Genomic DNA, 70,713 nt, shown 5'->3' with positions numbered 1-70,713 from the left:
AGCTCATCCTTCCATAAAACACATTCATACTGTACACGTTTTTTGCTGGTCTGTTTTTTATGTGGCCAGCGAGGCGCGTCTGGTGGCGTAAGCCTCGAACAGTCCTCCAGTGGTCTGTTAATAATGGAAGTGTGATGTCAGGTCTGCCTGGCCCTGTGATAGGTGCAGAGCCCTCTGGTCCACTCGTGACAAAAGATGCTGCCCTCTTCTTCATTTGTCCTGCTTTAATGAGAACGCAGTGTGGTCCACAGCAGAGAGAGAGAGAGTGGAGGGAGGTTATCTGTGTGTGTCTGCGTGTGTGTGTGTGTGTGTGTGTGTGTGTGTGTGTGTGTAGTGTGTGTGTATGTGTGTAATAAGCTGTTATTGTGCTGTCAAAGTCTGACTCAGTGTCCCAGAGTCAAAGAGCAGCACACAGGAGAGAGAGAGCTGTCGTGGTGGAGTGGAGGGGACTCAAACTGCTGCTACAAGCATACTGCGATTATTAAATCCTAATGGCCATTCATTACAAATTGCTGAAGGTTCATGGAGTCAAAAGTGCAGTAATTATTTTTTATAGTACTGATGACGGTGGAAAAGCTTCTGTGAGGTGAAAAATGTCTGTAATACTTTTGTGCCTATATGAATCCATGACTTGCAACAACAGTTTCCACACAGCCAGACGTGACATAAAGATACCGTTTAAACAAAAACAATATATCATATAATTGGACATAGAATGGATAATAATGGACACAGATGCTGGTATTGGAAAGATGCAGTTTTTATATTGTAGACTATTGTAGTCTGATTGTTAGAAGGACTTTCTAAATAAAAAGGGAAGTCAGATTTATCTTACTGCTTGTATTAAATGATGAAAAAGTAGCTGTGTGCAGTTATATAGAAATCTGAGGACAGACTGAGTTGCATCATGATGCACGGAGAATTGTTATGCATTTGAATTGTGAATGAAGTTCAATCGAATAGGCCAATGAATATTCACACCTAATCATACCCCATACCCTCATGTCATTATCAATGCGTCATTTTTAGTATAATGTAATTTACGTAATTTAAAATAATTAAATTAATGTAAATTCAGTATAATGTAATTTCTGCCGCTTTAAGTCTCCCAATCAAAACAATTTAAACAAAAGGGAAGTTGTGCAAGATCGTGGGAGTTGTCCTCATTGTTAAATAACCACCATTGCAGCTGAAAATCTATCTGACGTGACTCAATTTTTTATTACGTTTAGTCACTCTCTGACTCTCCTCGAAGTTATAGAGACGGGGGACCAACTAAAATGCATCGCCAACAAATTTTTGCAGATCTCTGGGTTTAAACATGGGTTGCAGACATTTGGGATAATGTTAGTACAAACGCAACAAAATATTTAGCATAAGTCTCTACTGAACATTGAATTTCTTAAATGTTCCGTATCATATCTTTAATATTTCAAGAAACATCCTAGGAATGTTACACACCCACATACTTCCTAAAGAAAGATCCTTTATTATATAAAAGCCTGAACAAATGAAATGTGTCGTCCATTATAAAAATGGAATTATATCGAAGTGCTCACTGATTTATTCATAAGGTTCATAGATGAAGCTAAAGTGAACAAGATCACTAAATACTTAATAGGGCAATAAACACATTATCAAACATATTGTTTGTACGTCCATGTATTATTTCGAGCTACGACAGTCACAAAGAGCAACGTCAACACTGCTATTCAGATCCCAACTTGCTCAACACATGTTCTCCTTCCTGTTCAGCTTTTGTCAAATGCTTACTGGTGACCACACGCAATAACAACAACAACAACAACTTCTGTTTACAGCCATCAAATAACAACTCAACACTTCATACGTTTGCTTGGACAAAAGAAGCAGATGATGATGATACTTGAGAACACATTTCAACACATTGAAACTTAACTAAGAAGTGTATTCAGAACACTTTCCTTTATTTTTTCCAAGGTTATTCTGGCTCCTGTTTTGTTTCAACCATGTTTTCTCCATTATTACACAGGCTTAAAGATACGTGCAATGAGCAGGTTTTGTTTATACGTGCCCTCGTTGTGAATCGCTAATGCTGAGATATTGATTGCAGGTCCTTGCTGCAAATGGCTTATTAAATTAAACGTCTGCATGAGTGAACGGGAGGGTTGTTTGTGGCTGGCAGAGGGTGTAATATGATTTAGGGCTGAAAAAATAAAATACTTGCAGCTTTTACGTTGTGAACTTACGTAACAAATTCAACGGATAGAGCTGGGAGGATTAGACAGTACACATTTACTGTAAGCTACTATTACAAAATATCACTGTCAATCAGTCTAATATACTGATTACTACTACTATATTAATATCCTGCAACAACTTTGAGGGGTTGGACAGTAAGTAACTCTTAAAATCCCTTAAACACCTCAAATCAAGGCTTCCAAATTCCTTGATTCACTACAAAGACAAGTTGAGGTTTAATGAGACAGTAATCTCACTTGATTAACATGCACTGATCTGAGCTGTGAAATCCCTGAGACACATATAACAGGTTTAGTTGCTCCCAGAGAGAAATTAATCTTGGGGTCAAGGTTGAACAGTATACAGATACTGCTGTGGTGCTAACTGAGGCTTTTCTATGATACTACTGAGACGCACTTAAGTGTCTGAGACTGTGAAAGAAGTGAATGCCAGCTGTTTGATTCAACAGCCGTGTGTTGTGACGACCTTGCATTTCTACTTGATACTGCATTTATGTATTCTAACATTACGATCCAAAATTTCTCTCTCACCAGCACTCGATCAAATAATGCACTGTAAATGTCAAAGTGCCAGCGGGGGCAAAATGTCAGCTGAAACACGTCAGTCACTGAAAAATTGAAAGAAGGATATTTTTGAAGGTGCTGACGTACTAGACTCAAACAGCAGGAAGCTGCTTTTAGCCGCGCTGGCGACAAGCGATGGCAGAGTTGGTCCGTCTGTCGTCTCGCCACTTAGGTCAAGACTGAAATATCTCAGTCCAGACATTCATGGTCCCCAGAGAAGTTTCCTCTAATGCCGCCATAAGGTTTTGTTTGAAATGTCTCGACAACTATTGGATAGATTGTCCCAAAATTTGGCACACGTTCACATTTTATTTTGCATCTTCACTGCCAGAAAAGCGTAGACACATGGTACCATTTGACAGATTGACAGTTAAGCCTCTAAACTCTCACGTTTAGGGCAGAGATCTTCAGATAAACAGACATCTTTTCCCGTTGTGAATTTAATTTCTAAAAACAGTTCACGTTACATCTGTTCTCTCTACAGTTCATTTTAGAAGTCCCCTGATCGCAGATGGATACATAAAAACAGATATACTCCAACTATAACAATGTCGTCAGCATTCTAGGCCTTATTTCTTTAATTTTCCAGATGGGGAAATGGGTTTTTCAGCATTAAAAACAATCTAATGCCCGTGGGAGAAACATCTGCAAAGAAACTAAATAATGCTGTTCAGGTCAGTGTTTTGTTGGAGCTTAGGAAGAAGAGGAGGTGGAGGAGTTATTGTCACGATGAAGGTTATTTGCACAGGAAACCAGGAGGCGTGAAGTGAGAACAGAGGCTTAATGGATCGATGTGTGGCTATTGTAAGGAGAGTATGCAGCGTAAAAGTGATTCTGTAGGGGAGGAAGAGTGGGAAGCTAAGGGAGAAAGATTGTGTGGGAAAAAATAAGAGGCAAGATGAAGAAGGTATGGGACATCTGGCAGGAGTCTTGTCCTTTAGTGTAGCGTAAATGAATAATGGGCTTTAAAGGCGGAGTAGCCAAGAAAGAGCGCATGCCAGAGAGAGCAGCATTGTCGCTCACTTTCCCCACAGCTGTGAAGAAGCCTTTAGGCCCTGGACTCTCTGTGCCTGGAGGAAAAAGCACCTAGACGCACTAACGGTATTACCCAGCCATTACTGGAGGAGACGACAGTGCCAGTTTCTTCTTCTGTTCAAACTAGTCGATTTAACGTTGCTACCCTTGCTTTTCGGCATCAGGAATACTATTTAGTTACGTTTTTATTTATGATTTGATTAATGTACGTATTTAAAGTACATATTAACATAATCTGCAAAGAAACGCCATGTTGTCCGAATGTTGCTTTTCAAAAAACGAGCATCTGTTACTATTTACTACTAATTAAATGATTGCGTCTGATTATTTTCTACCGTATTTGCTATGTGATTGCTTTCACCCAATGCAAATGCTGTTGTTATAGTCAGATCGTGTGCTATGTTGATTTTTTTTTTTTCTCTAAATGTTAGGGATTTGGAGTTGTTGTCATGTTTTGGAGGATAATGTGCAGTGTTCATAAGGCAGCGCACAAAATCCAACACATTTCAGCAGCATTTAAAATACAGTTTTGATCAATGAAGAATGTGATTAATGGTTTTTGTTCAATCCTACAGATTTAAGGTCCATGTAGGGAAATCACTTGTTAGGATCATCCCTCTAGTCAACAACAGCTTGAGATGAGGATGAGACTCGGTTTCCTGTGCATCCAGAGAGATGGACGAGAGCTCGGGTCAGGCTGCTTTAAAGATGCAATAGAGACATTGTTTGCTGACCTGAAGGAGAATAAAACTCCAAGTGCTCGTTAGACAGCATCATCAGCCGACCTGATTTAGAGTGACCTAAAAATTGGAAGTCATTGTCTCTGCTGCTGCTGCTGTTGTCGTTGGGGTGATCTGCTGCTGACCGATGAGGCCGGGATCACATTTCCCTCGGTTTCCATCTCAGGTTAACTAAGTCCACTCCAGCTCTGTGTCAGCGAGGCTCAGCCAAGCAACACAAGAGCTTTAAATGAGGAATACAGATCCAGTTTTCCACCTATTATTGAGTTTCAAGTGGCCACCACTGCTAGCCAGCTCCACATAGCCGTGACACCAGTTCAAATTACAGCACGTGAAGAGCAAGCAGAGATTTTTTCCCCCCGTGTTGGCTAAGTAAACTACACACGAGGGGCTTTGTACCTTAAGTACACATTATTTCCTGTGTTTGTTGTTGTGTTGTTCGGGGATCAGGTGTTCTGCTTGGTTTCACATTTACAGTACAGTCTGCTTATTGCACCTCTTCACCCTGCTCATCGAAACTGAATACGCTGTGTTTTTGAGGATAATCTGGACTGAAGTGCAGACATTATTTGCTTGTCACAACGCACAGTCAAACTTTACACAACCTGACAGCTGTGAACAAACTTGACGATCTTTCAGCGATGAAATTTGGATCCGGTGTTCCTCCCTGTGCTCTCAGCGCTCACTGATCAATGAATCCTTTGCATTGACATATTTTCACATGCAGAGAGTGAGCCGGAGCAGGGCACGTGCTCATTGATGAATCGATAAAGAGCCAGAAGTGCACAGCTGCCAGACTACGACTAATAACAGCACCAGGACTTCGTAATACTGTCCTCTCTTGTTAATGTGGAATAGCTGTCAAATGATATGTCAAATGGCCACCGCTGGCTGTAAGTGGTGTTTTTTTTTCCATGCTGTGTATAACACAGAGGAATAATTTATCCTCTCAGGAACCCGTTTCTCCTCTCATATTTTTGAGGATCATGCACTTTCCACTAGGGTACACATATTAACCTTTAACTAATTTCTCATTCGCATGCATTTTAGTAGCATTTAAGCTTTTTATCAGTCGTTAAAAAGAGCTTATTAATTCCATATTCTGTAGCTACTACAACTGAATGCTTTTCCTCCATAAACCTCCTAGTTACTGTTTACTGAGTGTCAAACAACTCATGGTGATAATATGCAATTGGTTAATGGTTGATAAGTATTATCCTTCGTATTTGTTCTTGAACTCAGTTAGCCTTTAATGCATAATATTTAAAGAGTTAATATTCGATGTTTAAGCTCCGGCCATTCAACTACCTCCAAGCATACACAGTTTCAGGAGAGCAGAGAGCAGAGAGTTATGATAGCTTCCGGCCCCAACCCCAGTTTTTAGGATTATGCTGCTCTGAGAAGGAATATGGTCTGTGATGCTTCAAGGTCCAGACAGCAATATCAGGATCTTTTAAATATTTAAAAGTTAATGCACCCAAACTTTTGACAAACAGCTGAGCTTGAGCAGGTCAGCCGTTAAATCTAGCGACCACCGTCTTGGTTATCAAATACATATTTACACACACAGTAACAGAGCCCCAGCTCACTGATCTTCATTAAAGACTGAGCCGCATAGATACAATCTGTTGTTGTTGCCATGTGTCCTTTTTTCTCTGCCAGCGCCTTTGTCTTCACCCCGAACAAAACTATCTTTCTCATTTTTTTGTTTCCTCATCTATCTCTGTCCATATTCATGACTCTTTCACACACCTCCTTGCACAAATGCGCACATACAGGCCGAACGTTTGCAGTTGCAATGTTGCGTAACTTTGGTTCACAAATAAGTCAGATTAATCTTAATTTATTCCAGCAACTGTGAGTCACATATTAATAAGTGAGGATGAGCTGCACACGGGCACCAGTTTGGCTTTTCTTCACATGGCGGAGATAGCGCTGGCTCAAACACAGTCGCTTTGGTTAAAATGGTTTTGCAGAAGTGCATATCATGTGTCGCGTTTGCTAAATTTTGTCCTTGTTAAAATGTTCCACATGTCGCTTCACAGGTTTCTCCCCGCGCATGCTGGGAAAGACTCCAGAAACTCTGGCTAGGAATACAAGTGCAAAGACAATGAATAAATGAATGAGATGTTGTTCTGACCAATAGTTTCCATTACCTCTGCCTCTTTGTCTCCTCACTTGGGAACACCACGAGCACAGTTCCTGACTTGATAGATCTGAACCTGCTGCCTCTTTTCTGTGTGTGTATCAGGTACAACAGCCAAGCATGTGGTGTTCCTGGCGGGGAACACGGCAAAGCACGGCCTCCGCTGCAAAGCCTGCAAGATGAGCCTCCACCACAAATGTGAGAACGGAGTGGGACAGCAGCGCTGCATGGGCAAACTGGTGAGATGCATGACACACAATAAATCAAGACATCGAGACATGATATATACACAGGACATTTGTCTCTTTGCTGTCAACAGTTTGGGAGATTCTGAGCCTCAGGAATATAATTACTGATGTCATTAGCAACGAAAACAGACACATTAGAATTGGCTGTCTGACCGTTTCCCACCAGAATGTGCTTATTCAGAAATCACACTCTATGTGTGAGTGTGCTGGTACATCTGTGACCACCATCCATCCTCGTCATCGTCCTCATCATCGTTATATCATCACTCTGTCTGTCTGAGTGTTAGATAATAGTAATGCCAAAATGCTGACCCCTCCAGCATGAACCATTAGATCAGGATCAATACGATCACCCCGAGGCTGCTTCATAACCACTATTGAAGATGTCACACCAGCACGCAACAGTCTTATGATGTGTTTGGCATTTCACAGCCTCAGCCCTGATGTCTCTTTTTTAATATGTTAGTTGAGCCTTGGTTGCTTGTCAAATTAGGGGGTGTGAAATAGTGTTTGGAATAATTATCACATCATTACTTGTTCAGTTTCAGCTTGTATATCACTAGCAGGAGCAATAAGATTGTGAAAACTTTAGTTTTGTGTCATGTTGTGTTCATGTGGATTAGGGACACCAGTGAATAGTTTGGCACACGGCATACTGGAGCAAGAGACTGGAGCTACCATTGCCATAGCCTGTTAATAGCCTTTTTGGGCGTCTACAAGAAAATGTTTAAATGCTTTAATGTCCAAAAAACACATTATTATTTTCATGCTGTCCATTACTGCAGCACCTCTATTCACCCTCTGTCTAAGTGATTGGATTTAGTGCCTGTCTCTTTAAGGTCCCCCTCCTGAAAAGTCCAGTGTGCTCTGATAGGTCATCTTTTACAGGCCTGAGGAAGCACCACCCAACATACTTCCACATCAGCTCTGCCGGTGTTTTTGCCGGGGGCATAGATGAGGGTGGTGACTGTACAGTTCACAACGTTACAGAGGTCCTGACGCCACTTTCAAAGGCACAGTTTCTGAATACGGGCTATGGGAATGAGCTTTTTGATACTTTTCTTAAACTTATGTAACATCTAGGTCTGCTTTATGATCAAAAAGACATGGAAAAATCTTTTTTTTCTGAATAAAATATGTGGTCTTTGAAAGTTCAGGACATTTTTTAGCCTGGTAGTCTTGTTAACCCCTTTGAAAACCTAACTGGAAAACCTTGGTCAACCTTAAAATAAGATTTTCTTAGTCCTTGAAAAGCTGGAGCTACAAGGTTTATGTGACATTTTTCCATTTTTCTGTCATTTTGTATAATTATCCGAAGTCTGTGAGATGCATCGTTGGAGTTTTGTTTGGCAGTAAATACATAAGATCCTTTAATTTGAGAAATTTGCTTCCCTCTGTCATTTCATACAAGCTGTTTTGCTGCTAATTAGCTTTAAATGGGAGCCACAACACGACCAAAAAGTGCAGCAGGAGCTGATTGGTCAGGTTCAAACGTGCCACATAAAAAAATAGAGCGAAAACTGCCTCATTGAGTGAGTCTGGGAATTTATTTCATAGTCGGTAGAGTTAGTAAGTCAGATTTTCATTGTTAATACCTCATAAGACTGAGTAAATGACCCTGTACTGTAATAAACCCCCCAACTTAAATACCATAGACTGTTGTAACACACTTTCTGGGGGCGTCACCTCATTATTTGGTGATGATAATTGAGATCGGGGTGTATGATATGATTTACAATCATCATCACCCCTAACCATCTGTGGGCCTGCATTACAATGAGACCATTTGGCTGTGGAGCTGGGATGGGCTGAGTGTCTTTACTAGTGAGTGTGCAGTTACACCAGGGAAAGCCAGCGCCAAGAAAATGCTTTCAACTCCATAGCGGTCCAGCAAACTGGCAGTCAGGACTGAACTGGGAGTCTTTAGTCATTCACACACATCCCACACTGAACAGAGGGAGACTGTAGCACTGTCAGGTCATATTATGTGTGATTTTCTACCTTACCTTGTTCCTCCACAGTATTCGACTACACCTCCCTTGAGAAATTTGGCTGGAATTAGCTGAGGAAATTTGAAATAGTTGTTAATGAGCAAGAAAAAAGGAGGCCCATCTCAATAACACTCTCCTTCCCCATTGTGACGTCTTCTGTCCACGAGAGGGATGAGGCCCGAAGATATGATCGGCTCTCAGGAGTGGAAAATGAGGTTGAGAGGTCGAGCATAAAAAGGGAAGTTTCCCCCAGAGGAGTAGAGCTCTAAATTCAACTTACTCTAAACTTGGACACGTTGCAGCCATGCTTGTTTCTCTTGGCTTGAGAACCCTTCAGCAAAGAGAGCAAGTTACCTCATGCTCTGAATCTTTATAAACCACAGGACTGGTGTCTTTTTATTAGGTTTCAGAGCGCCATGAAACAGTGACAATTAATTCATAACAAATTAATAATATTTAACACGCAGGCTTTCGTGATTCATCTGCTTGGTTACATAACATTACTTGATTATAAGCTTTGGCAAAATGTTGGTAATTATGCTGTTTTTATGTATTTCGGAGGCTCTGTAAAGGAAAATAGATGGATTTTTAGTTACGTATCTAGTAACAGGTCACAGCTAACAAAGGTTGACCTCTTGGAATTTCTGGGAAACCTGCCAATCTGGATCGAACATGATTAATAATCAATATGTGTCAGTTTATGTGTGAGTCACTTCCCGAAACGCTCTCAGTTACTAACCAGAGATAGATGAGCCCTGCTACAGTGCTTATACTACGCAAGGCACTAAATCTGCAGCTGTGACACGATTCAGTTAGTAGTTTAACTGATTCAGAACATTGCTGGTGAAAACTAAATGATTCACTCACAAGTCTTTTTTATGGATAATGCTTATCACGCTCACACCAACAATAGGAAAGGATGCAGTTTGTCAGCATGACGCCATCACAATGGGCAACCACTATCCAGTTTTTCTCTCTATTTTGGTTTCCTTGGCGCCCAGTTCACACAACACAAACAGTTTGTAAGAAAGCAGCCTTGAGCTTGAGTTTCAAAGTTTATTCAGTGATTGACAGAGGAAGTCTCTTTATTTATGTCACATATCATACAATGTTCAGCATGGTGAAACTGGTGCTCTGCATTTAACAGCAGCGGGCGGTCTTTGCGCCCAGAGGACCAACTCCCGATCTCGTGTACATGTTTTGATGGTGGAGGGAAACCAGAGTACCCAGAGTAAAAACCCACACAAGTACAGGGAGAGCATGCAAACTCTGCACAGAAAGGTCCCTGCGGGATTCGAACCCAGGACTTTCTTGCTGTGAGGCAACACTGCTAAAATGAAAAGCATTGTTTGTCTCCACACTTATTCTTTGGAGGTAGATCATTAAATGTGCTAAATAAATTGACAAAAGTCGCCCCAAACAGAAAGGCTTACCTGATTTTATTTTAATTTTTAACATCTGTCTCAACATCAGTGGTCCACGAACTCACTGCCGGCATCAGTGAGTGGTGTCTCTTGTTTGTAGCCAAATGAACCAGATGGGCCCAACAAGTGTGCTCTTTTTACCTTTTCCTAAATGAGTTTTCCCCCTGAATGTCTGACATCTCAGTTATTCAGATGAGCCTGAAGAGCTCAAGGGTTGCTTATTTTAGCCGTCTCATCACAAGAAGTGTCAAATGAGAAATTAAGACTGATTTGCGATGCAGATTTCACCACCTGCCACTTGAATCCTTGAAATGTAAACTAACAGAGAAAAAGGCAGTCCTTCAGCTTCAGGTCTGACTGCCTGTTCAGTAAAGAGTGAAGGTTGTTGTAATCAAGAAACATTAATCTTATTTAATGTAATCATTAAATGGGTGAATGATTATCCAGGACTTCTTCCAGGAAAAACAACAGAGAGAAACTGAAGACATATACATTAATCATTACCCGGTCGGTGTGCCACAGATGACATCATGTCTGCGGGGATTGAGGAGAATTTCAATGTTCTGTGTTTCTTCTGCTCTTCAGAAGGATTCAAAAGTGACGTGGAAATATTGATTGGCTAGGAAGCTAGGTAGGTAATGGATGTATAAATGATAAATGTTTGAGGGCCTCGAGAGATTGGAGGTGGACACGACAAGCAGATAAATGAAGACGGTGACTTCAACACCAGTTTGTCCTTGTCAGGTGCAGTGGACCACCTGAACCGACTCAACTCTTTATGTAACAAACTAGCTATTCCTTTACGATGGTAACGCACGATTTAGACATAACAATCGGCTGAAAATCATTAAAACTGGGTGGAATTAAGGTTCGCCTCAGCCTCGGGGTGGTGCAGTACTGTGTGTGGACGGGGTCTGACGTCATATTGTAAACAGAAACAGCCTCTTTAGCATCTTTGTCTCGCTCCCACCCTCCGTCCGTCTCTCTCAAGCTTTCTACCACTCCGTTTGTTTTACAATGCATGTAGTGTTGAGAACTTTTTCTCTGTGAGGTCAGCTGTGATCAGAAACGATCAGCTAAAGAGATACGTTCAGTATTTCAGTGTCAAGCAGCTGCCTGTGGTCCTGTATGACGATTTTTGCCTATAATGTCTATCGCTTCTCTCTGTCTCTCCTCAGCCAAAAGGCTTTCGGCGGTACTACAGCTCTCCATTACTGATCCAGGAACAGTACGGCTGCATTAAAGAAGTCATGCCCATAGGTGAGAAGCTTAAAACTCCAGTCTTTCAGAACCACACTGTACATCACTGCATGGCTGTCCTGGAAGCTTACAGCTTTATCATGTCTTATTTCTCCTCTAAAGCCTGTGGCAATAAGGTGGACCCTGTGTATGAGGCCTTGAGGTTCGGGACATCGCTGGCACAGAAGGCCAAGAGGGCCAGCGGCTCTGAGTCTCCACACAGAAACTCGGTAAGAGACACTTATCATGCCGGGTTGTGTTTTGTTTTTATCCTGTTAACGCTAAATACTGTCGCCGTCTTTGTTTAAACCCAAACACAGATAAGTTGTACACAAAGAAAGTGGTTTTCAGTTTTATATCTCCTGCTTTAACGTCTCTGTGTTACACCATGATGTACATGCAGACACGTGACGACTTGTAGATGATCACAGTTCAGTATAATGCTTCTTATTTTGTCCCACTGCAACAGACATAGTGTAGCTGATGGTCTAGATAGATACTGCCACTGCGGGGCTGTAAACACTACCAATAAAGGCAGTCTTTCCCAGGCGGTGATGAGGGAAAATGTCGGTGCAAACACTCATGTTACAACTCTGAAGATGGACTCGACTGATTGTAGAGCTACACTCCCTGGCCTCCTTTCCACGTCTGTGTATTTAATGCGCAAGGAAATCTGTCTTTCATTGCTTATCACTTCTAATGTAAGCTAAGCTGTACGTGCAGTCTGGATGCGTGCCTCCCTATGATGACATCTGAAAGCTGTTGGGTTCAGGCCATCCTGTCCTGTCCTGTGCAGCTGTTAGTGAATGGGTGTGTGTGTGTGTGTCGTTGCAGGCTCACAGAGACAACGTGATCTCAACAGGGGTTATGATAATAGTTTCCAAATGCAGACTTAGAAACAGCGTGTTTGCTACACCACAGGTTTCTCTAGAGTAGCCGGTTAGGCTGTGAAAGCAGATGAATTTAACTAGTTTTGTGCCCAGAAATCTAAAGAATCCGTCCCCTTTTGGTCTGATAAAGGAGCGTAGGGCTTGATAATCATTTACATCTTTGTCTTTATCTATCTCCATACTGCTGTGTCTATCTCTGTCTATCTATATCATCATTTCTGTCTGTTCTATCTACTCGCTGCAGACCAGCGACTTGGATAAAGTTCCAGAGGAAGTGGTGGCTCACAGCAGCAGGCAGGAGCTGTCGAGAAAACACAGCGATGATGGTGAGTGTCCGTTGCCGTACACTGTGTGCGTCTGGATCAAAGCCATGTAGTGACACAGGGAAAAAACACACACTGTTACTTCTCTTCCCACAAGGGAGTCTGAGAAGGTTGCAACATCAAATTCTCTTCCTATGAACCAGCAAATTAGGTTTTTTACTGTTTTCCACTGAAGTGCAATCGCCCTTTTTGCTGTGTTGCTGTGAACCTGCTATAGAATCACTTGTAGAAAAAAGCCTATAGAAACGTTTGGACCCCTTTTTTGATCTGCTTTGTGTGCAGCTCTTGATTTAATGGTGGGTAGGTTTTATTTGAGCTACACAACAGTCTATGTAGTGACGGGGCAAGGCACTGACCCTTTACAATCTGGAGCATTCACTCTGACTGGTGAAGGCTGAACTACGAAGATTCAAAGGTAGACCTTGGCATTTGAAAAAGCTATTTGAAGCTTGGCTGCTGGACTGCTCCCATCAGAAAGTAGCACCTGACCCAACAAAAGAAGATAAGAGTACGTTCTTGGCCTGTGCCATATGCCGGCCACAGAACTGCTCTAGTTTCTTTGATAACGTGTGGGTTACTCCAAAAAAGACAACTATGGTCAATGAAACGCAGTCTTCGAATATTTGGCACAGTATAGATATTTATGAATCATCATGTTTTTGGTGACATTTTTGATTAAGGGCAGACATCAGGCCAATGTTTATAACTGCAGACAAGATAAGTCATAATCAAGCCGCTTGATTGCAATGTTTTTGACGTCACAGTAACTTTCCCATGATCTTTCCCGTGGTGCCACTCCTGTGACACTACTTTTGTCTCCATTTTCCTGTTAAGGTTAAAAAAATAGCAAAGATATCGTACTTTTATTTTTGTTTCCAACATGTAATCTAATCAACATTGCAGCTTGTTTATTTAAATGGTTGTTGATTTCATTTAGTAATTTATTCTTTCTTTCTTGTTTTTTTTTTTTCAGTTTTCACAGTCATTGAGAACGGGACGGAGCATTACCACCAGCCAGAGATAAAACCTGAGGATTTGCCGGTAAGAAACCAACTTCTTCTAACACCTGTATTTTATTAATGCCAACAAATCGGACTGAATTGAACAGAAAGTAAATAAGAATAACTCAAATTCTCTTTGCTTTCTTTCTTCTGCCAAATTATTACGTACTACGAGGAGTTTTAAACTGCTTATGTAACCGTCTCAATTTAATACTGATGCCTCTCTGTGACCTACATAAGCAAACAAGAGCATCAGTGAGAAGACTGGCTATTTCTAACTATTACAGTTATTCTTAATGCCCGTCACCTGGTCGGGTTCTGATTTGTCCACATCCGATAAGTCATAAACCTAAAACTACTTGTGTTCACAGCCTGAGGAAAAAAGGAAAACAAAGTTCACCATTCTCACATTACAGTTATTGATCTTACATAGCCACAAATACATTATTATCTCACCACTATGACGAGGTTTTTAAAAAGAAAAACAGCATTGAACAGTCCCCTTTTGATACCATCCACCTAAAGGCGCCATGCGTTATTCCCAGAGAAATTAACGAAAATTCCCTGATCTGGAAGTCCGTTCAATAGTTTTTGTGTTATCCCATTGACAAACCAACAAACCAACCAACAAAGGGACACAGGTAAAAACACAACCTCCTTAGCATAGGACGTCACATCTTTCTTTCACTTGCTCTCAAAACCAGTGCATGTGCTAGCCAGGCCAAGGTTTTTATGATGAGAGTGGAAACACACTAGATTTAGTTCCTTGTAGCTGATTTAAGTGTTGTATTTTCTGGAAATGAATTTCATTTTTAACAGTTATTCCAGCAGTTGTATTGAAGGTCATACTACTCAATTTGTCCCACAAAAAATGTGAGCCTATTGATCTCAAACACAAACATTTAAAAGTTTTAAAGTCAATAGTTTCAAAGACAACATGCAGTCTCAAAGCCTCTGAGAACGACTGTGTTCACTGACCACTGCCTGAACCCCACTTGGTCACTCTGAGAACTGATACCGAGCCAGTCCTGCGTCCATTAACCCCCCCCCCCCCCATCGTCACTGCTGAATTTCCCAGGACTTTGATGGAAAACTTCTCTTCCTGCTGTAACAAATCATACCCGAGCTGACACGATCACTGGCCTGCACCAATAGAGAGAAGGCCTGACCTTACAGCGATGTTTGGATCTGCAGCTCTGGGCTCTGTGCTGCTATTTTTTTTCCCCTGCAGGGAAGATGCAGTGCTGATTGTGCAAAATTCATGATCGTGAAAGAAAAAAGGTTAAACCTCTGTGAATATCTTGCCCCCCCCCCCTCCCCCCCCGCAGAGTAATGTTGAATATTTCATGGGCAGATTTCAAAACCGCTCTTTTTCTTTCTGTCTTTTTCAGCTCCCATGGTGGGATTTGTGGGAGAGGTGCTTTCAGTATCAATGTTCTCTGTACATATTTTCGATGGGCTGCCATCTATCCTGTTTACTTTTATAGTTTAACATGTTTATCTCCATTGTCAACAGTGGAAAAAGACCACAGATACTTGGACAAACACAAAAATGAACAAATAACCGTACAAGGCAAAAAACAAAGAAACACGCACACACACACACCTATTCTCTGCAATACAATACAGCAGCCGCACTCTCCATTTCAGGGGACAGACCTGAAGTGAATTGTTATCAGGCTGGACCGAGCACAGCTGGCAGCGGGGCTGTTTGTCTGTCAGCCGACAGGTCCATTAGCTCGGGCTGGCGGACAGACAGATGGAGGCTCCGCGGGGTAATGAGCGAGGAGAAAAACGCTCGAAAACTGCCTCTTCACCAGAGACCGAGAGTCCAATTTGAGATGAGAGGCTCACACGCACAAATGGGACACACACGCAGTCACACACAGGATCCCCATCTGTTCACACTTTACAGGTTTAGTGTTAAACTACGCGAGATCAATTGACAGTAAAATAGTCTGGCTCAAGCTGTGATTTCTTTTTGGTCGGATCCTCTGGTTTTCGGAAGCTTAATTTTGGTGTAGGTGGCGCTCTTTTTGTTTGTCTGTTCATTTGATGGAGCTTCTGTGTCTCCAGTATAACATGTGTCCAACAGCCAAACTGCTGTTAATGGAATAATTAACTGTTAAAGCTGCACTAATCAATATTTTTGAATGCTGGATGGATCAGTGGATCAAATGAAAATGTTTTTATGTAAAAGGTGTTGCTCGTAGTGTCAAACCCAAAAACGATGACCTGTTTCTCTCGGCTCTATGGGGCGTTTTATTGACTTTTAGCTCATTGTTTTGGTGTTAGGCCCACAACTTTACAGTCTTGGCTTTGTTGTCAGTTTCAGCGGGCAGCTGTTTTTGGAGAGAAATCTCTGAACAAACAATGAACACTAAATGCCCATCACCAACAGACAGACAGACAGACTAAGTGTGGTGACTAGTTAGTGAGCATAGTGGAGCATTTAGCAGCTCAATTACCAGATATCTTTCTCAGGAGCAGGTGGAGCAAAACAGAGCGAGAGGGAGAGTGAATATTGGACTTACAAACGCAGGTGTCCAGAAACACAAATTAAATATCGCTCTGCGTCCTTCCAGATATGTAAATAGGCAGCTGTTAGTTAACGTGCTCACCATGAGAAGAAGGTGAGAGTATGTCAAAGCGTTTACAGGTTGTTTTGCTACCCCCAAGTGGGCGAAACAAACAGTTACTGCAGATTTAAAGGCATGCACTCTTTCTGTTTTCCATTTTTTTCCTTCACTTACAAAGGAGGCTGTTATCCTGGCCTTGCCCTACCTCTCATTCAGTATTTCAGGCTCCCACAACACAAAGAGCCTCTCGAGGCCCGTGAGCAGCCCTTAGTTAGCTGTAATAGATTGCCACTGCTTGATTTTGTTGCTTTGAACCCTGAGGCCACGGAGGCAGTTTGCCTCGTGGCCGCAGTTAACTCGACTCATCCATCAGATACATTGCCAGTCCACATGGGTGACACTCAGAGAGCCACAAAAGACCAGAAACACTTCTCTTCATTACCACAGCGCCGGGAAGATGCCGAATTCTCCTGCTGTCTTGCAAAAACAACCATTAGTGTGTCTTAAAAAGCTATTCTCATAGCTTCTGGCAAAATTCCCCTCCATTACGAAGGAACAGGACAAGTTATCATTTGGAGGGATTTCAGGGACGCAGCAGGCAGGATTCAGGCGCAAGGTATCGGTGAGGAAAAAACGCCCACCAGTTTTGTGAGCAGGTGTGAAGAGCGCCAGGATGTGGTGCATCTCCCCGCTAATCGTGCTAACACGTCCCCGACAACTTCCTCCCCACCCACAGCCCTGTCCTGTTTTAACTTCCCGAGCGCTCACGAAAGCCCGGTCCCTCTTCTCCCACTCATGTTGACGGAGGATTAGAAGGAACAGATTGCAGAACAACTTAAGCATCTCCACGGTCTATCAGTGCACTGTAAACAAGGGCTTCTCCTGCCTATGCGAATGCCAGAAGACTATTTTCAGACAGGACTGCGAGAAAAATAACAATAGAGAATACGGTGTCGCATTGTATTTGTGTGTCTGTGAGCTTTGTTTGACTTGTCAGCCACATTTTCCAAAACCAAATGTGTGTGTTTATTGTGTCCATGTGTGTTTGGTGTCTAGTTGGAGCAGAGCCAGCTGCAGAAAGACGTCCTCAAGCTTAACACCTACGTGGCCTTGCACAGCTACACTCCCCAAGACAGCCACGACCTGGAGATGAGGTTAGTTTACAAGCACTAGAACTCACATGTCACATGTAATTAAGAAATCTGGCTACAACACCCGCTGATATTACTTATACATCAGCTGTCAGGGGACAGTATAGCTGACTGGCGGAAGACATTTCACTTTTTTTGATTTTTTTGATCTGGGTCTTTTTTTTTTCTCCAAATATATAACAAAAACAAATAAAACTTAAACATAGGACCGTTAAATCAAGTTCCTGTGCATAATCTGTGCAGTCTTTCTAGGGAGACAACTGGATTAAATAGAATTGTACAATTATAAATGTCACTGTTATGGTTGAGGCATCCTGCATCAATGTCCTATGGGTGTTTATTTGAAAATAAACTTCCTGTATGTTGTATGTACACATACTGGCATGTGAGTCTGCAAGAACAAACAAGCAAACCAAAGAACAGTGACATACAAGCACACTACACTACTGTCAGTCAATCTCACCGGATACAGTCCTGTGACACACCAAGACCAAGGCACACGATCACACACCCACAAAGTACACATGTGGACAAGGTGTTTAATTTATGTGTCAGAGTCCGCTGGTGAAGAGCTGTCTGCTCCTTGTCAATATTCATCAGCTTTTTCACGCCAGCAAATTCAGTTGTCTGCTAATTAGTGTTTTCCGTGTTTCTTTTATCTTATATAATCACTGTATTGAGAGCGCTAGACGTCAAAGTGCACAGGAATAGATGAACAAATGGAACTAATTAGCTTCCTCATTTTAGGTAATGGTCCTTAAAGACTTATTTCTCTGGAGTGGCCTCATTAATCGTACCTGTGTGAGTGCCGCTATGGTCTATTAATATCAGTCAGTCTCACCTCTTGGATTTGTTCTCAGAGAAACACACAGTCTTCAGAAGTTCATTTATTGGTAGACGGTGTGCCGGTGGTACAGTGTAACTAGCTTAATGGTCAATTTCAGCTCATTTTTTCACTGCTCGGCCCACAACTTTAATGTTTTGGTTCATTCTCGCCACTCTCATGTCGTCATTTTCAGACAGGCAGCTGTTTTGAAGTGAAAAAGCTGTAAAAATCCTCATTAGACCACCTGTTCAGCACCTGACAGACACAGTTAGCAACTAGCTGTTGAACATAATGGAGCATTTAGTAGCTAAAGACTCGCCGTTTTCCCTCAGGGGTTTGTAGAGACCAAAAACAGAGCTACAACCGAGTTAATATTGGACTTTAATGTGCCAGGTGGCCAGAAACACGACTCCAATGTGTCCAAAGCACACACAGCTGTCCTCTGTCTAGCTTGTCTTATTACATTCAATACGATCTGGAATTCAGGCTTCAGATTTTATCCCATGCCTTAACCGTGATTGATACGGCATCATCTGCAACACACTTTGATGAAATAGGCCCCCAGGAAAGAGTGCATCCATCATGAGCAGTCCTTCAGCCTAAGTACCCATTTACTCCTGGTCCTCACAGAAATCCTGCGAGGATTTAAGGATACGAAGGTGCACTTGTTCCCTCCCTCTTTCTCCTTCCTCCTTCCTCTCCCTTTGGTAGAGAAAAACTTCAATCGCCAGGCTTGATATAAAATTCATTGACTTCACCTCTGCAGCTCCCTGACCGCCAATACTTGAGCACAAAGTTCACCGAGCTTTGTTTCATATTTCATCTCTTATGAGAGCCTACATCAGTTTTTTTTCTCCTCAGGGTTTTGCTGCAGACAGTAATCAATACATCAAACACTAACACATGAAGCTCGAATGACGTGAAAATGGAATCTCTAATGAAAAGCTTCAATTTCCATTTTAGGCAGGAAAATCAGTCCGTGATTATTTTCCAGTTGCCGCCACATGCTCTGATTACATGATTACCTGCGACTGCGATGTGGTGATTGTAATGATGAGTTTTGCATTCATAAATACCCACTGTTCTTTTTTTTTGTTGTTTAACGGACAATGTGAATGTTGAACAACATGAATCTACTTTGTTTTCGTCACCTTGGAAGATTTTACAACATCGGGTGCTGAGCAGTTTCTCACCCACAACAAACAGCGTTTTCTGAGTCATGGTGAGAATTACTAAGCAGAGGACAGCCAGTGTCGTAACTGAACCACAAGACGAAGAAAAAGGGAAATTACGTAAACCAACATTTGGCTCGACTGCGCTGCTCCTTTTGTTTTTTATTGGTGAAATGTAGCCAACGGCCTCGAACAGATGCTAGCAATCATGGCACATGCAGCGATTGGGTGAAGTGATTCATGCGTTTCCTGGATGAAGAAGAATTACTTACAGCAAACAGGATTAAGGTGCATCCGATCTCATTCAAAGCAGAGAAAAGACTGCAAACAACTTCTCCTGGGCTTTATTGTACATCATACGTATAGAAGATGAGATCAAGTAGAGAGGTGATCTTCAACATGTGGAGATATCTAAAGCTTGACAGGCTGCGTGCATCGCTTTTCCAACCTGCTTTAAATTAATCTACTTTCGATGGCGAAAGACTCGATGGCTGTCTTCCACTTCATACCTTCAGATGCTATCATGCCAATAAGTTGACATAACTAAAGGCTTTTGATTTGTAATTGCATTACATAGGAAATAGCACACTAGCTAGCCAATTCTTGGATCATTTCTGGTTTATAAGCAGTAAATTCCTCAATTTCAATGCCCAATATCACTATTTTCCAGTTTCCTGCCTCAGATTGCTTGTGTACTAGTTTGATTTATTTTAGTTGTTGTCAGTTGTTCATTAACATGTACCCATAAAGTACAGGGCTGAGGTGGGGCTATATTACCTGTTTTATAGAGGGGCATGTATGGAAATGTACATGGTGCATAATGTGTTCAAACAAATCACCACAGAGGGTCAAGAGGAGCCCACAGCTACTTTTTTTTCTACACTATTAGACTTATACCAGCATGCAGATAAGAAGGAAAAAACCTTTTGAGTAATTTCTCCTTTGTTTCGCTCTGTGTTGCAGAGCGGGAGAGAGAATCTTATTGGCTGACGACTCCAACGATGACTGGTGGAAGGTAGGTACGGGACCAAGATATTACATGACTCATCCAAAGCTTTTTCTTTTATAAGAATAATTAACCTTCAAAGGTGCCGAATTCAAAGGTGATTTTGTTATTGTCCACTTTACTAATAATGTGTGTTTTCCACAAAGCCCGTAAGATGCCGATGTAAGAAAATGGATTGATAAATCACAGGAAGTCGAGCTGTAAATTATAGGAGCGAGGCAACAGGCAGCCTCTGGACACAAATGCATGACAGATAAATTAGGGAGACAAAAGGGCCAAAGCGTGACTGTACAGAGGCAGCCGGCTGCCACCAGACCATGGAGAAACTCATCACGCATTCTAACACTGTTGTTGTTCTCCACAGGCTGTAGATAAACAGAGACATCTGGCCGGTTTGGTCTTTAGACAATGGACACTTTAACAAGTCAAGAGACAAACATTAGCACTGATGTAACACCAGCATTCAATGTATAGGTGCCATATTTAAAGACCAATATAGTGTATTTCTTTTCTATCTATGTAACAGGTTAGTAGTATGATCTAAAATCAGACTTCACACAGGTGTTCTGTACTGTAACCAACAGAACCCCTTTGGTTTTTTCAAGGATTTAATCGTTTAGGAAAACACCGGGTTTGTAATCCTCTTATGTTCTGTGCAGCAGCTCCACGTGTCAGCTGTTTTCATGTTAGATGATTTTTTTTTATTTTTTATTTTTTTAGGGGGTAATTGAGGACAGGATCGGTTTCTTCCCAGCAGCCTTTGCTCACCTGGTGCGAGCAGAGGATCAAGTGTTCAAGTGTAACAGGACGTTCATCGGCTGTAAGGAACAAGGCCAGATCACCCTGAAGGAGGGACAGGTAGTGTATAAACCTTGTAGTGATAAGATATAGAGCTTTTATGGCGTGTGAGCGTCTTCACAGCACAATACTGTCGCATCCGATGCCCAAAATACAAATGTAGGTGTTTATTTTAGTTCATATTTGTGTACTTACTTTTTTTGTAAATTACAGTATATTAGTTGATTGCATCATTGGCATCAAAAAAATTGCAATACAAAAAATAATTATCTAAGTAATCAACTTTATTCCCCCTAAAAGAATCAATACAAGAAAACTGCACTCTTTTGTGAATAGAAGCTTGTCAAAACCTGCCAGACAAAAATAAATATGTCTGGCAATCAAGCTAAAAAGAAGTACTTTTCTTAGTTTATGATTAATTTACATTCTGTGTCAGACAATAGTGATAGGATTGTTTTTAAGGGTTAATTGCTTGACTTTGGAGCCACAAAGACGAACACATGAAGGATTAATTTAGACCAAACATTGGCACGGTCGATCCCACGCACAGTCTTGCATCATGATTTAGGTAAGCAATGACCTTTATCACGGACATTAAAATTTCCACATTACACCTGTGTTTAATTCACAATCACACCCCGGCCATTACAGCGCATCAGAATCACATTATCCAGCAGCTCTATTACCCTCCTGCAGCTCCCACGTCGCCTCTTACTTCAAGCGACTCTTCCCTCACATGCACTAACTCACTGAAAGGCTCGACCGGAGTCGGCCGACAGAGGATCCCTCTCAAGGGTTACCATTACATTAGCATTTTGGCATAATGGCTGTACTCAGATCAGGCCCCCTTTTTCCCACAATGCTTCCCAGGGCATGTTGGGACTCAGAGAGGCTTAAAGCAAGCAAACCCCAGTGGAGATGAAACCACCGAAAACATGATGAGTCTGTGACCCGCTGCCTTTCTTTTCCTGTCGCGCACACCCAGGGGAAGATGTTTGAGGGCACTTAGAGCAAACATGCAAACACAGAGTGTTCTGGTCTATTATGAGGGTCAACGGGTGAAATTAGGAGTTGAAAAAAACGAAAATAAAGCATTTTTTTATTCCTCAACCCATCTCCTGTTTCCTCTCCTTCAAGGTGACTCTTGAACACAATTATAAGTTCAGGATCTCACTACCTGTCTCGTCTTTAACAATGTTATTAACGTCCTAATTGCAACCACAGCACCTTCGTCATTATCACCTTTAAATGAAATGATAGTGATAAATGAAGCAATCCTCTCCACTTCAGCTGGGCAATACAGTATATTAATACAGTGTACAGCTTTTGTTATGAGAGACTTGAAATAACAAAATCAATGTTTATGATATTATGTACATTTTCTGGAAATTGACATACTTTGCATCTTTAGATGGGATTGAGGTCGCTCTCTTCTCTTAACTGTTGCTATTGTCTTAAACGTTTGTTGAAAACATTGTGTACTGTAGATTTCCCTCGAGGGGCCTAACCCTAATAAAAAAAAAGACATTTCATAATTTGGTCAAATGTATGGACTTTTCAAGGGTTTATTTGCAAAAAGAGTTATCTCTGCTTTGATTTATTTGCCTAAACCTGTTTTTTATATTACGCAGTCAGATAAATATCAATCAAACTGCCGTTGGCTCAACCATTTCTCTTTTCCCTCAGATTTGTGTGAGCAGCGAGGGCGAACGCAGCGGCTTTATCAGAGTGGAGAGTGGAAAGAAGAGAGGCTTTGTGCCGTGTGACGTGCTGGAAATCATCTGAGACAAATGCTCAGAGAAATGAAGTGAGAGAGGGAGAGAAAGAAGGAGGGGAGGGAGGATCAGCCGCCTGGAGGTCACAGGAGGAGGAAACTGAACCGACAAAGTGGCCAGAAGAAACCATTGAGGGAGTTCGCCTCATCAGAGAGTTGGAGTTTGGACTTGAAGGTGATGCTGGTTTTTATCAATGAGGACTGTGTACCTTCCTCACTCCCTGTCAACTCAGAGATGCTGACACACAGAGGCAGGAGATCTCTCTTTCACTGGATTTAATTTAATTTATGGAGCTGATGTGCGTGTTTTTTCTCCTCCATAGACTTTATTCCGCTACGAGCTGTTTATTTTTTGAAAGTGGAACTGCCGGCTGGCTGTTCAAGCCAAAGAAAACGAAACAAACACTTAATACAATGATTTATTTTTCAAGGTTTCAGTACGTACAATGGCATTCCTCCTACAAATAGTTTAGTTTCTCATGCTTTTACATACATGTTCAAAGCAAAAGGTTTTAAGCTTTTAATACAAAGTAGTCCGCAATAGGCTCTGAAGTATCCGATTATTTTGGACGACAAAATGATGATGATGTCAGAAGGTGATGGAAAAACTTTCTTTGAAGCCTCAAATCTCCCATAAATCTATCAAGCAATCACTTCCTGTTTATCCTTTAGCTACACTTACACTCCTATGACAGAAGTACATAACAGGTGAGAAACAGCAGTGCACATCCGATGCAACAAAGGGATGTGGGCGGGTTTGACAGATTCCTCAGAAACACTTTTCTCAGTGGTCCTTCAGAAATATCGCCCTCATACTCCCCAGGTTTCTTATTAATTTCTATCCAGGATTTTACTCAATGACGATGACTATTATACATTTTTACCATCATTAGAATCAAAAACTATTCTAGTCTGTGTTACAGTGGATACAGAACTGTGCAACGAAATCTTTTCGATTCACCTTTTAAGGCTTACAAAGTTCTTGTTTTTTTGGTTGATTTATTAACCGATTTAATTTCCTCTCTTTTCGGTTATTTTTTTCAAAGATTTCACAGCATTCATCACTGTAAAACAGACGTGAATGAGAAGGTACAGCTCTGATGTGCTCTGCTGGGAATGTGAACACAGTGAAACATGTAAGAAAATGATCGTTGGCTGGTTTAAAGGTGATCGCTCTCATGTGGTTTCCTGGTTCCACGGGCATGGACGGTTCTGAGCAGCACTTCTCGTACAGATTCTAGTCGAGTGCTTTTACGGAAAGGTATTGCATCATAGTAGATATAGTATATCTCCAAAAGTTTGTTCTGCACTGAAACTTGGCTTTGTTGAATGTCCAAGAATCCTATATTGTACATACTGTACATACAAGATTAAAGTTTCTTCTTTATCACAACAAACAAAAGCATGTTATGATGATTGTTACGGTGTCCCGCATGTCTCCTTTTATTGTGGTTAATTATATAAAAACACAAACATAACATTTCATCTTTCTCCTCCTGAACGTCCTGATGAATTTCTATCTTGGTTCTCTTCCCTCTCGTTCTTAGTAATTATCCATCGATAATAAGCTCATTATTCGCTCAAGTGGGCCCCCCAAAAGATGGTGCATCATGCAATTATGCATATTATGATGTGATTTAGATGCGAGTGAAAACAACTGGATTGTGACTCAGTTATTCTGAGTGAACCAAATCCATTTTCACAGCAAGAGAGCGGTGAAGACTGAAAATGTGGGGAGAGACGTGAAAACATATGACTATGAGGCACAGAGACGCCTTTATTTCTCAGTTTCCATACACTCTAAAAGCTCTTAATGCTAAATTTGACACTTCTTGGAAAATCCAAATGAAATTGTCAAATGCAAGAAAATTGAGCAGGATTCTTTGAGTTTTACCACAACACATTCTCAATTACACAGTCATTACGAAATCAAAATGCTGTCATAATGTTACATGTATCAATTTAGCGTGCTATTGATCATGTCTTATTATGAATATGAATGCATTAGAGCCCATCCTGATGCAAGAAAGACCAACCATCTTCTATTAATGCTGTGTGGCATCAGTTAACTGTACATTACTGAAATGTACATGAAGATTAATGAACGCAATCCAACTCCAATAGAGTTTATTAAGCAATTGTAAATGTCAGTTGCAACTTTAGAATAAACAATTGCTTGATAAATGGTTTATAAGACATTTAACAGAGAACATTTGTTACCAGTGAAATAACTATTAAGCTTAATTAACCATAAACAATTATGGTTGTTATAAATTGTTACCGTTTGGTGATATAATTGTTTTATAAGTGCATGCATCAGTTTTGAAATAGGTTATGGTCATTTGCTCTCTGTCATGCCAGACCGACCAAAACTTAAAAACCTGATGTTTCTACGCCTCTTCGCCTCACAGTTCAGTGAGCCTCACACTTGATCTACCTGACCATCTGAGCAGACAATCTGTTCACCCTGCAGTCCACCATGAGAGAGATCCGCAGGTCTCAGCAGCTCCATTAACCAGCTGCCCGCATGTTAAAACTGTTGCTGGGGGCGCAGGCTATCGAACGGAGTTGAGACAGTCACAAACACTCTTTCAGTGTCTGCCCTGTTTGTATACTGACACACACTCTGCCATCACTGCAGGAGGCCAGCCATGCTCAGATACTTGACTCTGGCACCGCCTGTTGGTGTAACACGACAACAGTGAAACACAAAGCTGAAAAATCAGTATGAGGAAATAAAGCCTGAAAGAAGTGTGTGAGATCAGAGACACGCTTGACTTTGGAAATGACACTACACACTTCCACTGCATGAGCTGAGGTTATGTGTACACTCGTAGAAATACAAGTGCTACCTAAAACCAATTTGGTTTTCTTCGGCTTGTCCCCATACAGTAGGAGAACTTATTTTTGGTTCCTGGTAGAAACTGTTCGGGTTCACCCTGGCAACATTTTAGATGGTCCTATCTAGAACCCAACATAAAGGGTTACACCTAGAACCCTCTGGAAAGGTTCCTCCCAGAACCCCCTATAAGAGGTTCTACAGAGAACCTTTTTACCGTGCAATGGTCCAACCCACAACTAGAATCTTACTAATATCCAGAACCATTCAACTCTCTAAGGGCGCTAACAAGAGGCAGGGTGCTAAAAAGTCACAGAGAACCCTTTTATATTATAAGGGTTTCATCCAGAAACCATCCAGGGGGTTCTGCAGAGAACCCTTTTATAAATCACAGATTTCATCTAGAACCCATCCAGGGGGATGTACGAAGAATACTCTTATATTCAAAGGGTTTCAAAAAAGGGTTCTTCAGAAGCAAATGGTTCTGGGTGTAACTTCAGCCCCTTCTGAAACCTGTTGTGAACTCTCAATTCTTTTGTTTTGCATTCAAATTAAGTTTTGCGTCTCCTGAAAAGCAGTAGAATTTATTTATCTGTCTAAAAGCTCAACTTTAAGCAGCACTAATCAATATATTCATGTGAACAGTGGGACAAATAACTGAGACTGCTTTTTTTGACCAACCCGCAGATTTTTATCACTCAACTCTGCAGTTCCCATCGACTCTACAGAGTTTTATTCAACCTCCACCTCAATCTTTTGGTTCTATTTCTCTACTCTTATCAGTGTTGGTTTGGTTTCAGCCACCGTTTACTTACTGACAGACACTATGTTGAACATAGCGGAGCATTCAGCAGCAAAAGAGTCAGATATTTCCTTCAGGAGATGGTGGTATATAACAATATATCATAATGATTAAAACAACCTTTTGTTGTGTTGCATTGCTAATGTTTTGACTTGTTAAAAACAGGTAACTGTTTGGATTGTTTGAAGACTTCAATTCACTATTCCAACAAAAGCATTTAGTAGAAACTTGTGTGTGTGAACCAGGCTACATGAAGTGTGGGTCTTGACCTTAAATGTTGTTCCAGTGAAGCAGGAAGACAGACTAATAACTTGTAGTTGCAGGTGGCATTTTTTACTGTCAGCAGAAAACTGATAGATATCTCACTGAGTGAACCTGCAAGATGACTGTGTGCATTTCCTTGAAAAGCGGAAGTAGAAGCATGCTTGTCGGGGTCGCACCTACAGACCTGCCCCGCTATAGCAGTAAGGCTTGGGTCAGCAGGGTTTGCACATGAAAAACATCCGGATGTGGTTTAAAGATAAATGTATTATTCATCAGGTTGCTACTGGCCATTTGACCATTGTGAAGCCATCATGTCTAGTAGGAAAATGACTCAAACATGCAAAACAATAAAGCCTCTTTCAAAGGGAAGAGCAAAGGTGACTCGAGTGATCATGAATGATGTTTGATTGACATATAAGTTGCCTCATATAAAGCATGCTTCCACAACATTACTGAAAATAATTTGGTGCTTTTAACTGCTCTGTACCACTGAAAGTAGGAAAAAGCTGAGTGATTGTTAATCTTAAAGTCCTGAAGAGTAAAAGAGAAAAGCATCTGTAATGTAAACCACAGATATGTTGCAACTTTATTTTTCTTTAGGTTCAATTTCATGTTGTGACAATGCTGTGCTTATGAGCTGGTAAGGGTTAAGCACAAACCCCACTTGGTTAGAGTCAGGAAAAAACATGTTGGTTTTGGTACAACTTATAAAAAAAAAATGCAGTGTTTGACTTTTTGCGAGCACCAGTCTTGTGGTAAATTAAGTGCTGATCAGGTGTTTAAGAAGCAAAATAGCAGAAGCTTTAAGACGGTATAAAAAGCCACAGAAGGAGCAGCTGAGGTCAGCTCTGATGAGACAACAAGAACGACCATGAGGCCCGCCATCAGCATCGCTCTTCTCCTGCTCTCCACAAGTAAGAAAGCAACATTATTTATCCCATTTTCCTTTGACTTTAAGTACTTTCTGAGACATTTTGTCTTTAAGCTGTCGTCAGGTCTCTGGAGGTCGGAATTGAAGAGGAGGAGAGTTTTCCACTGAAGTTAAAACATGATGTGAGGGTGAGAGCAAACCATCACACAGAGGTGAGAAACTGTGACACACACAGACGTAATTCATTTAAAGTTAGAAATTCAGCCCTCTTGTTTCTCACGCTGCTATAAGACTCATCAACATCAGTATTTTCTAATTTCATTCTCTTTTATTAATCCAAATATTTCAGGATGCAACTTTCCCAGGTGTCTGTAGGGGCTGTGTGTTCATCGTGTCCAAAGTGAAGAAGAAGCTTGGCAGTGATCATTCAAAGGTATCAATGCAAAATATACTTTAATACGCAGGGAAGAGGCTGACTGAGGCTGACTGGGGCTCCCTGAAGAGCACTTGAGACACTCTATGCCTTCTGTTGTCTCTTAAACTGTCCTTATCCCACATGCGTTATATCCTTTCTTCATCACAGACTCAGCTATAAGTCTTATCTTCCAGTATGTCAATTTAAAGGATAAAAAAATGACTGTGGGGTCCCGAGATAAATCTGAGGTCTCACAAGATGACGGAGAGATAAGATAAAATTTTATTTCACAAAATCCTTATTTTATTTTACTTAATACTTGCTGTATTTTTTTAAAATTCTGGATACATTTAGTTTTTCAGGGTCTCCAAAAATCAGGTTTTTGTTTTTTTTTTTCATTTTAAGGTTGAACTACTCACAGCTCATGTCCTTTGTAAGAGGACAATCTGGGTAGTTCTTACATGGAAAACAACACATATAGCAAACAAACATCTTACAATAATATAATGTTTGATAAATGTTTATTCTTATGATCTGACGATGTTTCATTTGTATTTCATTGAAGGACAAAATCCAACAGCTGCTGGACAAGGCCTGCAATTGGGTGAAAATTCGATTCATCAGAATTGCCTGCAACAAGATCGTGACAAAATTCAAAACCAAACTGATTAATGCCATAGAAGGCCTTGGTACTCCCAAGAATATATGTGTTAAACTGAAACTCTGCAAGCCAGGTGTCTATAGATAGTTCAGAAGTGTACCAGCGATGTTTCCACTTTTCCTGTGTGGATATTGTATTGTTTTTACCTTTGCAATAAAGCTTTTCTGAATTGGCTTATTTCATCATGCAGTAATTACAAAATAAAACTCATCAGAACCATCTTGGCTTGTCTTTCTTTGGCTTGTTCCAGCAGTCACCAACTCTGGTTTGGTTGAAATAAACCTTTAATTCACAGGGTTAGATGTGATAATATTCTGGCTTGTTATTAATTATTTTGAGCATCACAACAGAACAGAACAGCCGTATGATTAAATCATTTTATCCCCATTCAAGTCACGGGCTGAACCGGAACCTTGCTTGCTCGGTGAGTGAGTGAGGAGGAGTATTGAATTGAATCCGTTTTGGGACAGGGAGCCAGTGGAGTTTCTGGAGAACGGGGGTGATGTGGTCATGGGTGTGGGTGTGGGTGAGCAGGCAAGCAGCAGAGTTCTGGACGTATTGGAGTTTATTTAGGAGTTTGGATGGTGTGCCATAGAGGATGCTGCTGCAGTAGTCAATATGCATCCAACTATGATCTCACGGTACTTATGTCTTTTGTTTTATTTTGATTGAAAGAAGCCTAGCAGCAGAAATTACATATTGTGCCTTTAAGGATCTCTTTCAGCTTTCTTTTTATCACTGCATATACTTTGTTGCACTTCTGTCTTGTAACTTTATTTACTTTGCTAAGTCTGTAAAGGTGAAGTCTATTTCTGTATCTGTGCAGATGATATCAGTAAACGTTTGCGTGTGTGTGAACCAGGCTACATGAAGTGTGGGTCTTCACCTTAAATGTTGTTTCAGTGAAGCAGGAAGACAGACTAATGACTTGTAGTTGCTGGTGGCATTTTTTACTGTCAGCAGAAAACTGATAGAGAACTCACTGAGTGAACCTGCAAGATGATTCACAGTGACAGCATGTCATGGTCACATAGCTGCTTGCACTGTGTGCATTTCCTTGCAAAGCGGAAGTAGAAGCATACTTGTCGGGGTTGCACCTACAGACCTGCCCCACTATAGCAGTAAGGTTTGGGTCAGCAGGGTTTGCACATGCAAAACATCCAGAGGTGGTTTAAAGATAAATGTATTATTCATCAGGTTGCTTACGGAAAGGGTAAAGGCCTAAACTGGCCATTTGACCATTGTGAAGCCATCATGTCTAGTAGGAAAATGACTCAAACATGCAAAACAATAAAGCCTCTTTAAAAGGAAAGAGAAAAGGTGACTCAAGTGATCATGAATGATGTTTGATTGACATATAAGTTGCCTCATATAAAGCATGCTTCCACAACATTACTGAAAATAATTTGGTGCTTTTGACTGCTCTGTACCATTGAAAGTAGGAAAAAGCTGAGTGATTGTTAATCTTAAAGTCCTGAAGAGAAAAGAGAAAAGCATCTGGAGCCAGAGTGTGCAACATGTTTTCTGACTACAGTAATGCAAACCACAGATATGTTGCAACTTTATTTTTCTTTAGGTTCAATTTCATGTTGTGACAATGCTGTGCTTATGAGCTGGTAAGGGTTAGGCACAAACCCCACTTGGTTAGAGTCAGGAAAAAACATGTTTTGGCCTAAAATACGTGTTTTGATCCATAAACACAGCTGGAGATCAATATAATTCTATGTTTAAAAAAAAGTATTTTATAAAAATACTTTAAGGTTGTGGATTTGGTACAACTAATTAAAAAAATGCAGTGTTTGACTTTTTGCGAGCACCAGTCTTGTGGTAAATTAAGTGCCGATCAGGTGTTTAAGAAGCAAAATAGCAGAAGCTTTAAGACGGTATAAAAAGCCACAGAAGGAGCAGCTGAGGTCAGCTCTGATGAGACAACAAGAACGACCATGAGGCCCGCCATCAGCATCGCTCTTCTCCTGCTCTCCACAAGTAAGAAAGCAACATTATTTACCCCATTTTCCTTTGACTTTAAGTACTTTCTGAGACATTTTTGTCTTTAAGCTGTCGTCAGGTCTCTGGAGGTCCAAATTGAAGAGGGGGAGGGTTTTCCACTGAAGTTAAAACATGATGTGAGGGTGAGAGCAAACCACCACACAGAGGTGAGAAACTGTGACACACACAGACGTAATTCATTTAAAGTTAGAAATTCAGCCCTCTTGTTACTCACGCTGCTATAAGACTCATCAACATCAGTATTTTCCAATTTCATTCTCTTTTATTAATGCAAATATTTCAGGATGCAGCTTTCCCAGGTGTCTGTAGGGGCTGTGTGTTCATCGTGTCCAAAGTGAAGGAGAAGCTGGTCAGTGATCGTTCAAAGGTATCAATGCAAAATATACTGCAGGGAAGAGGCTGACTGTAGGATACTGTATCAAGTGTTCTTTACAGCTGACGTTCATGACCGTGGGGTCCCGAGATAAATCTGAGGGCTCGCAAGATGACAGAGCGACAAGAAAGAAAAGCAAAAATTGTATTTCACAAAAACCTTATTTTATTCAACTTAATACTTTTTAAAAAAAATTCTGGATACATTTAGTTTTTCAGGGTTTCCTTTTCATTTTTAGGTTGAACTACTCACAGCTCACGTCCTTTGTAAGACAATCTGGGTAGTTCTTACATGGAAAACAACACGTAAAGCAAACAAACATCTTACAATAATATAATGTTTGATAAACGTTTATTCCTATGATCTGACGATGTTTCATTTGCATTTCATTGAAGGCCAAAATCCATCAGCTGCTGCTGAATGCCTGCAATCGAGTAAAAAATTTAATCATCAGATTTGCCTGCAAGAAGATCATGGGACCATTAAAAAACAAACTGATTAATGCCATAGACCGCCTTGTTTCTCCTAGGGATGTATGTGTTAAACTGAAACTCTGCAAGCCACGTGTCTATAGATAGTTCAGAAGTGTACCAGCGACGTTTCCACTTTTCCTGTGTGGATATTGTATTGTTTTTACCTTTGCAATAAAGCTTTTCTGAATTGACTTATTTCATCATGCAGTAATTACAAAATAAAACTCATCAGAAAAGCGGATGTATCTATTGCTCACGTGCAATGGGCCCCACAACGTGGAAGATCCAGGTAATTTATACCTGGGAGGTTGAGATTTTTTATCGCTTCATAGGAATCCAGATTTTCCCTTATTACATCACTGCCTAAATCCATATAATGCAATTATGCAATTAATGCAATGTTTTAGGTATCTGCTAACACAGTCTCAGCCTCACTTGGTGTTTAGTCAGAGCTGGTAAATGTTTGCATTGTGACTTTAAGCATATTAGCATGCCTACATAAACGTGTAGCTCAGAGCACGGGTATGCCTACAGCCACACAGAGCTGACAGCATGGAGGCAGACAGTCTTCTTTGTCAGATTATTTTCAAAGTCAGGAATGAACCCTCAAGCTGAAAAGGTGCGAACAACTTTCGAGCCACAAAAAAAAAAAACTCACAAGCTGCTTGTGATGAAATATTTTGTAAATATCAAAAACAACATTTTAGCTGCATTCATATCCAACGAGCTTTCAGCTGAAGGGAAACAACACGTGCACATGGTGTGGTTTGCGTCAAATTTGAAAATTATGATATTAATCTTCTCACACATGACTGATTAGGATTTCTCTGTCTGTGATGTGGAAATAGTTAAGCTTTGTATCACAAACACTGGCTCCAACACATGTTGCACATGCACATGCACATGCACATGCACATGCGCTGACTGGAACAGACAATTGTCACGGTGAGTGGGAGGTGTGTTTCTTTGAGTGTGGTCTCATCAAAACCACAGACAAGTTTCTGCACGACCACCAGATACTTTTAGCTTGAATTTCTGTGTAGAAAACTCGTAGGAGTGTTTGCAGTGTAAGCCCCTCACCTCTGCCTTGTATAAAAGAGGTAGCACCAGGCACAGGGCATTCAGAGATCACCACTCACTGCCAGCGATGGAAAACTCCTCAGTCCTCCTCGTGTGCATCCTCGTGACATGTTGCGGTGGGCTACAGAGTGTTTTGATTCTATGAAAGTTGTCTTTATCATGTAAACTATGCTTAAACATTCTGTCTCTTCACAGTCTGGACTGTCCACGGGAGAACCCTTCAGATCAACACCGATGACCAGGAGGAGGTGGACATAGAAATCTCTGGCGAGGCCGGCAAGGTGACATGGCTGCTTCAAACAATCTTATATTACAGGGATTATCAAAGCATCACTTACCTATCTGCTGCATCTCTGTATCTAAACTTGACATAGGGCCTGAAACCAATCAAAACTTTAACCCTGACTTAATATCTTATACCAGCCTGAACTGACTTATCAGATCTGATCAGTGAATATAAAATTACAGTTATTATGAGTAAAATTCCTGCATTCACAATCTTACTTAACTTAAAATACAGAATCAGGCTGTGTTTAAAGTACAAAAGTACTCATTCTGCAGAAAAAGGCCCCTGTGGTTGACATATTATGATTTTTTACTATTAGATTGTTTGTTTGCTCGAGGTAAGGCTAGTGTTAACTACTTTAAATACACTTTGGGGTAGTGGTTCCCAGCCCAGTGCAGTAAACTGTAATACAACTATATATTTTTTTATGTTATAAACCATTTATTGTTCAACAACTGCTTATTTAATATTTTCCCATCACACAAAGAGTTTCCATGATATTACAGTAAGTGTTATTATTAGGACTCATCCCTGTGCTTCGTATTTAATGTAGGTGTCACATTTATGTTTTCAGATTCCAGGCATTTGCTGGGCTTGCAAGTGGGCCTTAAAGAAGGTGAAGAAAGCCATTGGACCAAACGCCACCGCAGAGGTAAAATAAAATGCCTTTAAGACTGACGGTGGAAGGCATTGTGAAAAGATCTATACTGCCATTTTTACTCTTTTATTTTTACAGACCGTGACAGCAAAGTTGAACTCCGTCTGCAACGAAATCGGCCTTTTGAAGGCTATGTGCCGCAAATTTGTGAAGAATCACCTCGGAGAACTGATTGAGGAGCTCACGACCACCGATGATGTGAGGGCGATCTGTGTCAACACTGGAGCCTGCAAGTGAGTTACTTTTTCCAGTTGTTGCTCCAAATATATATAGAACATGTCTTATCCTGGATGACATTTGAATTAATTTGAGCTTTCCCTGTTTTTTCTGATCTCTTTAGGCCAAAGGAGTTGGTGAACCTGCTCTTTTACCAAAGCGACTTGGATGCAAAATTTGAAATGATTATCCCTGAAATTGTGCGCATGGATGATGATTAAAGTGCCCTGAATTTGCAAGAAAAACAAAATGTTGTGGTCACCGACCACACACTCAGCACGTTTCTGATTAAAGACAATCATATATGTAACATGTAACATTTCTGCATTAAATCTCTTGAAGCTTAAATATTTTGTTGAGTTGTGTATTCATTATCCTAAACTTTTGCAACAATGTTAAAACCCAGAGAAATCTGCAATCTGTAAAGGGTGCATTTCATTTGGTTGCATGACGCTGTCACTTAAGGGTAAACATCAGATTATACGTCAGAGAGTGAGGGGGAAAGTCAGCGAATGACACTAAATATAATGTGAAATGAAACTTTAATATACTCCACCTTATCCATTACAATTTCCATCTGAGACAAGTAGATAGATTTGCATCAGCAATGGTGGTTGTCTATCAATGAAGACAACATCTCCTATAATGATAATAAGAATAATGATAATAATAATAATACATTTATTTTTATATAGCGCTTTTCAGGGTACACAAAGACACTTACAGGTTAAAAAGCAGAATAATGAAAACAACACACTAAAAATAGAAGAAGAGACAAGTTATACATTAAAAGGAGTTTTAAAAAGGTGAGTTTTGGTGAGTGTTTTGAAGGTAATGAGGTCTCCACAGTCTCTGATATGTTTGGGGAGGGAGTTCCAGAGGGAGGGGGCAGCTACTGAGAAGGATCTGTCGCCCCAGGTTCGGTGCTCGGTCCATTATGGGATAGGGAGCCAGTGGAGTTGCTGGTGAACGAGGGTGATGTGGTCACGGGTGAGCAGGCGAGCAGCAGAGTTCTGGACGTATTGGAGTTTAGTTAGGAGTTTGGATGGTGTGCCATAGAGGACGCTGCTGCAGTAGTCAATATGCATCCCACTATGATCCCACGCTACTTATGCGTTTTGTTTTATTTTGATTGAAGGAACCCTAGCAGCAGAAATTACATATTGTGCCTTTAAGGATCTCTTTCAGCTTTCTTGTTATCACTGCATTTACTTTGCTGCACTTTTGTCTTGTAACTTTATTTACTTTGCTAAGTCTGTAAAGGTGAAGTCTATTTCTGTGTCTGTGAAGATGATATCAGTAAACGTTTGCGTTTGATTCTTTTTATGACTATTGTTTGTCAGACTGGACAATGTGTCAGTTTAAAAATTGAACATGTACTTCCATTTAAATCTCATAAATTCACATATTAGTGATTAACTTTGAAACTTTTTCTTCACAAACCTTTAAAAAAACCCTCAAAAATGTTGTTATAAAAAAGCTGAAACCTTTTTACATGAAAACTTGATGTTTTTAAAAGCTGAAGGTTCAAAGTGTTACAACCATGTTGATGGCGTGACTACAGAGTTCACACAACAGGGCGGTTGCTGAATCTTTCACACGTACGTGTCTTTGTGGTTCTTTGAAAAACCTTTGTTAAGGACAATGCAAAATACATTCAGCACTCAAATAGGAACAAACTGCATCAATTATACTGGCAAATAAAAAAGTAGTGAACTTAAACTTCTCCTTGTGTTTTGTAGCTTTTTTAAAGATGGGCCGACGGGTGATGTGTAATGTCAGACCAACAGCTGATCGGTAAGCAAGACACAAGGCAAAAGCAAGACGCTCATGATCAGTGGTGAAAACATTTGCTCAAACAGAAAGAAAAAAACAAGTCAGAGAGATATTGAAAAGCAACAACCATTACCCACCAACCTTCCTCTGACAGGATGTTGGTGGGTAGTTAATACCCAGAGGCAATGTTAAAGCTAAAACCATTATTTGGAGTTTGTGTGAAGTAGGTAGTACATGTGTCAGTGGCAAATGTTTCTTGTTCTTTAACTAAAGTAGAAATATCCCATGGTAAAAAGACTCTGACAAGTAAAAGTCCTACATTAAATTTATACTCAGTGCTTAAACTATTGAAACTAAAAGTACTCGGGCGGCAGAATGGCTCTCGTCCTTATAGTTCTACCATATCATATCTGATTGTTGTCACGTTTTAGGGAACATTTGTGTTTGTGACATGTTTTTGAAGATGACGTCTCCAGTATAGCAGCTCCTGGTTTTGGGCCCACAGACATGGTGACAGTATTGAGAGATGGACTAACATATTGTTAGGTTCAGACTTTTGATTGGATTTGTTGACAATAACACAATATATACATGTAATATTGTATATATCAGGCGCTAGGGTTTACTTAATAGCAAATTACACTATAAAGGTCAGTCCAGAGGCGCCTTTATTAATGGTCATGGTCAAAATTTCTATGTATACAAATCATTCTTAAAAATAACACATTTTCACATTTCAGATCTTGATGTTGGTGTAAGCAATGTTAGCTACAACAAACTGGCTATCACTTGAGGGGGCAGATGATTCGAAGACCATTGTGTTGTGACGTGAATGCAACGGATGGGGGAGATTAATCAGCTGAATTTTATCAATAACACCTTTAAGATGGAACAATTCAATCAATGTGTTCATGATGTAACCCATGAAAAATGTAATTTTGAAGGAAGGTCCAAATTTGATATACTCATCCCGTCCTCATCAGAAAAACAACAAATTAATGATATTTACATTTTTTGTTGGGTGAGGACCTCTAGTGGCCATACTTATTATTATAGCAGTAAATACGAAGTGGGGTTAAGTTGTATAGTCCACGGAGGTGGTTGGGGACGGACGTTTGGGTTAAACACTCTTGGTGAAACCACAGGTCAGCAGTGAGTTACTTGAACTCACAAATGTAAAGTGATTTCACATACATAACTGAAGTTAACGTAGATATTTTAACTGAAACCACAATGTTTTTCTAAACTTAACCAAGTAGTTTTCTTGCCTAAGATTAACCAAACTGTGACAGTATGATGAAGTCTGGTTCGCTTGTCGCTGGTCTGCTGCAACTGTTTTTGGAGTGATCAGCAATTTGATCAGCAGTTTAGATATGAAGATACACCGATCAGCCACAACATTAAGACCACTGACAGGTGACGTGAATAACATCGATCATCTCATCACAATGTGACGTTCTGCTGGGAAACCTTGGGTGCTGGCATTCATGTGAACACGCGCCACCCATCCAAACACTGTTGTGGACCAGGTACACCCCCTCATCACAACAACACTACCCAATGGCAGTGGCCCCCCAGCAGGACAATGTGCCCTGACACACTGCTCAGGAACAGCTCGAGGAACAAAATAAAGGGCCGAAGGTGTTGACCGGGCCTCTGAATTCCCCAGATCCCAATCTGATCGAACATCTGTAAGATGTGCAGGAGCAGGTCTGATCCATGGAGGCCCCATCCCCCGACAGACAGGACCCAGAGGATCCACTATAAAACGCCCTGGTCCCAGACACCACAGGACACCCTCAGAGGTCTAAAGTCCATGTCTTGACAGGTCAGGGCTGTTTTGTCTGCACAAGGGGAACCTTCACAATATTAGGCAGGTGGTCATAATGTTATGCCTGATCGGTGTATGTTGAAGAGGCAGACTCTTTCCTCTGATTGGTGCATTTCAGTTGGTTGGATAGTAAAAACTCACCCAGTGATCTTGACTTTAACATATTTTTGAAAAGATTTCTATTGTCAAGGATTTCAGTTTCATTAGAAATAAACTAAGCTACAGACAAAATTCAACCTTAAAGCTTTTACTTTCAAGCTTCATATTAAGTTCAGGTATTGAACTGAATATTGAAACAAAAAATTTCAAATTTTTCTTCCCATAGTGCAGGCAATATGCTTCATGGTTCACTGAAAATTACTACATTTGTGAAGCTCACACTTTAACCTTCATTTTGACAGTATTTATGCATTTTTAAATTTCAATTTTGTCGTATATATGCACAAACATACAGAGCATGAAATTCCAATCACATTCAACAATTCAATTTTAATGTTGGCAGCCCTCCTAGTGAAACTGCAAAACTTGAGAATGCACGGCTGCATCGTCAGAATGTGTTGAAGACGGATGTGGGCAACAGAGAGCACTTCCCATCACCGCACATATTACCACGTTCAGTTTCTAAACCTAACCACAAGCTGACAGTCAGCAGCGCTGCATGTGACAAAAGAGTAAAAGGGTTTTTTGTTCAACCAGAAAGAACTCTGTCACAGATTAAATATGAGCCATTAAAAAAAAATCACTTTAATTACTTTTTTTTTAATAATTCAGTGAGTTGAGAAAAAAATGTGCTTATGACACAAAAGCACTGCAACACATCAAACTGTCACACATACACATAAATTAGGCATACAAAACACATGAAACATAGAAGCTATTTACAGTGTCCTTGTTTTAATTGTGCAGCCTGAAGCTATCACTGCTTACCGATGACAACCTTAAAAGAGTAGCACCCTCATTATAAACGTGATGTGATTTAATGGAACAAGGTTAGCTACCGTTTTCACACGGCTCAAGTTTAGTGTCATGATGAAGATCTGCCATCATCTCGTTTCATTGCTCCCTCTTCATGAGGGGGCTGCAGCGGACAGCAGGCACTTCCCGTTTCGGTCAATGAAGCGTCCGCGTGACCGACTGCTGTCCCAGCTCTGCTTCAGGGCCTGCCGGTCCAGCTTGTTGAGTCCCTGAGAGCAAAGACGGAGATCCTGGACAAGCTCTGACAATCCGTCGAGGCCTGCAGTGTCCCAGGGGCCGGACACCTGACAACCTGAGGGCCAAGTGACAAGCAGGAATTCAAAGTGAATACTTGATTCTCCCACTGGTCTTTCTTTTACAACAATGAAAACAAAAAGATCTAGGGGGAATATTTTCTATGAAGCACATGTCTATAATGTATCAACTTACACAGGGGGCAGCATATCACCAGAGTTACCAACAACTGCTGTTCTTTGCTAGCTATCCTTGGCTGTAGCTAGCTGCATTGGCTAATTAGCTCACGGCTCAGTTAGCTGGGAGCCAGCAGCCCTAGAGGTCGCCTGGACCAAGACTTTGGATTACAGGAGGAGTCACCGCAGGCGACGGGGCCCAGCTCGACTGGATTTTGCAGCCTGACGTGAGAGTTAACACGGCTGGACAACAAACAGGGAAAGACTCAAGACAGTTTGAAGACAGAGGATATAGTACAGAGGTGATTTACAGTGCCTCTGACCAAGACTATGACTTAGGGGATGACAAGACATGACAGGCAGTAGTGGGAGAGGCGTGCAGTGACGGAAGCGACAAAGAGTTAGACATGTGGGTGTAGAGCAATATTTTTACATCTTACTCTGTGAATTGAGGATTTGATTTGATCAAAACTGATGATTGTGGACTGACAAACCAGACTCTGTTGGTGAGGTTAATTTGGTTTATGTCGAGTGTGTTTATGAAACCAACCAGTTAACCAGGCAATTAAGCTAATCTTAGTTCGGTAAAGGAGAGGAACTTTCCTGTTGATGGAAATGTGTGTAATTGTTTTGCAACATTCCAAAAGTTTGCTTCAAATCCGCTTGACAATTAGATTGAAACATAGCTTTGCTTGTAAAAAAACTGTTCTGTATGGTACACACACACACACACATACCTTGAAGGTTGAGTAGGGTCAAAGGTCGACAAGCCTCTCTGAGGGAGTTGAGGATGTTGTGAAGTCCTGCTGACGTTACAGACGGGTTTCCTGATAAGTTCAGACTCACCAGAGTCGTACATGATGGCAGGCACCTTGAAGTCCAAAAAGTTTAAGTTTAAAGTTTCGTTTAAAACAAATGAAATTAACTTGTTATCACGGGAAAACGGAGGAAATAAAATGTATGAATGCATGGCCCTTTAGGGCTTCCGTAGTTTAATATCATCACTAATAGCATGATTTTGTGAAAAGCTTTGATTTACGGAAATCGTATGCATGCATTTTCTCAAACACACACACACACACCTGGCCAAGCTAGCTACAGTGCTGTCCGTCAACCCGTTTGCTGCCAGACTCAGGTGGGTCAGCGAACACTCATCCTACGAGGAGAAAAATGCTTTAATATGTTTGCTCTGAATGGCATTTGTATTAAATTTGTGTGCATAGTGCAGAACGTGATCCGTGTGTGTACCTGTGACAGGACGTTGATGAGGTGTTCAAGCGGCAGGTAATCAGCAGGACCCCTGCGTACGGCGGACAGATCCAGGTGTGTGAGACAGTGGAGAGGAAGAGTCTTCAACACCAGCTCAAAGCCAGTGGAGCCCAGTGCATTGTGGGATAGACACACTGACTTCAGGTGTCCTGTTCCTGAAAGATCAGAGGATATTAAAAGATTTATTTACTAATTTTAAAGCCCAAAACATCATAGTAGTATCACTAAATTTGTGCTGTTTCTAAATCTCCTTTCTAGCCAATTAGAAATCCTGACACTTCCTGTTTGTTAAACTCAAGAGAGCTCTATCAACATCTTATTTAAACATTCAGTGGCCTTCCCATTAAGCTAAACGCTGACTCGGCCTGTTCGAGCGTCACCTGTCAGAGCGCTGGCCAGCAGCAGTCGATGCTGCTGCAGGAAGCGAGCCGTGAGGCCGCAGGCCTGCAGAGAGAGCCGGGCTAACAGAGGGCAGCAGGACAGCAGACAGGACAGGGACTCAGACACAGCGTCACCCAGCGGGTTCATGCTGAGGTCGAGCTCCTCCAGGCACTGTGAGAGGAGACCACAAACAGCAATATTACTCTATTAAATTACATTCATATTGAGGTGTGATTCAAGGATTTTTAAACTTGCACTTTTTTAAAACATATTTCAGTGTCTAAATGATGGTTTGCAGTAGCTGTAACGTAAGTCTGGTGTTTCAACACGTTAGTTTGGCAATCAATTCACACAATAACACAAAAAAACAGATCCAGGCAGCAGTAAACCAACAATTCTCATGTTTAAAAGGTAAAATGACAGTTTTGTCAAAGGAGTCTGGTGGCTGTTGACAGAGCAATATACTGTAACGCCTGGCTATGGTTAAACAAAAAGGATTTTACGCTTCTCATTATGTTGTCACACAATTACAATAACAATCTGAGCCTGTTAGTGGCACTTTTAGTGGATGCAGTTTCCCCCTCACTGCGGTTTCGCAGCTGCCGGTAGAGGCAATCTACTGAACCAATTCCAAAACCTTTTGTACCTTAGTTATTAAGACGCAAAATTTTAAAACATTGGAATTGCCCTTTAAAATGGGCGACCTGTCGTTCTCAGATGGGACGGAAAAATGTCTATGTTTTTTGAACAGACAGTTTGAACACTGTGGGTTGTGGCACAGCCAACAGATCACACTGGGAGGAGCTGTGATTTGAGTTCCCCCTCAGCAAGGTGTCAATAAAGACTGTTGTTTAGCAACTTGTCATCAAAACCAAAGCTATCAAACATGCCCTTTAATCTAATCTAACATCTACTTAATTAAGTGTGCCACAACAGCAACAACACTGCAAACACTAACAGAAAATCAGAGCAGGCAAATCAGATTTCTTTAGTTTCTCCGGTCAGATCTGTTGTGATTAGCTTGGATTTCTGTGTTTAGACATCACCAACCTGTCCGCATAGGTTGCTGTGGTAACGACATAGGCATCAGTAACTAGTGCATAGTAGGTATGCTGTTTTTTTAACGTGGCAGCATGAATTTCCTGATGTCTCCCTCAAAAAACCATCCACAGGCTGTTTTTCTATGCGGTTTCATCCATACTGCTCTGCTAGCAGCAGCATAGATTCTGCACATCAACTTTGATGGTGACTCCGACTCTCTTGATTTGACATCGTCCCTTGTGTCAGTTTGCGTTTGATGCAAAACACACTTTCAAATCCGAATTGAGTGGCCAGGAAGTCCCACTGACAGGCATCACCTCCAAATGGGCTGGCAGTCTGAACTAGCTATTAGTCACACAAATGGTTTAAGGTTTAACCCTTTGAGATTCTAGTGTGGTTCAGTCTGAATTTATCCTTTAAGGTTGCTGTAAACTAACTACATTGTCAATTTTCATCACGATCTGGATCCAAACAGTGACAGTTGTGCGACCAAATTATCTTTAAAAGCTGCATTAAATCACAGAGGAAACACTGATGACAGTAGATGGACCAGCTGGACTCTTTACCGGAAATGCCGGGTAGCTCAGTCCCTTTAAAGCATTCACGGCCTTCTCCAGCCCTTCCCCTGTAATCTGACAGGCAGAAACGTCCAGCAGCCGAAGCCGAGGCATGGTGACCGTTGTGGCAATCAGCTCGGGAAGAAGCTCATCGTGGAGACGGTTGCCAGGAATGCGCAGCTCGGTGAGGCTGGCCTGGAGTTTTAGGGCACGAAGGAGCGGGTTGAGGGAGGAGGGGGCCAAGCTGAGGCCGCACACAGACACCGAGGAGCTCCCGTCCTGCGTCTCGCACAGCCGGGTGACATGCTTGTTCTCAACTGCAGGGAGACAAAGAGAGGCTATGCTCCAGGATGGGTTGTCAGAATGTGTGTGTCTGCGTTTGGGTGTATTTGTGTGTGTTGCTCACCCACTGCCAGGCTCTGACAGGCCTTCTTGTAGCGCTCAGGGAGAGGAGGGAGATCCCAGGAGCAAACTTCAGCCAGGACCTACGACACGAAAACAAAAACATTGCCAACTATTTTGATAACTAATTAATCATTTCAGTCACTTTTTTAGCAAAAGTGCCAAAACACTTTCTCGTTTTTTAAATGTGAAAATTAGTTGCCAATTCAAGTTCGCTAATTGTGAAGGGCATTTCTTAACGTCCGTCCTCACCTCTTCGTTGGTGTGCAGGACTGCCAGCAGCAGGTCCTGCGGGGAGAGCAGAGCGCCTTCCTTCTGCAGAGACAGGCGAGGCAGGAGGCCACATTTCTGGTAGTAACGCTGAGCGGCCTGCTCACACAGCCACGACACGGTGCAGGAGTCGGCCTCACTGGAGCACAGTGCAATGAGGATGAGAGTAAACATGCAAAAACACCAGTATGGTGCTTAGAGTGAAAAAGTAAATCCTCCAGTGGTTAAAAAATAAATAAATAAATCTAAAAAAGCACATCAGTGGTGCCGCTGTTGTAGCAGAATGTGATCAGAAGTGATTTAGCAGCAGTATAGAAGAAAATAGACAACAATGTCATTTATTCATATGAATAGCATGACATACTGTAAACAGTGTACCAACCTCTGAGGAACTGGAATGAGAAAAACATCCTCCTGAACTCTGACCCTCATTCTGATTGGTGGAGGCAGTGATGTAGGCATGGGAGCAGCCAAAGTGTGAGCTGCAGGCTGAAATACATTAACAAGTAAAAATACATATAAGCAAAGTGGATTGGCCTCTTCAAAGGGGAATTATACAAATTACTACATCAGAGTGTGTTAACCAGTCTTGGGGAGTCTGCATTTATGAAAAAAGTTGTATGTCGGAGCTGCACGAAATCTAATAAATTGCCTTGAGTGATGTCATTTGAGACAGCTTGGTTCAGTCTGCGGAAGTTTGAAAATAAAATAAAAAAGTGAGCAAAACAAAACTGGGGCCTCGTGGACATCTGTAGCCTGCTCCTCGTGCTGCTCGAGGCGAGCAACTCCAGGTTGCACGAGCAGCTACTTACATAACATACACAAATCTCAGACAGAACTGCTGTGGCATTGTGGGTAATGTCTGCACAACATTTTGATGATGAAGAAGAATGTATGGGAGTGTGTGAATGTATGTGTGCAGTGCACACTCTACCAAGACTTGGATATGTCTATGGGCAGCTCCCAGATTAAACTTTCTCCATAAATTATGATCCAGTTTCACCAAAATCTGTGAATAAGTCCTAAAGTTGAATCAAAATCCTGAAAGTAAATCAAGACAAAGTTCTGCAAATGCTAAAACACAAACTGTGCGATGTCACTCATGCAAAGCTATGATGTAAAGTACACAAAGGCGGTTAAGATCCAAGATAAGATAGTGATCAGGCTGCGGCAGTGTCTTAAAATGGAGCTACTTTCTTGATCGCCTCTCTCTCATTTACCAGCACATTCATCACCGTGTGAAGTTAATCAAGAAAGACGACAGTTTCCTGAAAAATGACGTTCCAGTTACAGCTCCCGGTGCTATTAATAATCGTCTGGCAGATGTCAACACTGAATCAGTAATGTGAAATCTCTCTCTGAATTTTGAAATTAGTCCTTCTTGAGGAATGTTACCTTTCTCTTCGTCCAAGGCAAGAAATGCTGCTTTGACGTGCATTTTTCTAGATGTGACTGCATCAGAATAAAGTGTAGGATGCAGAGATTTTTCCTGACCTGCGTGTATCTTTGTGGAGGCGGAGGCGTCTCCGGTCTCATGTCTTCATCATCTGTAACTGTGGGACTGTGTGACCTGTTGACCTCTCGTCGGCCCAACCTGACCATCCCTGGCATTTGAGTCATTTTGACCTGGTGAGGCCTCAGGGAGCTGTTCTTTTTCAGAGAGAGACCCCTGCTGGAAGAGGATGGAACTGCAGAGCCTGAAGTAGAAGAAGAGCAAAATGTAGGTAAAATAAGCAAAGAAATGTGGAGTAAAACGAGAGAGTGAGATCATTACCTCTGGAGGTCGTGTCAGAGGTTATGTGCGTGTGTTGACCTCTTGCTGCTGACGACAAGGCTGCGCCCTCCCCTCTAATCCCGTTCTGTTCCTCTCTAAGCCTTCTCTTCTTCTTCGGCTGGATTTCCTCCAAGTCGTCCTCCAACCAGTCGTCAGCCAGATATTCCTCCTCAGGAACCAGGGCCGATTTGTTGCTGGCTGAAACGGCAGGTGTGCTGGAGAACTGAGGTTGCGTCAGACCCTGGAGACGACTTTTGGCGCTGCCTAAGCCTCGGATGGCGCTCTGGTACTCCTCTCGCGCAAAGACAGACGGCGCAGGAGCCTCCCTGACATTTTCCCGACCTGGGTTTGGGATGGAGTTGGTTTCCCTGTTTGGGGGAGCTTCCTGTTGACTCGGGGCTGCTGGGAAACTGCTTCTGGAGCGGACGGGGCGGAGAGGACTGATCGGGCAGTCGGTGTCGCTGTCGTCTGAGGAGCTGCATTTATTCTAAGAAATTTGCACACATAAAACATGAAGTGTGATTGTAAATCTAAAGAAATCCTAAAGAAAGAGTTTGTATAATCCTAATGAATGCAAAGCATTTGTAAGGAGCAATTATGTTTACCCCATACAGGACAGCAGCCTCGGTCCCTCTGGTTCTGTGGCGCTGTGTTGAGCCGTTGCTCTGCCACCGTTTGGGGCTGGCAGGTACTCCCTTCACCTCTGAGTTCCTGGCGCGGGGCCAGTCCTGGCTGGAGGAACAGCCCCCTCCAGAGGACAACAGTGGCTCTGAGTTCTCAGCATCAAACAGCTGGCTGTCCTGCAGGGCATCGAAAGGCTTGGCTGGGGCTGGAGCAGCAGGCACTGTGTTAGTCAGAGATAAGTGGGGAAAAGAGGGTTTCAAAGGATGTTTAAAAGGCGAACCGAGGATAAACTTCTATGACGATGCAAATGCCTCACCTCCCCCTGTGAGCGCCTTCCTCAGCAGTCTCTCTGTAGCGACGCACTCCTGCTTGGTGTCCTGGTCCAACTCTCTGCTGTACGTTCTCTGCCACTGACGGAGGGTGTCCATGGCGGTTTCACCCTGAGGGAGGAAGGTGAAAGCAAGAGATAGATGCACACGTTAGCCACATTTGGACAGGATTTATTGATCTCGGGGAGGTGGGGTGATTTCAATATTAGCCGTCAGTGATTTTAACCCCATTTTAAAACCACCCCATTGTTTTTTAAACTTATCATTATCAAAAATGCATCGATCATAGTTTTCTAATCGCATCATAGCCCTTTGAATCTGAATCAAATTGAGTTGTCTCATGCTCAGAGATTCCCACCTACCCTTGAGTTGCGCTGGGTGACAGAAGCCCCTCGTTCCACTAAGAGCCTGGCGACTGTGAGATTGCCACAAGCGAGGGCGTCATGGAGAGGAGTGACTCCGTCGCATAAGGGGCCGCCAGGATCGTTGATGTTAGCGCCGCGCTCCAACAGCAAGGCTACAACGTCTGGATGAGAGAACGACAAAAGGATGAGCGAGGTTGTTTCATTTTCACAAAACAACTTTTAAACGAGATTGAAGGGGTCAAATTAGTTACCGTGGTGACCGTGGTTGCTGGCCTCGTGGAGGGGAGTCCAGCCACAGTAGTCCCTGGGGTTCACCGGGTGACCCTGACACACAGACAAGCAGGTGATCGTTAATTATCTTTGTGTCTCCATTTTGCACATTTCCAATGAAAGAAATGCAGTATTTCTATCTTGTTTTTCTCACCTGTTCCACCAGATACTGGACCTGCCTCAGGTTTCCATCTATGCACGCTCTGTGCAGAGATGTCTCGCCCTTCTCGTTCCTCTTGTTCCACTAAAGCAGGAAATTGATACAATAAAGGCCGAGGGTGAAACACTGAAGACGTGGAAAACAAAGATGAGAAGCGACTGATACGTGACTCACCCTTCCTGCTTTTCTCCTTCCTGATACCATCTTGTCATAACCCTCCATATCATCGTCTGCAATATGAAAAGTCACACAAGGCGAACGTGAAATAACTTAAATATTAGACATTTGTCTAGAGATGCCAGCGGGGCAGAATGTCTACCTGAGTCTGAGAGGACGACGTCACTATCGTCCAGAGGTTCACTGTTCTCCATCTCCTCCTCTTCATCCTCCTCACCATCGCTCCCGTCTGGCCTCCAGCCCTCGGCAGCACACAGCTCCTGCAGCCTCGCCTCGGTGTCATCTGCCGTCGATGAGCCACATCGTCTCCGGGACGCCAGCCAGAGCCTCAACACGCGTTTCTGTGGGCGGTCATACACAGCATCCGATGCTCAGACATCTGAAGTATCTGCACAGTGATCATAGCATTATTCTTTAACATGGTATATGAGGCTTTTGCAACTTTCAGCTGCTTGTTCGTGCTCACCTGTAGTCTGGCCTGCCCAGACTTTTGAGCACGGTGTGAGGCTTTACTGTAGCTGCCGTCTATATCCTCCACAGAACAGCCGCTCTCCTCCTGAGCTGCTGCGATGTTCAGCCAAGTGCTACACTCCTGATACAGACACATACAAGTGTTTTATTTACGTGTATAACAACCTATGAAGATTTATTAAAAATATCACAATATTTTTATGCTATACTGCGATACACAAAATATATATCTGTATATATATATTCTGATTTTTTTGTTTATGCCCTAAAAGTGTTTATGAAAGTCGATATACTGCCCGGCAAGAAAGTGACGTTAGGTGAAAATACAGCTAGCTCATGCATACCTCAGACGAGCTGCCCTGTCGTAAAGCCAGCTCCTGTCTGTAGTGCTCCACTGCCCTGCTGTGCTGTCTCAGGTCTGCGTAGGTCGCAGCCAGGGACACGTGGATGACAGCCAGCTCCCTGGGAGGCTTTCCCAAAGCCTCAGCCCCCTTTAGCTACACCACATAGACAGAGATTAACATAATGAATTGTGGTGACGTACTGTTATGTGAATAAATTCAAATTGGAGAGGAGTTAAAACGCAGCAAATATCAGCCGCTAAAAGTAAACTTTAGAACAATCTTTACCTGAGCTTGATATGCATCCAGAGCTTTGCTGTAGCAGCAAACCTTACAGTAAAGGTCACCTAGCTGCTCTGCCAGCCCCACGGCCTGATGGGAGCTCTGTCTTTTGCCGTGATCCTCCCCGAGCTCTTCCTCTAATTTACAGCCCCGGTCCGCTGTGAAAATCAAACAAAATCACGCCATCGACTCAGCTGCCTTAGTGAAAAAAATATTTTTGACAAAATACAAATAATCAACAAGACTGAGCGGATAAACAAAAATAACTCTTTCACCATATTTGAAATTTTTCTTCACAGCCTGCCTGTCCAGAGGCTGCTGGGAACCCAGCAAGAGAGCTTTCTTCAGGGATCGTCTAGCCGCTACGAAATCACCCAGAGACAGCTGCACCTGTGGATGAATGTCATGGAGGCGTTCCTAAACATGATCACAAATGGACTTATTTTAGCCATTGTTTCCTCAAGAGTGAGTTCATACCTTGCCAATGCAGTGGAAGCACTCGCTCTCGCTGAACTTGTCTTTAATCTTCCTCGCACACTCTTTGGCCTGTTCAAGGCAGCGCACGGCATTAGACTTTTGCTCGTTACGGAAGTAGATGTTGCCCAGGTTAAAGTTTGCACGATAGAGATCCTCCAGCAGCTGACTCTTCCTTTACCGGATAAGAATGTAGACACCACAATTAGCAATAATGGGAAGCTTTTGACTGATAAAGTGCAACTACTGTATGTGCCAGTACCCATGTTCCTTCCTGAGTTTTGACATGAAGATAAAGTGGTTTAGGATGTTCTTACTCTGCAATAAAGACGCTCCGTCTGATAAACTCGCTGCAACGCTTGGGTTCGCCCAGATGATCACAAACCAGACCGAGATTGAGGAAGAGACGCGCCTTCATCTCACTTATCTCTCGCCCTGACACATTACCTAGAGGTGAGAGAAAGGAAAAAAATACTAGAGCGAACAGGTAATACAAAAACTATATGGGCACTAGTATAATTTAAAAGGCTTCATAAAATCCCAGAGGATACAAACAAGCAGACCTTCCAGACAGTCATCCACAATGGCCAGGCTCTTCCTGAAGGCTTCCTCTGCTTGCTCTAAACTCTTCCTTGATTGGTCCGATTCATAACGGAACAGGTAGGTTCGACCAATAGTGGCCAGTGCTCTTTGCTCCTCGGCATGATCTCTGACAGAGCGAGCCAGGTCGAGGTGACGCCGCTGGTGCTGCAGAGGAAACATACACACAACCCCTTAAACGCTTTGGTAACATTCTTGCAGAATGACGCACATCTGCATCACTATCGTACCGACATAAAGATCTTGAAGAATTGGTTTTATTGCCACAAATGAATCTTTAATAAAGAACTCCAATCTACTCACTTTCAACGCGGCATCGATGTTGCCCATCTCTGCGTAGCACTCTCCTATCTTACGATTGGCCACAGCTCGTCCAATCACATCGTTTAGCACCTCGGAGAGAGCCAACTCCTGCTGGTGCTCGCTGATGGCAGCCTCGTAATTACCTGGTTTAAACAAGGAGCAAACGGGACAAATCATTAATTCAAATTTTAAAAAGGCATAACTCAAAAGTGTCAACTGTGCTGGGATTAAGCAAAAAAAGAAATTGGTTTCAACAACAATCACTTTCAACAGAAATGGGAAAGAGGGTCAATGAGAAGTTTTAAAATACGACACAGTATTTAAAATATATGTTTTTCTTCTTTCTGCTACAGTTGAATGTTTGAGCTTCACTGTGTGGAATGATGTATCTGCAGAGTTCAACACAATAGTTTGGAGGGCAGTCCTGGTCCAATATTCAGAAAGACTGAAGTGGAAACTTGAAGCATCCAGTGGACATATACTAAAGCTGCAGACAGTTAAACAGCAGTTTAACTTATAAAATGAAAAATATTTGCATATTAACATATTATGGAGAAGGGAAAGGAGCCATAGAAGCAATTTGCATAATCTTAATTTGGAAATTATACTTCTTTCTGCAAAAACCATGTCAGCCACACATTTGGGATTTTTTCCTATGCATTGATGCATGTGTGCAGGGGATCTTTAAACCACTGTAAATGCACACTAAGAGGGAAATCGATGAGCAATCATGACCTTTATTATGTAAAATTATTGTGAATAAATGTATAGTTGTAAATGCACACAGGCTGAAATTAAAAGGAGTCATGACTATTTACCAATATATATGTCTATGCCTATTGTACATTATACATTTCTTTTTTGGACAGTCAGTACAATATTGTGATCACTTGCTATTACCATGAACCACTTACCATTTCTGGACAGCAGCTCTCCAAGCAGATTGCAGATGTTAGCTTCCTCTTTTAAGTTGCTGCTGCTCTGCGCTTTGCTCTTCGCTTTCTGCAGCTCTGCATACACAGTAATCACACATTAAACTGTACCTCATGTACAACACTGCAAACACAGAGAAATAAAGGGGCTTTTTTCGACTTGCAAACACCGTACAAGCGAATGAATACTTACGTTTTATCTCCCTTGAAGAGCTCATGTTGATTCCGCTCGGAGCACTGGCAGCTAGCAGCTAAGCTAGCTAAAATGCAGCTGGTAGGAAATGACACAGTGGCGCGCGTCACTTTAAACGCTTTTCACGGATAGATGTGTCGCTTGTCCATCGATGTCTTCGCTGTCATAACATCAGATCGTGTCTGATGTGGCACTGATTAGCTCAACAAAGTAAACACTTCAGGGATCGTCTTCTTCCTCTAGCTCTAAACTTTGCAATACCCCGCGCCAGTACCGTTCCAGCCAATCACCTCACTGCATCAGAGTGCTGTCGTATTTTCCCTGGAGTTTGCCTCTCAGGCACAGACCCCGCCTCACTCATTAGGACGTAAAGGTCGTGTCTCCGAGTCTACTCTCTCAGCCCCGATCATCTGCTGTGACCGAGCTCTTGGCACATCGCATCTGACTTCTTGACATTTATATGGCTGGTGTACAGAAAAGGACACGTGCGGCATGATGAGAAGTGTGCCTGTCAGTCTGACAGACTGAATTCGGGGCACAATAATGATAACGATAAATGCTGACCGTTCATTGGCTAACACCAGAGAGTGACGTAGTTCTACATAGAAACTATGGCTTATTTACAACTCTTGTTGTTAAAACACTTATTTTAGGCACATATTGCTGTAGAACAACACTGTGAGAGCATGTTAACGCGCTGTGACTGTACAGAAGTAATAAGTAGTGACTCAACTGGGCCAAGTCAAGCCAATCAGGTTAAAAGGTAAACAGGTAAGATTCTCTCTAATTCCTAAACTGAGGTTGAAGAAAATGATCACATTGATTCAGTTAAAAAACACCTGAAATGGAACATTCCGCCAGAGATAGAGGCTGCAAATATATATATCTATATATATATATATAGATATATATGTGTGTGTGTGTGTGTGTGTGTGTAAATAAATATATATATATATATATATAAATATATATATATATAGATATGTATGTGTGTGTGTGTGTGTGTGTGTGTGTGTGTGTGTAAATAAATAAATATATATATATATATATATATATATATATATATATATATACAAATTCATTAAGACATAATCATCATTTTTATTTGTTTGTTTTATTTTTTGTCGGTGAAAATCAAATGCAAAAGTTACCATTCCCACTGTAATAGTTAGTGAGTCATATGGCTCGCATCCTGTAATCATTAGAAACCAATTAATTTATTATCATTGCCGATATGATCGTCTGTTTGTAACTTATAACATTTGTATCCTTGTATGATTTGGTTAAAAACAATCATATTGCGATTATTTTGAGAGATATTACATTTGTGACATAAACATTTATGAATTGATCATTTTTGCATCACAGTTTTCAATTTCATTGAAAACAACCCTCTAAAGATCATGATCTAGAGCCTTACCAATATTCGGCCAATGCCAATAGCGATATTCAGGAGTGAAACATTTCGATATTAGTGTATTGGCCAATATGTATATATAAATGTGGATGTGGTTATCAACCACGTGACAAAGATAAGTAATGAAGGCAGGATATATATATATATATGTATGTATGTATGTATGTATGGATATATATATATATATATATATATTTGCGATTGGTTCCTTATAAACCTTACTTTCACTGCGCTGTTCGGTCTGCCAACATGCTCGATTTTGAAAGACGAAGGTTGACGATGCGTGTCTGTTATTGTGCAACCAAAACAGGAAGAGACATTGCTTTCCCCGGTCTCTGTCCCCAGGTAACTGTGAACCAACTGTGAAAAGTCTACACTGCAAAGAGAACTCAGCTGATGGAGGAGGCAAAGAAGGCAAAGAGGTAGAGTGATAGAAACCAAGGTAAAACAAGAGTGGACAGGCATTCACAAGATGGACAGTGCTGGTGTTCGGTGTCAAAATCTGTTCCCACACTGATATGTGTTTCCCTTCTCGACCTGGATATGAAAAAACAGCATTATTTCTACTAGATCAGTAAGTAACAAAACCTGCCCACTTACGTATTCAACCAGATGTTTTCCTCTGCTATTCCATAACACTGAGATTGAGGTTTTTAGGTCAAATTGGGATTCTTAAGGTTGTTTTTCACTTTGGACAGTATCCAGGCTGTTTACAGCAGTCATGTTGCTTAGGCTGTCTTTGTGACAGTGGAGGAGGTAAAGTTGAAACTGTTTTTCCGCTTGACAGTAAACTTTAGTGTCCAAAATGACATCAGCAGACTGAAACAGTAGGCTTACCAGGATATACATTAAGTGCATATCGTACAGTATATACAGCAATACTGATATATCTGTGATAGGGCACGGCGGTGTTATTGGCTAACAACTATATCGGTCAGGCTCCAAACAAACATGATTTCTGACATCAGGGGAACAGGAATTATAAAGTATTATGATAAGAAAGAGCACATTCCTAATAGTTTGTTGTTTGTTGGTGCACTGGGTAGCTGATACATCCGCCCGCTCTGTGGGACTACTCTAAAAAAAGGACCTACAAATCTGAAACACAAACAATGCCTAACATTACTTACACCAATTTTCAGATTGACGTCCATGGAGCTAACCCAAATTCATGATCTTATAATCCAACTGTTCAGTCTGCTAAAAAAAAAAAAAGGCTGACACATGGCCTGGATGATGGTGACGTCAGGGCTGGGACCTTTTTGATTGGATTTTTCAGACGGACAGCACGCCTTGGCAGACAAATAATGGTGCAGCCTCTATTCTTCACTAAACAATAGAAATAAACACACTGTTTATTTATCCTCAGATTGGTAAGTGCGCGATGATCAAACTGCATGTAGTATTTTTATGCATCATATGTAAAAACAGAGGACCAAATCAGTGTCAAAAACACTCGAAACATTAAAAAGTCAGTTGCTTTAAGGGCTTTTTATTTCATATTATACATCCTCTTAACGCTCCACATTTGTAGATCTCTTGTTTAAAAACTCTGCTGGCCTGGTTTCAAATGGATTTGCAAACACACCACCTGTGTATTCATTTTCTGGAGCATCCAAAAAATATTCCCAATTCTGACTCCCCTGAGAAAAAACAGAGAAAAACACCGCAGCCTTCAGCGAGAAAATAACTCCGCAATGATAAGAAAAAAAAACCTGCTCTCACTGTCCAAGTTTACATTAAGCAACGCTGAAATCCTGCAGACACCAACGAGCAGAAACGCCGATTTGAAAGCGTGAAAACATTTTTGATATGCCACTCGAGACTGCAGCATCAGGAGGAGCCGAGAATCCTTTTTTTTGCATCAGACACACACACGCAGAGCTACCTCTCAGCCTCTGCGAGCCTGTATCTCTAAACTGTTGACCTTACAAATGAGCGCGCTGCATCATTGTGAGAATTGGTGTTTCTGGGCGGTGCAAAGTGGAGTAGAGCACATCAGAGTGCAGGATATATCTGAGCACAGCAGAGCACAGAGAGGCAGGCACATCCGCCGCTGCAGGGATCAAATCTGTACCATCTGACGCTCAAGGATTTATGGGTTTAGTCAAAATTGCTTTTCCCACTGTGGAGATTAAGCACCGTAGGATGTTTTCCACTCAGGCCGTAGAATAGCCAAGTGTAGCCGCTGCTGCTGCTGCTGCTGCTGTTTTTTCCTCCCTCTTATCGGCTCCGGCGCTGGAGAAAGGAATGTCTCAGGAAGGCAGAGTGCTCCAAACCCTGGAGGGGAGTAGATTCTGACTGACAGGAGAGGTCCGTCCTCTGGGGAATGTGAACCATGCAGGTGGATGCTGTTCTTGTGCTCTTCTGTGTTTGGCTCGCGGGCGCAGCTGGGAAGATGGCCCAGTCGAGGGGTCACAAGCTGGAGACCTACAAACAGAGCAGGTAATGTCAAAGGAGTCACAAAAGACAAGCACTGGAGTGCATGTTTTTATCGGAGGCTTAAATTCAGCTTTTGATGCAAAATCGGCATCTTAATTCATGATTATGTTCTTATAGATGTTTTTTTAGGTTTACACGATGTTGTCCAGTGTTTCCTGTGTCACCTGTGCTGCTCCCTCCCCCTCTGAAAACAGACTTATTCAGACGGCAGATTGGAGAGCGGCGAGAGAGGGAGACCTAAATCCCCACATCTATTTATGTACTACTGGCGAATGCTGTGTTCTCTTGCCCCACAACTGCTGCAGGCCAGTTAATGTTTTCCCTGCTGGCAGCAGTTGTAGTCAATGTCATTTCCAGGTGATTATTTAGGCTAATTGCTGCCTCGTTAATGCGTCCATTGGATTAAATGTTTTAGTCGGGACTGAACTAGATCGGGGAATCGTTAAAGCGTCCTCAGTTCTACATATTATTGATGGCATTAATGTGACAGAGGTGATTTAAATAGAAAGGGCTGATTTAAATAGAAAAAAACATTTAGTACTCCAAATAACAAATTCAGTTTGACTAAAGACTTAAGCGTTGTTATGTTTTTATGACTCATGTTAGAAATATAATTCAGTTTGGAGCACAGAATGGGGCGTAAAGACAAGCAGATGTAGGATCACGTAGGTATTTGAGAAGCTGAACAATCACTGCAAATTTGTCAGAAGTGCAAAGTACATAGTCGGTTAATTTGCTCATTATTCTCTTGATTCATCGTTTGGTTTATAAAATGTGTTCAAACAGCGTAAAAACGGTGCCAGCTTACTGTGCCTTGTTCAGTCCAAAACCCAGAGTATTCAGTTAACTGTCATGTAAGTCAAAGAAAAGCAGCAAATGCTCTGATCAGGGGAAGAAATGTTTGCTTTTACACCACAAAACCAGCTTTGACTTAGATTAGAATTGCACATTTTTTTCATTATTTCAGTGATTGAAGCATGAAAGCACTGCTGTCAATGCAAAATTGTCATAATTAATTTGAATGTAAGAGCGTGATCATTTTATTTTTTCCAAGACTTAGTCTTTGCAGTGACTCTGAACACCTGTAGAGAGCAATATCAGGTCTGTGAGCAGAGAAATAACACATCAGGTCTGCATCCAGGGCTGCTGGATCAATCTGCTGATTACTTCCCCGATCAATTAGTTTATCGTTTGGTTGATAAAACAGTCCAAAACTTAAAGGGTCGCTACGTAGTTTTGGAGAGTACGTTCAAACATATTTACAGTATGAATGAGGTAATAATACAAACTGAGTATACAAGCTGTTCTCAGAGTAAAATAAGGTCCCCAGAATACTGTTTGAAGCTAGAAAGGTGGCAGGGTCCGCCACATAAAAACAAAGCTTATTCAGTTTTTTCAGTCATGAAAACAAAGAAAAAAACGTAAAACTTCAGCCAATGAATATCTTTCTCTTCTGATTAAAATTTCTTTCCCAAAACTAGAGATATTTAACTTATGATCACAAAAGACAAATAAAAAAACGGAAAATGTTTTGCTTTAGAAGAAAATAATGTATCATTAATCTGCTGTCTGTAGAGCAACTACTTGATTCATCCTAGTGCAATGTTAAACCTTAAGATGGCCGCATGTGCAGAGAAACAACACTCCAATAAAGAGCCATGAAATGAAAAAGACACATTTTCTGTCAAAAGCCATAAATGACCAGTGTAGATTCAATTCCCTTTTCCAGCATTTACATCTCCAAACACAGCTATCCTCTTGTCAAAATATCAGCGCACAGTTCAACTGTTAGCCCGAGGACCTCAAGTCACAAACTGTCCTTGCATTAATCTCTGGTTAAGATGATAAGATTTTCCCCAAGCAGGCAACGTACAGCGCTGAACGCTTCAAAACGCTATCAGCGGTGAATGATTCGCATCCACTTAAGATATTCAAACAAACCCTGTCAAATCATAATCCCTCTGCCGTTAGATACAGTATCACTTTCCATGCTATAACTGTTGTTATTTATAGATCAGAGGAGATGTCAAACAATCTGCTCACGATCAAGATCCTCATCCATCTGAGTGAGATAAACGTGTTTGATGTTACGTATCTACTAAACTACTGTCGGAGTGCACGACAAGGCAGGGGCGATCTTACTGAAGGGGCAAAGTTAAAGCTGTCTTTTTTAAATCCAAACAATCCTCTATGAAATTACAGTCACTTAACGTGATCATCGCAGCCCTAAGGTGATTGAGATGATCGTGAAGTATGTAAGTAAGAGGAGCACAATCGTAATCATCTGTGGAAAATCTTCAAAAGACAGAAAGCACAAGTGGCTCAAAGCTGCACTGTAATCTCTAAACACCAGTGTCGCCTTGTTATCAAATCTGTGCTTCACTGTTTTGCTTCTTTTTTCCCCCCCCAACTAGTTTAAAGTCCTCTCACATCACTCTTCTCTCTGCTGACAGACGCGGTCTGAGAATACAAATCAAATGTAAATCTATCCTTCCTCTTTGAGCAGAGGGAACATTTCCCTATACTTATGCAGAAGTCGAACTCTTCTTCTCCCCGTTTCTCATCGCTCCCCTCCTCCTCTCTTGAGTGTGAAATTGCAAAAGCGGCTGGATGCTGCTGGCGTGGGTTGTGGGAGTTTTCACTACTTAGATGTTTTTTTCTCCCCCTCGCTGCCTTGAGGAGGAGGAAGAGAACCTTTATGAGGTTTGAAGGATAATTTCAAGTGGTCGCTGGATGAGTTGGTTTTTCTGCTCAATTCTGTTTGTTTTTTTATTGATTTCCCACCTTCTTCTGCTTTATTTTTTTTAACACTCCCACTAAAACATCTAAAGGATAGAGACTGTAAAAGTAACACATCTGAATTAAACGCACCCCACAGCATTATGGGTGCATACTGCTGTGAAAGCCAAAATGCAGTAACTAGCAGCTACTGTGCGTGTTTAGACAAAACTTGAGAGCAGAATCTGACTTGTTATTTTTATTTTGCCATATGTTTTTTTAATATAACACGGAAATGTTTCATTTCTGTGCGGAAGCAGAATTTTAAATGTGCAGTTACCACAAAACACAGCTCAGAACCAAACCGAATGGTCAACTAGGCAGCTAAAGCAAGAGGGACGAATCAATCTGTTATTTTCTAGATTTACTGATGAATTAGTTTGTCACCAAAATGTTGGAAAATGGTGAAAAAGGCCTGTTAAATATTCCCCAGTCCAATGTGACATCTTCAGATGTCTTGTTTAGTCCGAACAACAATCCAAAAAGCCATAGACGTAAAGTTTACTATCACGTATGACAAAGAAAAGCAGATGGATGCCTGTGAAATGACTAAAGCTATTCTTCAGCTATCAAAATAGTTGCAGGTCTCAAGAATACAAACTGTTAAAGTCGGCTAAATCTAAATTTAAAGCTAGTGAGCGACATTTTTAGCACAAACTGATTTGAGACCAGAATCTCACTTGTTGAATTTTATTTTACCATTTATATTAAACACAGAAATGTAAAATTTCCATGAAAACAAAATGCTGAATGTGCAGTGGCCACAAAACAGCAAAAACGAGATCCGATGGAGCCAAATCAAGTTAGCTGGCGTGATAGCCCCAGCTAACCTTTACTAAAGCTACATTTACTTAATCCCTCCCCTCCTAATAATTTTTTTTAACCCTAAAGCAGCAGCTAAATCCACATAAACACGTAAAACTAATGACCTGCTAACAACCTGCTTCCGGCACAAAGCAGAAGTTGGACAGAGTCCCTTTAATTGTGCAAAAAATGCCAAAAGGGTCATGTGGATTGAGTAAAACTACTACTGCTACTGAGAAAATGGACAATGGAAAGTGGAAATAATGCATTTTATTCTGGTCTGTCGGCCTGTGTCATGTTTTTTTTGGAAAGGCTAAGTCTTAAAACACATAGCTACATCCTTTCCATCTGTTACAACCAGACAGCCTGTAAACTTTAACCCCCCTTTTTTTTGTTTTTCGGTAGTGGCTTATCTCTCCATTTTTATGGCGGCATACTTTTATGTGTACAGAATGACTTACAGTATGTGCATAAATCTGGCCCATTAACCCTGATGCAGCTCCTGCTGTGCTGCAATGCATGCAGGCCCGTGGCTGCAGATCAGAAACAGCATCGGGCGATACAGAGCAGTGTGTGCGCAGACAGGCGGCGGTCTGCTGTGTGGCGTAGGCAGGCAGAGAGGGGGATTGGAAAGGCATTTCTGCCAAGAGGATTAGGAACCAGCTGCTGGATGGACGGGGACGAGTAGCACCCATTGCCCATCAGAGCACTGCAGCGACAACCAGAGAGACCCTCTTCTCACTGTTATATTTTGCTCTGTTGTTTTCTGTGTGTGCAGTCCCTTCATCTCTTCCCGCCTCTCTCTCTCTTCCTCTGTGGTATTTCCTAAATGCATGTCTGTGGTTGTCACAGGGATTTGGCCCTGTCTGTCACAGCATGCTCTACTCTAATAATCCATTTTAGGGTTTTTGGAATTCTGCTTTTTTTTTTCTCCCTCCCTCTGTGTCTCTCTCCCTCTCTTTTCTGTCTGTCTGTGCGTGGCCTGAAAAGGCTGCTTAGACACCACAGGCAACCCTCTTGAAAAGTGACACAGGGAAGAGTTGGCTTCTTTAAAGTGGTGGCCGTGGTGCGAAAATGCTCTTGTGCCCTTTCTACGATTTGTGGATCAGATGCGTGTGATGTAACAGGATGTACCACATCTTCTTAGTGAGAAGTGTCGAGACAAAAAGTGCTTAATAACTGTTCCTACTTTAAACGCGTGTAGATTTAGTCTTGAAAATGACAACCATTATCTTCAAATTAAAAGCTGCAGCTGACATATTTTCATTGTGGGTCCTATTTTCTCAGTCAATCAGTTAATCTTTTAGTCTATTAAATCTCAGAAAATACTGAACAATGCCTAATTTGATTTCACAGAGCCCATGGTGAGATTGTAATTGCTTGTTTTTTCTAACGAAACAGCCAAAATCCCAGAGATATCGTGTAGCTGCAGTCAGCGTGTGTTCGGCTTTTTTGTTTCAGAAAATGACTTAATTGATTGATTATTGCTGGGTTTTCTATTAATTGCACGGGTCATTAAGATACGGATTGACATTTAGTCAAAATAAATTTAGAGCTGCTGCTATGTGTGACAGATGCTCTAATTTATTAATTGCTGTTGTTAACCATCAGGTCACGAAGAGAGACCAGAATGGATGGGGGTGGAGGTCACAAATCCGGAAGGTGAGTGGATTTTTTTTTTTATAAATCTTAATGAATTCATTAAAACATTATCACAGTAATCAGGATTATTAGTCTCACATCTTCCTTTTCTTGTTTCACAGCCCAATTTACAAACGAAGTCCAGACATGACAAAATCTCCGATGACAAAATCTGAGCAGCTCCTGAGAATAGACGACCACGATTTCACCATGAGGCCGGCGTTCGGAGGTCAGGAGTGTTTAAATGAACTGTGTTTTATTTATGTTGCTCAGACATGCCTGGTGCACGATTGCAGCTTGGATGCGTTCGACGATGCATGTATGTCAAGTCGGATAAGATCCTCACGCAGTGATCATTGGTTTGTCCTATAAGCATTAAGCTCTTGGAGATCTTAATGACACCGTCCATGCAAGCTGTGCTGGAGTTTCCAATTGCAGCTCAGTAGTGTTAATACTCGTCTTTTGCTTTACTGTACATTGGAGGGATTTGATGTCATCTTTGTGCACTGTAGGATTATGCTGAGAAAAAGGCTTTTGTTTTACAAGAAGATGGTAATGAAATATATACATTCCTAATCCCTTTAGCTGTCTTTATCTATCTATTTGTCTTTTAAGGCAAATAACCACAAACGCAATGCCGTGTTCAACTACAAAAACAGCCACGAGGGCTTTTAGTTCAAGGAGAGAAACACGTGCTGTTTTTCACTTTTAATCACACGACAATCTGCTGCTGAAAACGCACCAAGTGACCTTCGCAGCCTCCTTTTGCTGCGTCCATTTTTCCGGCAGCTGGATGTGGAAAACAGAGCTGGATTCCATCCACAGCTGCATCAACTTACCGTGACCTAATTGTATTTGTGTACTATCGGTGGATGATGATGCAGAGTAGGAAGCCTGAAAAAGGTCAAAACTAGAATCCCAGCCAGGCCGGCACAGTCGTGATGCAAGCAGCTGCTCTGTATTTTTGTGATTCATTGTTTTGTTTTTTGCTCTTTTGAAACGTGATTTCCAAAGCAAAAAGCTTCCGTCTCTCTAATGGTCGTGATGACTCTTCTACTCACTCCATTTTCTTTCAGGTCCTCCAATTCCTGTTGGAGTAGATGTTCAGGTTGAAAGTCTGGACACCATCTCCGAGGTGGATATGGTAAGTATGAAGTAGACTTTTATAAGGCTCTGCATGAAAGTAAGAAATTCCTGAATCAGTCCCAAAAGTTAACAGGGTCTATTGTGGGCTGAGATCCATCCTCCATCCAAGTTTCATGGAAATATGTTCAGTAGTTTTTGTGTAATTCTGCTCACAAACCAACCAATAAACAAACAGCAGGTAATAATATATCAATAAGGGGGATTTTTTACTGCACAAACACAACTTTTATGTAGCTGATAAACATCTGAGTACTTCCTCCACCACTGTACCACGCTTTCTCTTCCTCCTGTAGGACTTCACCATGACCCTGTACCTGCGTCACTACTGGAAGGACGAGCGGCTGTCGTTCCCGAGCACCAATAACCAGAGCATGACCTTCGACAGCCGCCTGGTGAAGAAGATCTGGGTTCCTGACATGTTCTTCGTCCACTCCAAGCGCTCTTTTATCCACGACACCACAACTGATAACGTCATGCTGAGGGTTTACCCCGACGGCAACGTCCTCTACAGTCTCAGGTAAACACATTGGCACGAGCCTGTGTACACTTAACTAAGCCAAAAAACAGTTAAACAGTAAAAATAATGTTAAAGATCACAATAAAAAAAAACTTTTTACAAGAGAGACATGCCACACACTGAGAAACAAGGCGGCACCACTTGAAAAGATGACACAGCGGTCAGTAGAAATACTCAGGTCGGATTGATAATACATTTTGTGGAATAACACTTCAACATCATTTGATGATTGTAATCAGTGTCGCAGACGAGTGTGTGAAAGTTCATCAGAAGAGGAAAGAGGCCAAAAGCTTGTGATTTTTGTCAGTTCACCGCAGGGACTTTTCAACAATTAATTAATCAGGCCTGTCATCTCAACGGCCATTTATTTTTCGTTCTCCAACACAAAGTTGCACAACTAAATGCACGTTTTCGTCCCTTTATGCTCCGCAAATGTATGTAACTCTTATGGTGGCGTGCAGAGGACGAGTTGAACAGCTGCTCTGTATTCTGGTGGTACGAAGACGGATATTTCCGGTGGATAATGTCTTTTAATATCCTTTGGGCTCCATGCAGACACCTGACCTCACAGATATCTCTGTTGCTCAGTAGATGGGTACCAATGACGATCTGCACAATTTAAACACCCTCTGCTTTATGAACAAATTAATATTTACAAAGACAGTGAGGGATCAAGCTGTTGGATTGGAAATTGCGGGGAAAGCAGCAACAACAGGAAAAAAATATTTTCCTTTGTTTTGCTTTGGTTGACTAATGAATCAGCATATACACAAAAATGTGTCGTTGAGATAATTACAGTGTGTGTTTTTGTTCATGTCACTGTTTTTCCCCCTGCAGGGTCACTGTCACTGCCATGTGCAACATGGACCTCAGCCGCTTCCCTCTGGACACCCAAACCTGTTCGCTGGAGATTGAGAGCTGTGAGTGGATTTAGTAAAAATGTGAACAAATAATTCAGTTAGACAACATGCTTATTCATCCTTTCATCGGACATTATGGTGTTGTTGAGCCACTTTCGTATGAATATTCATGGCCTTGATTAGACTTTTCCTTTACTCAACAATCAGCTACCCTTGTCGTGCGTTTATGAACAGCTTGGACAAATCCCGCTGATTGTACCTTTAAGTTTTATAGGCTTTGAATTATATTAATATGATGTGAGGTTCAGGTAGCTTTGCACGGAAAGGGCCGCTAACATATAAGAAAACAAAGACAACGTTTACTGTCCAGGTTGGAGCGGTATTAACTGACCACATTCGTACTCCTTTTTCACCTCCATTTTGGATTCTATATGATCTTTACTCCTCAGGCTCAAATGTCAAGTTGCTCACCAGTTGTCTCATGAACTCTCAGATACAACATGCCATGAATGTTTTAGCGCATTGATGCTTCCAACAGAATACATTGCATTCATGTGAAGACCTTCTCCTCTAGCATCATCCTCTCAGCTCCTCTACCAGTGAAGGACTCACAAAATCAGAGGACTTGCTGTAGGATTGAAGTCTTGTCTTGTTAAATCTTCTTTGTCACACATTTTGTTCACTTTAACTTAATTTACTTCTACGTCTTTCCCCTCCAGATGCGTACACAGATGATGACCTGATGTTGCACTGGAAGAAAGGCAATGAATCCCTGAACACTGATGACAGAATATCCCTGTCCCAGTTCCTCATCCAGAAGTTTCACACTACTGCCAAGCTGGCTTTCTACAGCAGCACAGGTGCTGTAATCCACAACACACACTTGTAATATATTCAGGATTCAAGATTCAGTATTCATGTACTGCCTTATTATAGGAGATGTTCTGGTCTGAATATATGTTGGAGTCTTTAACCCGGTTGAACAGAGGGCTGGCTGACTTGAGAGGAGTCTTTTAAAATTGTAGAACCGTGCCCCTGAATGTAGATATGGTACTGTGTAATTCAGAACTGGGTTGGAGTTCACAGCCAATTATTTTTGAAGCCGTGTGCACGACTCTGTCTGTCAGGGTTTTTTTCTCGTGGGCTGCAGAATTTCTATACCACACACTTAATGAGAAAGTGAGCACACTTTTTATTGCTGCACATTGCAAAGTTTGAACCCAGCTAATTTTCTTAGGAAGAATAGTCTTTGGGGAGCTCTTTTCTCACTGGTGGTGGAGTTGTTGATGACCTTTTTTATAAAACGGACTAATTTTGTTCTTAAGTATGACGCAGGAAACCATGTGTAGTTATTTATACAACCCTACTTTCACGACCATCACTGTGATCTCATCATCAACGTTTGATGTTCTTTTGTGGCCCATGGGGACTCCTGACTAAAGTGGCATTATAGACGGGGGAAATGGCAAGGCAGGTGCCGTCAATTTAAGATGATCCGAGATTTAAATAACACAGGTGCTTAAATTACACATGGGTTTCTCAGAGCCTGCTTGAGCAAGGTTTTATATGCTCAGCACCTGCTATGAATCGACCTAAACCTCTTTTACCCTGCTGTTTAGTCCTTAAATCAACACCTTAGGACTGTCAAAAGAAAAATATATGCATAAATATTCTCTACTATATCCTAAATAGGCCCTTAACGGCCATGGGCAATAGTCTTTATGTTCTTTATGTCATTCACAGCATAACAATTTTTGGCTTAAGAGATAATGACATCATTTATCATGAGAAAACGACTTGATGAGCTTCATTAGAGAGTACCATTACATACACACACTGCCTTGTGTGGTGGGTTTTAAGAGTCTCAAAGCAAACCATCTGCCATTTGAATGTTTTACCTATTGATTTGATCTGAGGATGTTTACATCATGAATAAATCATAATTATAAATAATGAACTTGTGATCTCGACTTTAAAATAATTCTTGAACCTATGGCTGTCAGGGGCTTTTGCATTATCCACTATAATCCTGACATTTCCCAAATATGTTTGAAAACACATGTATAAAATTTTAACCCAAACCCAAGACACCATATTTATATTTCACGAAATCTATTCTCAGACGCCTGATTGCATCGTTTCAAGGGTGAAAGGGTTAGGTACACCGACAGATGTGATCTTAACACTAAGTTCAAGTTTATATCTAAAACATCTTTAGCGTGAGAAGCTCTTTTTGATGTCTGTAGAAGTGCACCTCAACTTCTTTAGTTTTGTTGATTTTCCAGATTATTTTTGTCATACCAGTCTACAGGATAAGTGTCATCATTACAGGAAATCAGTCCCACCAGTGTTGTATCTTTGTCATCTTCACTGAGTCAGCGTGTGAAATACAGTCATCTGCACATAATGAGTAGCGCAGAAGTGAGAGGACACGTCTCAGAGGTCAACGGGTTTGAAAATCTATTATTAATTTTGTAAAACTGTGTTTGAAGTCCAGGACCCAGAGACACAGACTGATGGAAACCTAGCTGCAGAAGTTTGTTATAAAGCCGAAACTGAGTTGATTATGCAAATGGACCAAATGTGAGCATCGAGCATGTAATAACTAGATCACAAAGAATTACAGCTTCAATGCGTCTCATTTTACTTCATAAGCCTTTTCCAGCTAAAGGATCGACTATTCCTTACATGAAATCGATGTCCCTTGAACGTCACACCAAGTAGAGCTGTACTAATATTTAATCCTTACTGCGAAATGAAATGAATCTAACTACTGCCCACCACTTGTGTGTGCTGCTGGAGAGCCACTGTGAAAGCTGTGCAGCCTTCTTATTACCACACATCACCTTCTAGCTCGGAAGAGCAACCTGAAGCATAAAAGGGATTTTGTGTCCTATCTATTGCTGCCACAATAGCTGCGACCCCTGCTATGAGCATGTGTGTGGTGCATCAGTAGCTAACATGTGACGATGTGTGTGTAACGGTGATATGTCTCTTCCATAGGCTGGTACAATCGTTTGTACATCCACTTCACCCTGCGGCGCCACATCTTCTTCTTCCTGCTGCAGACCTACTTCCCTGCCACTCTGATGGTCATGCTGTCCTGGGTGTCGTTTTGGATCGACCGCAGGGCCGTCCCTGCCAGGGTACCACTCGGTAGGATGGAGGCTCATTTTCAGAGCTCAGCCTAAGCAATTGAGCTCTACTAAAAGATCATTTGGTTTGAGAAATGAAGGAGTATGCAGGGGAAATAAGTAGCGTCATGTAGGATATGGAGGACTGAAACTGCCAACATAAAAAATAAATAAAGTAATGAATAAATTACTCAATAAATACATTAATATGCTGTATTTAACTTTTTATTAATTCAATTATGTATTTACTTTTCAATTTAATTTATTAATTTATTCACTTTTAAATGTATTTATTTACTCATTTATTTCTGTATTTATTTCTTCATTCTTTTGCTTTTGCATTTTTCCGCCTATTTATTTCTACAAACTTGATCACAAACTCATACATTTTTGTATTTTCCTTTGCCATTGAGGGGGCTGTCAATCAAAGTGTGTCATTGGGTCAACTTTTCACCCATTGGTTGATCGTCAACCACACTGGTATCTGGCAAAATTATGGGAAATATTCGTATTTGTTTAATGAAAAAAAATGGATACCAGTCTTTACGGTAAATGTGACACTATAGCTAGAAGCCAGTTAGCTTATCTTAGCATAATGTCTGGAAACAGACAGAAAAACCTGGTGTGTTTTTTGTGCTTTTCTATCTGTTAAACATAGTGTGAAAAAAGTGTCTCATGTTCCCTTTCTGTGCTTTATAGCGTTTGGTTTTAGCGTCCCAACCCAGTGATACCTAAAATAAAAGCTCTGCTGCAACTAATGTGTTTGTGTGTTTTTACTCCAGGCATCACCACAGTGTTGACCATGTCCACCATCATCACAGGGGTCAACGCCTCCATGCCGCGGGTCTCCTACATCAAGGCAGTGGACATTTACCTCTGGGTTAGTTTTGTCTTTGTCTTCCTGTCGGTGATAGAGTACGCGGCGGTCAACTACCTCTCCACCGTCCAAGAGAGGAAAGAGAGGAAACTAAGGGAGAGAGTAAGTGTTTTTTTTCATCTGATCTTCCTCTGGAGCTATTAGGTGTTGATCTTTTAATGATTTACAAGCAGTGTCTGCAATAACGAGCGTCTTCTTCGCAAAAACTAGAGCTACACAACATTTAGTTGGATTCTGGCCCTTTAAAAGTAAACAGCATTATTCTTTTTGAGTGTTTCTTCTTCATACAGGGAGTAAATAATGCATGTGTGAGTGGCTCATTCCTCCTTTTTTTGTTTTGCAAGAAAAGTTAAAGAGGCAAATGTTGCTCTGATGTTTTTCATGAATTATTAATTGAAATAGTTGGACTGCGCAACAAATATGTTTCTTGTTAGATGCTGTTTTTCCCTGGATTCCCCTCACCACAAACTGTATATACTGGAGCCATGCAGAGGACATCGTAACCTTTACATTTATAATAGTTTAACCCTTTAAAAACTACTCCACGACATGCTGTATCTGCCGTGCATAGTACCTGGAGTACTTTTCTAACAGGGCGACCTTTTTAGATAGATAGTGTATACATCCAGCAGGTGCAGGTACAGGTGCCAGGCAAAAAGCAGCAACAACAATTTTTGAAATTGGTATAATCTGGAGCAACATTGTTGAAGCTAGCAGCCACAAAAAAAAGTCTGCAGCGTAATCCCTGCAGGAATTGTCTGACAGGCTCAGATTGTTATTGTCAGTGTCTGACAACATAATGGAAAGGATCCCTACAGAGATAGACCTTTCTGTTTAAGAGTAATGTCATTTTCTTTTCACCAGAAACAGCTGCTGTATCGCTCTTGTGAAATCCACCAGGCTCTATTTACAGAAATAGTCATTTAAGCATCGTAAAGCACTCTGCATTTAAATTCTTTAAGAGAACATCTTTCCACTGTTCCAACAATCACAAGTCTCGTTTGTCTTTGATTTACGACTTCAGATGTGAAAATATCAGAGGAGAGAGGAGCGAGACAGAGGGCGGAGACGTCAGAGAAGCAGCAGGGAAAAACAGTGTGTGGAGCCAGAATATTTTCACATCTAATGCAGTGAATAAAAAGTTTAGCAAAGTTAGTGACTGTTTGAGCAGTGGAAAGACAAACCAAGATGGTGTTGGTGTTATTTATTTCTTTTTTCTGTCGAGTTCGAATGAAGTGTGTTTTACATCGTTAAATTACTGTTTCTGTAAATGGAGTCTGGTGGCCTTGGCGAGCAGCTGTTTCTAGGATCTTATTCTTTATCAAAAAAGCCTAGCTCTGTTGGGATCCTTGTCAGACACCCTGAGAATAACAATCTGAGCCTTTCAGTGGCAAAAACAAGAACTTTCTGTGGATTTAATTCTTGATGCTTTGATGCTGCGCAATTACCCAAAGGGATTACATCGCAGTCTGTTTGATGGCTGCAGCGGGACCAGTTTTTAAAAAATGTTGTCCCCATTTGTCACTTAGAGACATAAACTCAGACACAAAATTACATGTTCACGTTCATGTAGATTTCCAATGCACAAGCCGTCTGTTCAACTGCTACATACAAGTAGTGTCACACATGTGGAACAGTGGGTGGTAAAAGGTTGAAGGTCAAATAAAAATCATCATTATTTTAAAAAAAAAGATAATCTAAAATCAAACCCAAAGCTATGAAGTTTATTTAATTTTCCAGCTCTCTATGGGCTGATTAAAATGTCCTAAAAGCTGCAAATAAGAAGTACTTTTTCATTAAGAGCAAGAAAGGAGACAGACACATGAATAGCTCTTTTATAAGTCAACACAGGACACCGCTGACCTGATTTTACATGAAAGTATTTTACACATTTAAATATGCCTAAACTGGTAGAAACATGAATTAAAAATTTATACCCATTTCCAATAAACACATAAATATTTTCTAAATTGGCTCTCTTTACGCTCTCGGGGCTTTGGAAAATTATTTCTGGGACTACAGCTTGTGTACTATACTGCTATTCTTCATCTGCCAAATGCTGCAGCATATGGAGCCAAATTGCCCACGTACCCCGAGGAACATTTCCAGCACAAACATCCGTCTATTAATGTTTCACGCCAAAGCTATTAAATGCCCTCAGTGTGCAAAAAGAATAAACATTAACAAAAAAAAACGAATGTATTGATGTTTTAGTTTGTTGGATGACTTTACAGAATGTGGCGTTTACAATAAGCAGAGTTCAATGTGACTTTTTGTCTCCTTTCTAGCTGCCGTGTACATGCGGCATCGGCAACCCTGACGACATGATGATCGACCCCCAGATCACTGGCTACGGGTCTATGGATATAAACACCACAGGGAATTATGGGATGCCAGAGAACGGCGGCCGCCAGGAGCGAATGCTGGCCCAGGTGGCACTGAATGACCCGCAGCTCACAGGCCAGGTGAAGCCAACCAGAGGCTACGTGAACATTTGGATAGACACCCACGCCATAGACAAGTACTCGAGGGTAGTGTTTCCTGGAGCGTACATCCTCTTTAACATCATCTACTGGTCCATCTACTCATAACCCCGGGATGCAGAAGTAGATCCTCTGTGCGAGTCGCGACTCATTTGTTCAAGAGCAGGAAAATAACATCACATTTGATGCTTTTCAGACAGACAAACTGCTCATAAGATGCATGGGGACCATTGACAGATTGGGGACCATTGCCTTCTTGACCCAGCCACTTAAAACTGAAGAGTTTAAAAATGACAAACAGGACAGTCATCGTCGCTGGCTTCGTCACTCCATCAGATCTATGTGGTTTCATTTTGTAACTGTTGTGCTGTTGATGGAAAGACGTTTGGGTATCGATGTCGTCTGAGGAGGCACTGCACAGAGAAGAGATGCACAAACGTGGACCTGTGCAATTGTGCAGCTGAACTCAGCTACGTTTCAGTTCTTGATGCAGTGAATCTCTGACCACATTTTCAAAAAAAAAATGGATTTCTGACATTGCCAACGTACGGACAGATTTCTTCTCTTTTGCTCATGAACTATACTTGACAATCAGTGATTAATAAAAAAAAAAAACTTGTAAGGAATAGTTCCACTTCTTTGCTTTCTGGTGGAAAGTTAGATGAGAAAATTGACACCACTCTGATATCTGTCTGTTTCATATAAAGCTGTCTACTAGCCAGAAGGCAGTTAGCTTAGCACAAAAGCTTCACTTTTTGTGTGGACAAAACAAACTAGATACAACACGTTAATTGGGGAGCTTTAGAGCAGCTGGTACATTGATTCCTGTTTCCCCGTGTCCCATCTTTGTGCTAAGCTAAGCTAACCGCCTCCCGGCTGTGGCTACATATCTGGTCAGTCATGTCAGAGTGGTATCAGTCTTCTTATCTGACTCCTGGTGAGAAAGCCGTTGTCATCTCTCTATGTGTGGAGCTATTCCTCTAAAAACCTGATAATCAGATTATTCTTATTCTTTTTCTTTTGCAGCACGTTATTATGATTCAGTATTTTCTTGTGATCTTTGTATCAATGCCATTATTTTTGCTGTCAAGCTATTTCCTGCATTGCATTTGTGTGATTTGATAAAGTTTAAACAATGCAGTCTATTAAAATCACAAATGTAAAAAAAATATATGTTTAGTAAATCCCAGACACTGATTATGGTATTGACTTTTTTTTTATTAAACGTCCTTATTTCTTCTTTTTTAATACAACTGAAGCTCATCCCTTCTGTTTGGTGTTGTGAGGCTTTGAGGTTCACTGTGACCTGTTAGTTGCTAGTTTTATTGTCTTTTTCAGCTTGAAACAACTCTACTTTGCTCGGCAGAAGATATATTTAAAATATCTTTTGGTGGTTTATGACAATTTAATGACCAAGCACACAGATATTAAGTTAAACTCTGGAAAAATGTTATATATGGCAAAATGTTGAATAAATGTTTTGTTTTTCTGAGAATGTGAAAATGATTTAAGCAGAGCTACAGAGCTAAACAACATGTAATACACTTAGTTTGTACAAATGGCAGTGGAATGAGATGCATGGCTGATTATTGCTTTTTTTCTGAATATTGCTTCTGCAGATGACATTAAAATCAACAACAAAACACAAACAGACACTTCATGTCAGTTGAAGCATTTGGGGACATTTTTCTGGTACGACCCCTAAAGTCAAATTATCTATCCTCCTTCCCGCTCACTTATACAGTATATTTAAACAGAGCTGGAGGATGAGCTTTCACAGTTATTAGACATTGGATTGCTACCAGCTGCTTCTCTTCTATCTCTGGCACAGGTCTGATTGCTGATGCTTTTTCATACCAAATCATATAAACTGCATATTCTGTAACACCATTAACTGCTCACATGTGATGTAAAGGGAGATGTGTATTACATTAAGCCCATTTTTAACCATTGCTCTGCTTCCTTAAATCAAAAGTGTGGATTATGTGGAAGAATGTTTCTGTATTCTTTTGACTTTGGTTTTTATCCAAATAACGGGCGCGGTGACAATTCAGACTTTGTGCACGATCACCTTTCAAAAACATGAACAAAGGCTTCACTGCAGCAGAAAGACATGAAAGGGATAAAGCATCAAAAAGATGTCAGGGACATGAATTTTCCAGCACATCTGTGACCTCCCAAGGGAATCCAAGTCTTTAATCGACCTGTGTGCGCTTGTGAAAGCATGCCCAGAGATCTGAATGAGTGAAGAGACGAATGAAAATTCAAAGCAATGCCACTTCCTGCCCAGGTCTTGTAATTGGGCCTTTTGA

General features: G+C 41.3%; 5 protein-coding genes across 6 annotated transcripts in view; 4 read left to right on the top strand and 1 right to left on the bottom strand.

The window, feature by feature from the left end:
* stac (SH3 and cysteine rich domain) overlaps positions 1-24,542 on the top strand; it is a 30,525-nt gene extending 5,983 nt beyond the window's left edge. For both annotated transcript variants that reach the window (XM_084382090.1, XM_084382089.1), the window contains 9 exons: positions 6,831-6,964; positions 11,567-11,648; positions 11,751-11,857; positions 12,762-12,843; positions 13,814-13,881; positions 17,477-17,574; positions 20,533-20,584; positions 21,296-21,433; positions 23,060-24,542. In XM_084382090.1, coding sequence (XP_084238216.1) covers positions 6,831-6,964; positions 11,567-11,648; positions 11,751-11,857; positions 12,762-12,843; positions 13,814-13,881; positions 17,477-17,574; positions 20,533-20,584; positions 21,296-21,433; positions 23,060-23,158 — 860 coding nt within the window. In that variant the 3' untranslated portion in view covers positions 23,159-24,542. The remainder of the gene's footprint in view (positions 1-6,830; positions 6,965-11,566; positions 11,649-11,750; positions 11,858-12,761; positions 12,844-13,813; positions 13,882-17,476; positions 17,575-20,532; positions 20,585-21,295; positions 21,434-23,059) is intronic.
* A 3,364-nt stretch (positions 24,543-27,906) lies between these two features.
* On the top strand, positions 27,907-29,193 carry LOC311273652 (antimicrobial peptide NK-lysin-like). The gene is made up of 4 exons (XM_084380792.1): positions 27,907-27,966; positions 28,038-28,135; positions 28,273-28,356; positions 28,904-29,193. The coding sequence occupies exons 1-4, from the start codon at positions 27,924-27,926 to the stop codon at positions 29,084-29,086; spliced, it is 408 nt and encodes a 135-aa protein (XP_084236918.1). The 5' UTR covers positions 27,907-27,923; the 3' UTR covers positions 29,087-29,193.
* Positions 29,194-32,988: 3,795 nt separating this feature from the next.
* On the top strand, positions 32,989-34,422 carry LOC311273629 (antimicrobial peptide NK-lysin-like). The gene is made up of 5 exons (XM_084380764.1): positions 32,989-33,051; positions 33,131-33,216; positions 33,796-33,873; positions 33,958-34,112; positions 34,220-34,422. The coding sequence occupies exons 1-5, from the start codon at positions 33,003-33,005 to the stop codon at positions 34,314-34,316; spliced, it is 465 nt and encodes a 154-aa protein (XP_084236890.1). The 5' UTR covers positions 32,989-33,002; the 3' UTR covers positions 34,317-34,422.
* Positions 34,423-38,221: 3,799 nt separating this feature from the next.
* tonsl (tonsoku-like, DNA repair protein) lies at positions 38,222-50,559 on the bottom strand. Its single transcript, XM_084382182.1, has 28 exons — positions 50,303-50,559; positions 50,092-50,187; positions 49,178-49,320; positions 48,838-49,021; positions 48,592-48,721; positions 48,278-48,449; positions 48,076-48,190; positions 47,807-47,958; positions 47,522-47,674; positions 47,173-47,298; positions 46,849-47,047; positions 46,704-46,759; positions 46,524-46,613; positions 46,351-46,423; positions 46,097-46,260; positions 45,722-45,845; positions 45,387-45,625; positions 44,782-45,268; positions 44,502-44,704; positions 43,390-43,496; positions 42,990-43,146; positions 42,742-42,820; positions 42,345-42,652; positions 40,737-40,908; positions 40,336-40,511; positions 40,170-40,243; positions 39,825-39,958; positions 38,222-38,969 (listed from the first exon to the last, which is right to left on the bottom strand). Exons 1-28 carry the CDS (start codon positions 50,325-50,327, stop codon positions 38,770-38,772), a joined length of 4,338 nt encoding a protein of 1,445 aa, XP_084238308.1. The 5' UTR covers positions 50,328-50,559; the 3' UTR covers positions 38,222-38,769.
* Positions 50,560-53,447: 2,888 nt separating this feature from the next.
* Positions 53,448-69,896, top strand: LOC311273972 (gamma-aminobutyric acid receptor subunit rho-1). Its single transcript, XM_084381330.1, has 10 exons — positions 53,448-54,164; positions 59,355-59,405; positions 59,507-59,613; positions 60,461-60,528; positions 60,824-61,047; positions 61,885-61,967; positions 62,627-62,767; positions 64,911-65,063; positions 65,824-66,020; positions 68,207-69,896. The coding sequence occupies exons 1-10, from the start codon at positions 54,058-54,060 to the stop codon at positions 68,507-68,509; spliced, it is 1,434 nt and encodes a 477-aa protein (XP_084237456.1). The 5' UTR covers positions 53,448-54,057; the 3' UTR covers positions 68,510-69,896.
* Positions 69,897-70,713: the final 817 nt, after the last annotated feature.

Source organism: Pagrus pagrus (assembly GCF_965226575.1).
Source record: "Pagrus pagrus genome assembly, chromosome: 18".
NCBI lineage: Eukaryota > Metazoa > Chordata > Actinopteri > Spariformes > Sparidae > Pagrus > Pagrus pagrus.
The sequence above is the reverse complement of the archived record's forward strand: the minus strand, read 5'-3'. Positions and strand labels throughout refer to the sequence as shown.

What these genes read in the sequence shown, in the direction of transcription:
- LOC311273652 (XM_084380792.1), top strand. Translation starts at nt 27,924, where the DNA reads ATGAGGCCCGCCATCAGCATCGCTCTTCTCCTGCTCTCCACAA. An exon ending in TCTTCTCCTGCTCTCCACAA is followed by an intron (nt 27,967 to 28,037) that starts GTAAGAAAGCAA and finishes TTTGTCTTTAAG; the next exon opens with CTGTCGTCAGGTCTCTGGAG. An exon ending in GAGCAAACCATCACACAGAG is followed by an intron (nt 28,136 to 28,272) that starts GTGAGAAACTGT and finishes CAAATATTTCAG; the next exon opens with GATGCAACTTTCCCAGGTGT.
- LOC311273629 (XM_084380764.1), top strand. Translation starts at nt 33,003, where the DNA reads ATGGAAAACTCCTCAGTCCTCCTCGTGTGCATCCTCGTGACATGTTGC. An exon ending in GACCAAACGCCACCGCAGAG is followed by an intron (nt 33,874 to 33,957) that starts GTAAAATAAAAT and finishes TTATTTTTACAG; the next exon opens with ACCGTGACAGCAAAGTTGAA. An exon ending in GTCAACACTGGAGCCTGCAA is followed by an intron (nt 34,113 to 34,219) that starts GTGAGTTACTTT and finishes TGATCTCTTTAG; the next exon opens with GCCAAAGGAGTTGGTGAACC.
- tonsl (XM_084382182.1), bottom strand. Translation starts at nt 50,327, where the DNA reads ATGAGCTCTTCAAGGGAGATAAAAC. An exon ending in CTGTCAGAGCCTGGCAGTGG is followed by an intron (nt 42,653 to 42,741) that starts GTGAGCAACACA and finishes GTCTCCCTGCAG; the next exon opens with TTGAGAACAAGCATGTCACC. An exon ending in TCATCAACGTCCTGTCACAG is followed by an intron (nt 40,244 to 40,335) that starts GTACACACACGG and finishes TTCTCCTCGTAG; the next exon opens with GATGAGTGTTCGCTGACCCA.
- LOC311273972 (XM_084381330.1), top strand. Translation starts at nt 54,058, where the DNA reads ATGCAGGTGGATGCTGTTCTTGTGCTCTTCTGTGTTTGGCTCGCGGGC. An exon ending in CATGAGGCCGGCGTTCGGAG is followed by an intron (nt 59,614 to 60,460) that starts GTCAGGAGTGTT and finishes ATTTTCTTTCAG; the next exon opens with GTCCTCCAATTCCTGTTGGA. An exon ending in GGCTTTCTACAGCAGCACAG is followed by an intron (nt 62,768 to 64,910) that starts GTGCTGTAATCC and finishes TCTCTTCCATAG; the next exon opens with GCTGGTACAATCGTTTGTAC.